Source organism: Psammomys obesus, unplaced genomic scaffold (genome assembly GCF_907164565.1).
Source record: "Psammomys obesus unplaced genomic scaffold, mPsaObe1.curated_primary_1811, whole genome shotgun sequence".
Lineage (NCBI taxonomy): Eukaryota > Metazoa > Chordata > Mammalia > Rodentia > Muridae > Psammomys > Psammomys obesus.
The window spans coordinates 17,300,403-17,371,898 of NW_026585644.1; the positions used below are offsets into that span (position 1 = coordinate 17,300,403).

Sequence of the window (71,496 nt, forward strand, 5' to 3'; positions counted from 1 at the left end):
GTGGATTACTTGGTTTGTTGCTTTTCAGCTTGTTTAGTTCTTTATATATATTGGATATGAGTCCTCTGTCAGATAAAGGGTTGGTGATGATTCTTTCCCAATCTGTAGGCAGTCGCTTTGTTCTGATGACGGTGTCCTTTGCTTTACAGAAGCTTTTCAATTTCATGAGGTCCCATTTATTGATTGTTGCTCTTAGAGCCTGTGCTGTTGGTGTTCTGTTCAGGAAGTTTTCTCCTGTACCAATGAGTTCTAGGGTATTCCCCACTTTTTTTTCTAGCCGATTTAATGAGTCTGGTTTTATGTTGAGGTATTTGATCCACTTGGACTTCAGTTTTGTGCAGGGTGATAAGTATGGATCTATTTTCATTTTTCTACATGTAGACATCCAGTTGGACCAGCACCATTTGTTGAAGATGCTATCTTTTTTCCATTGTATAGTTTTGGCATCTTTGTCAAAAATCAGGTGTCTGTAAGTGTGTGGGTTTATTTCTGGGTCTTCTGTTCGATTCCATTGATCCACCATTCTGTTTCTATGCCAGTACCATGCAGTTTTTATAACTGTTGCTCTATAGTACAGCTTGAGATCAGGGATGGAGATACCTCCAGAAGATCTTTTATTGTAGAGGATTGTTTTAGCAATTCTCGGTTTCTTGTTATTCCATACGAAGTTGAGAATTTTTCTTTCCAGGTCTGTAAAGAATTGTGTTGGCAATTTGATGGGAATTGCATTAAATCTGTAGATTGCTTTTGGTAAGATGGCCATTTTTACTATGTTAATCCTGCCAAGCCATGAGCATGGGAGATCTTTCCATCTTCTCATATCTTCCTCTAATTCTTTCTTCAGAGACTTGAAATTTTTTTCATACAAGTCTTTGACTTGCTTGGTTAGGGTTACACCAAGGTACTTTATGTCATTTGTGGCTATTGTGAATGGTGTTTCTCTAATTTCTTTCTCAGCCCTTTTGTCTTTTGTATACAGGAGTGCTACTGATTTTTTTGAGTTAATTTTGTATCCGGCCACTTTGCTGAAGGTGTTTATCAGCTGTAGCAGTTTTTGGGGTCACTCATATATACTATCATATCATCTGCAAATAGTGATAATTTGACTTCTTCCTTTCCCATCTGTATCCCCTTGATCTCCTTCGACTGTCTTATTGCTCTAGCAAGGACTTCCAGCACTATGATGAAGAGATATGGAGAGAGTGGGCAGCTTTGTCTTGTCCCTGATTTTAGTGGGATTGCTTTAAGTTTCTCTCCGTTCAGTTTGATGTTGGCTATAGGCTTGCTGTATATCGCCTTTACTATGTTTAGATATGTGCCTTGTATCCCTGATCTCTCCAGTACTTTAAACATGAATGGATGTTGGATTTTGTCAAATGCTTTTTCAGCATCTAGGGAGATTATCATGTGGTTTTTTTCTTTCAGTTTGTTAATATGGTGGATCACATTGATGGATTTCCGTATATTGAACCACCCCTGCATACCTGGGATGAAGCCTACTTGGTCATAGTGGATAATATCTTTGATGTGTTCTTGGATCCGGTTTGCAAGTATTTTGTTAAGTATTTTTGCATCAATGTTCATAAGGGAGATTGGCCTGAAATTCTCTTTCTTTGTTGAGTCTTTGTGAGGTTTAGGTACCAAGGTGATTGTGGCTTCATAGAATTAGTTTGGTAATGTTCCTTCTGTTTCTATTTTGTATAATAGTTTGAAGAGAATTGGAGTTAGCTCTTCTTTGAAGGTCTGGTAGAATTCTGCGCTGAAGCCATCTGGTCCTGGGCTTTTTTTGGATGGGAGACTTTTGATGACTGCTTCTATTTCTTTGGGGGATATAGGACTATTTAATTGATTTACCTGGTCCTGATTCAGCTTTGGTGAGTCAAATCGATCAAGAAAATTGTCCATTTCATTTAGATTTTCAAATTTTGTGGCATATAGACTTTTGAAGTATGTCCTAATGATTGCTTGGATTTCCTCAGTGTCTGTAGTTATGTCCCCCCTTTCATTTCTGATTTTGTTGATTTGGGTGGTGTCTCTCTGCCTTTTAGTTAGCTTGGCTAAGGGTTTGTCTATCTTGTTGATTTTCTCAAAGAACCAGCTCTTGGTTTCATTGATTCTTTGAATTGTTTTATTTGTTTCTAATTGATTGATTTCAGCCCTGAGTTTGATTATTTCCAGCCGTCTACTCCTTTTTGGTGTGTCTGCTTCTTCTTTTTCTAGGGTTTTTAAGTGGGCCATTAAGTTTCTTGAATGAGCTGTCTCGAATTTCTTCTTGAAGGCACTTAGTGCTATGAACTTTCCTCTTAGCACTGCTTTCATTGTGTCCCATAAGTTAGGGTATTTTGTGTCTTCATTTTCATTGAGTTCTAGAAAGGCTTTAATTTCTTTCTTTATTTCTTCCCTGACCCAGCTGTCATTTAGTAACAAGTTGTTCAGTTTCCATGAGTGTGTAGGCTTTTTGCTATTTCTGTTGTTGTTGAAGTCCAGCTTTATTCCATGGTGATCAGACAGGATACAAGGGATTATTTCAGTCTTCTTGTATCTGTTGAGGGTTGCTTTGTGACCAACTATATGGTCTATTTTGGAGAAGGTTCCATGAGGTTCTGAGAAGAAGGTAAATTCTTTTGTGTTTGGGTGTAAAGTTCTGTAGATGTCTGTGAGGTCCATTTGATTCATGACCTCTGTCAGAGATATTGTTTCTTTGTTTAATTTCTGTTTTGTTGACCTGTCCTTTGTTGAGAGTGGGGTGTTGAAGTCTCCCACTATTAATGTGTTGGGATCTATATGTGGTTTAAATTTTATCAATGTTTCTTTTACAAATGTGGGTGCCCTTGTATTTGGGGCATAGATGTTCAGGATTGTGATGTCTTCCTGGTGGAATTTTCCCTTGATGAGTATGAAGTGTCCTTCCTCATCTCTTTTTATTAATTTTGGTTGAAAGTCTATTTTATCAGATATTAGAATGGCTACTCCTGCTTGTTTCTTGGGTCCATTTGCTTGGAGAGTTGTCTTCCAACCTTTTACTCTCAGGTAATGTCTATCTTTGTGTCTTAGGTGAGTTTCTTGTATGCAACAGATTGCTGGGTTTTGTTTACGTATCCATTCTGTTAATCTGTGTCTTTTTACTGGAGAGTTGAGTCCATTGATGTTGAGAGAGATTAATGACCAGTGGCTGTTAGATCCTTTGATTTTGATGTTGGTTGTGTTCATATGGTTGTGTGCTTGGTTGCTTTTTGTTTTGCTGTAGTAAGGTCAATTATTTCCTTTGTTTTCTTGACAGAAGCTAATTTTCTTGGGTTGTATTTTCCCTTCCAGTATCTTCTGTAATGCTGGATTTGTGTGTAGGTATTGTTGAAATTTGTTTTTGTCATTGAATATCTTGTTTTCTCCGTCTATGAGGACTGAGAGTTTTGCAGGGTATAGTAGCCTGGGTTGACGTCTGTGTTCTCTTAGGGTCTGCATGATATCTGTCCAGGCCCTTCTGGATTTCATAGTTTCTGTTGAAAAGTCAGGTGTGATTCTAATGGGTTTGCTGTTATATGTTACTTGGTCTTTTTCCCTTGCAGCTTTTAGTATTTTTTCTTTGTTCTGTATACTTACTGTTTTGATTATTATGTGGTGGGAGGATTTTCTTTTCTGGTCAAATTTGTTGGGTGTTCTGTAGGCCTCATGTATCCTTATTGGCTTCTCCTTTAACTTGGGGAAATTTTCTTCAATGATTTTGTTGAAAATATTTTCTGGGCCTTGGAGAAGGGAGTCTTCTTTTTCCTCTATTCCTATTATTCTTAGGTTTTGTCTTTTCATATTGTCTTGGATTTCTTGGACGGTCTGTGTCAGGAATTTTTTGGATTTAACATTTTCTTTGACAGATACATCGATTTCTTCCATTGTATCTTCTACACCTGAGATTCTTTCTTCCATTTCTTGTATTCTGTTGGTTATGCTTACCTCTGTAGTTCCTGTTTTCTTCCCTAAATTCTTCCTCTCACTTATTTCCTCCATTTGTGTTTTCTTTAATTTTTCTAGTTCTATCTTCAGGTCTTGAGTTGTTTTGTTTACTTCCTTCACCTGTCTGCTTGTATTTTCCTCTTTTTCTTTTAGTTCCTTCAACTCTGTCTCTTTGATTTCTTTCAGTGATTTAATTATTTCTTCTCTGAAGGCCACAAGCTGTTTGGCTGCATCTTCCTGTATTTCTTCACGGATGGCCCTAATCTGCTTGTCTTTATCTTCCTCCATTTCTTTACGGATAGCCATGATCTGTTTGGTTTTATCTTCCTCTAATTCTTTACGTATTTTATCTGTTTCCTCTATTATTCTCTTCATCAACATAGATGTAAGGTCATCTTCTTTATTTTCTATTATGCTGCATTGTTCAGGGCTGTTTGCCCCTGGATGGCTGGGTTCTGGAGATGCCATATTGCTCTGTCTTTTGTTGGTTGAGCCTTTACGCTGACCTCTACCCATTGGGCTGATTTAGGTGTTGGCTGTTAGTTTCTGTGCTTCCTGGAGTACTGAGGTAGGAAGTATCCCCTTGGCCGGAAGATGATTTTTCCTGAAGGAGTCCTTCTCTGCTTTTTGGTTATGGTCACTGTATGGCCAGTGTTTCTCCGGATTTGCCACTGCTCACCTCAGGTTTATAGCCCTGAGTAGTAGCTGTGGTCTATGTTAGGCAGGGGGGGGATCTCCTCTTACCCATAAAATTTCTCAAGACAGCTGCCCCACTGCTGGGTTTCTTGTTATAAATTTAGTGTGCTGCTGCTCACTAAATTTCCATGTACAGTCCTCTTGAAGAGACTGCTGATTCCCTAGCTGGGGGGTTTTCTCCCAACAGGGAAACTCAGTCTGTTATCCTGGGGCGCACAGTTCTGTCTGAGAAAGTGGGAGGTGCACTCAGCAAGTCTCTGGGCCAAAGGCTGATTGCTCTGCTCTGGACCTGGAGAATGTGCACCTAGGTTGAGTTGGCGCCTGGGGGCACTGCTCTGGTCTGGAGGCTGGGTGCCTCACTCTGGACCAGAAGCTGTGTGTCCCTGTCTGGGATGGCGGCTGTAGGCACCGCTCTGGTCCAGACGCTGCGGGTGCAGCCCCCCTGAAGGATCAGGGATTCCCACAGTTTTGGCAGTCCAGCCAGGGACAACTGGCTGATCCCTGGCACAGTATCTGAGGGCTGCTGTAACGGCTCTTCGGCTCCTGCAGGTCCGAGGATGCAGCTGTGTGTCCCAGTGCCCCAGGGGAACTCAACAATGGCGGCAGAGCACAGCGCTTCTGCCTGCACTAGAGTCTGCGTGAGTCCAGGAATTGTTTTGGTGCTGGGTGTCCTAAGCGTTAGAGCTGCTGACCCCCTCTGCTGGGGGTTTCCTCCTGCCAGAGACACGCAGTCTGGTGCCCTGGTGCCCTGGTGCCCACAGTTCTATCTGAGGCGGCGAATCACACGCGCAGACAGGGCTCCGTGCAGGCGCCTTTGTCCCGGCTCTGGGTCCGGGCTGGCTCCTGGGGCACCCGCAGAACCCGAGTCTTTTCCAGGGGATGTCTGGGTAACCTGAGGTCGGTCCCAATTGTTTCCTGCTCCGTGGGGTTATCTCTCGACTGGGAAATCCAGTCTATGATGTTTGGGCCCACAGTTCAGTCTGGGCCCGTGACCAAATCACGCTGGCGGGTAGCTCTGGGCTGGCGACTAAGCGCCTGGCGGAACCGGATCTCTTCCGCGGTTTAGCCGGGTGAGTTAAAGCTGATTGAATCCCCCACCGTGGGGTATCCTCTCACCTGAGAAACACAACCACTTGTGTTTTATGGCCACGAGTTCTGATTGCTGGTCACTGTGCCAATCCTGCTCTGCTGCTCCTCAGAATGAGAGTCCTCCCGGCGCTGCCATCTTGCCCCGCCCTCACAATGAAAACTTTTCTGTTTCCCACATTTTAAGAATTGTCCAGAAAAACAAAACTAAAGCATATCTTCCAGTTCTTACCATCCTCCAACCTGCAGAAGACAGAGAAGCAGTATGGAGCCAAGCATGTCTCCATAAAAATAATAGTTCTGGTGGTATTATCAATACCTGTTGGTTATCTGGTGTCACACCCCACCAGCCAGGTCATGTTCTAAGGCTCAGATAGCCTCAAGAAATTTCAAGATATACAATCATTTCTAGAGGTAGGCTGTGAGCTATACAATGTAAATCATCCATGTGCTACTGTTTACAGGGTCTGGGTTACTTTTCCCATTGTTGTGGCAAAAATACCTGACAAGAGCAACTTAACAAAGAAGAGACTCATCTCGGCTCATAGAGGAAGATATACAGTTCATCTGGGTGGGAAGGCATGGTTTTGGCATGGATTGAAGTCACACTGTATCTTTGGTCAGGAGGTGGAGGCCAGTGAGTGGTATTACTCAGGTCATTTTCTCCTTTTCATCCAGTCCAGAATCCCACTGGAAGGAATAATGACACCGTTGTTAAGAGTGGATCGTCTTGCTTCAAATAACTCCCCAACAGATGTGGCCAGATTTCTGTATCCTAGGTAATTCTAGATCCTGTCATGTTGACAACCGATATTAACCATCAGAGTAGACAAGTGGTTGCCTTTGAATGTGGGGGAACGTACAATGGTGTGTTACACTTTAGGTACATGAAGCCTATGAATATTACTTTCCATCTGTTCTGTGTGCCGCTAATCAGCAAAGACCTTTTCACTCAGCGCTCCTACACCTATCCTGCTGTTCCCCTCTCTACTTGATCTCCTCCTAGCTACTATCTGAACACAGCAGGGACAGAAGGACAAAGGGATCATATCCAGCTGACATTCCTCATGTGCCTTCTGTGAGACCCACCCAGCCAGGCACGTAGGGGTGAATGAGAAACTCAGAACTGGCCACGAACTGAGCTGAACTGCCATTATTGAGAATGAAAGACAGAATCACGGAATAAGAACACGGCTCGCCTTACAGCGAGCATAGCCATGCGTCATGGCGATGGTAGGAGCCACAGAGCTATACAATATAAATCATCTACCTATCAGATGTACAGAGAATGGACTTTTTAAAATTCATTTGATATTTATAATGGGAAAATAATGTTTGAAATAAACCCTCTCTCACCAAAGTTCATTGGTCACAGATTCCACTCAGCCACAAACTCACACTCTCCACCTTTTCACATACATAAGAACCTTTAGACTCCGGTGAGATGAGCTTGCAAGGAGATGTTAAGACAAATATGTCACTCAGCCATGATGACAGATTGGGTTAAGAAAGTCACAGCAAGCGTATTCGCTGGCAGGTTTCATGAGGACGGCACTAAGACTTCCTTCTCGCCTCTGCCATAATCATCTCTGAAACGCTAAATCAAAAACCCTTTGTGGAAGTAGCTGCCACATTACAAAGAGTCCTAATGTTATTTGTCAGCTTTAAAATGTTTCACAAAGGCCAACAATATATGCATGTACATAGACACATTTATTTATAAGTTATACATAGTTCCAAAAGTAAAAAAAAAATATTTGGACATTAATATTATATCTTATTATAATTTAAGGTTAGGGAAAATCTGGTAAGGCTTTAGTGTAATTTAATGTATTTACATGGAGATGCATTCTTAAGAAATGAGACATGGGATCAAAATTATGTAGAGAAGCCATCCACATTGGAACTAGAATGTTAAACAATAATAATCTGGCCCGGCCACCTCCTTATGACCATAGAGTACTTAACTCCTATATTGCTTAATTGTGTTTGGTTTTCTGTTTACATTTTTATTTTTATGCTACTGGGAATGGAACCCAGGAATAGAATATTCAGTACAGTGTTTTACTATGGAGTTTTACCTCAGTCTTCTTTCTAGTTTTCATCTTGAGACAGAGTCTCACTATACTTCCCAGGCTAGCTCCAAATTTATACCATAGCCTAGGAAGGCCCTGAACTTTCAATTTTCTTTTCTCAAACTGCCAAGTAAATATTGTTAGAGAGTTATACTACAAAGCCCACCAATGGCCCCCTTTCAGATCAAACTGTTGACATTACGAATGTTTAATGACTCAGCCAAGTCTACAGAGCCACCAGCCTTTTCTTCCACAACTCTACTCTCTATCCAAAGAGCCCTCAAAGCTGACTCCACATGCAATCAGGAGACATTCAAAGTGCAAGATGATTTATTATGAAATCTCGTTCTGGAATCCACGGTGCTTATTAAGATAAATTAAATTGTGTAATGAAAACACACAGCAAATGCTGCATTTAGCTCCTTGGCCTCAGTTTTGGTTAGTGACTCACAGCTCCTACACTGAGGAAATGCATGATGTAAACAGCAATATAAACAAATTGGTGCGTTGGGTAAATGAAACACTTCCTGCTCAGTGCAGACTGCTCATTACACTCAGAACCAGATTTCAGAGGCGAGAAATGGAATACAGACGAGCAAAGGAGAACAAGAGGGGGTTGGAGTGCTTCCAGTTTAGGGGCACAACATCCATTCAGTTCTGCGGCGCTCACTCCAGGCACTGTCCATGGTGTTCCTTGTGCCTCGGAAAGAAGATCAGCTGCTTCATTGCAAGTGTTCCCAGCCATAAATGGCTCCAAGGAAATGTCCTTGGACAGCCAGGACCTGTGACAATGCTTAGCTATAGGATTTGGGGTAAAAGAAAATGAGCCTAGCTCATCACAATTGACCAGTGTGGACCACAGCTGACATCCTCAGATTCCAGGTACAAGAAGACCTCCAGCAGCTCACCACTGGATCAGAAGCTCCTGGTGTTAAAATAGATCCCAAAGAGATGATACATGACCAGGCAGAAATGAATCGGCAGCTGTGGCTGGCTCAATCAGTCAGAAGTAAAGCAAACATGTTCAGTCTCCAGTTTTCCCTCCTAAATACGCTCATGCCACCTGAATATAAGAAGCCACCTGGCAAGTGCTGGGTTTAGGGGCATCACACAGTTTCTCTTCTGGTGTAACATGGAACCTGGGCAGAGGAACTACAGTTAATGACCAGCTCTCTGGATCAGCTGTAAAACTGTCTGCAGGACTCTCTCTCTTGAGGCACTGGCATCGACCAGGTGGCAGCGTGGGTTCTCCATCCGCTGGTACGTCATTTCTACCCTGGAGACAGAGAGAAGGGGAGAAGTCTGTCTCCTCTCCCACCCAGTTCATCCTGAAAAAATAACTGCCTTACCTTGTCACTCTATCTTGGAGCAAAGCCCCTTTCTAACTCACACCTTGGCAGCCAGCACTGCCCCTAAATGGATTCAGTGCAGTCTGTTCTACTGAAGATGAGTCAGCAGTAATGCTTAATAACTGACAACCTATTACCTGCCAATCATGTATCCTGGCCCTTTCTTCTCAGTTTATACTCAGAGTTAACTGGGAGGGACCATCTTCATTCTCATGGCAGAGAAGTCAACTGAGCCCCAGTTTGTATCTGCAGTGATCATTCTAGAGTCAGTGTCATGAACAGACGGTCATGAGACTCTGAAAAGACTTTGAACAATGCTAAGTCTGGGATAGACGACAGGGACTTTTGAAGTTGTACTGAATGCATTTTTTGCATTATTATATGGGAGGGGCAGGGAGTGGAATGTGGTGATTTGAAGAAGAATCCCCCCCCCCGTTGGCTCATAGATTTTAATGCTTAAGTCACCAGACAGTTGCACTACTTAAAAGGATTTGGAGGTGTAGTCTTGTTGGAGGAAGCATGTCACTGGAGGTGGGATTCGAGGGGTCAGAAGCCCAAGCCAGGTCCAAGGTCTCTCTCTTCCTGCTGCCTATGGATTTGGATGTAGAACTCTCAGCTCCTCCAGCACCACATCTGCCTACATACTGCCATGCTTCCCACAATAATGGACTAAAGCTCTGAAACTGTAAGCCACCCCAGTTAAATGCTTTCCTTTGTAAGAGCTGCCATGGTTATAGTGTCTCTTCACAGCCATAGAATGCTGACTACGACAGATGCTGAAGGTCAAACCCGGGTCATCTTAACTTGTACAGCAAGCACATAGCTGATGGAGTAATGTCCCCAGCCCTAAAACTTTGGGTCTTAATCAAGCCCCTACCATTTCTGGCATAGAAACCCCTTTGTTTTCAAGTTGCTAACAACCACAGTGACAGGGGCTGGACTGGCTTAGGGGGCATTGCCTCTTGTACCTGAAACATAGGAAGTGCATCCTAAAGCAGTTCTGATACTGGCTCAGGGACTACAGGGACTTCTGCTACTCACATCACTCCAGCGACACTTACTTCTGACGAAACACATTATTGGCCTCAAGTTCTGCCTCTTCCTTAGTCTTCTCCAGGCCCCGGCCCTGCAGTCTCCTCGCTCTCTCCTCAGGATTCACAGTGAGCAACAGGACCAGGTCAGGCTTCAGCAGGTCTCCTGGCCACTGGTACACAGGATGGTGGGCAGGGGGTAGGAAGGACAGGCCTCCGCTCACCTCAGTGGCTATGGCATAGGCAGCTGTGCTATGCCAGTATCTGGGAAGCAAGGCAGCAATGAGCTCTCATCTTTGGAAGAAGTCAAGATACCATTTGAGGAGGACGGTCAAATTAGGCAGGTTCCGCTGAAGGCTTCTCAGCACCATTCAAATGAAATACATTTTGATCGGTTTTTAATGTGTAAAATACAAAAATCAGAGTCAACAATGGCAGTAATAGGTAAACTGATCACGAAATCATATATTCATTTAAAACTACTATATGCCATAAGAACAGATGTTGAAACTTTCTAGCCCTTCAGTGTGCTAACTCCTTTGTGGTAATGAGGTAAGGATGACAGATCTGCTCGGCAGGGCCTTTGTGTTTAACACTATATCCTGAGCTAGTGAAACACGGCAGGCCTGAGCAGTTTCCGCGCTGTGCCAAAGAAATTGCTCATGAAATCCATGTTCGGGGAATGGAGGCTCGAAGACCCCTAACCCCTTCACAAATGTCTAGTTCTCCAACTCCGCAGTTGTAATTAAGCAGCAAGGAGGCCGGCCAGGCTAGGCAACCCTAGAAAAGACAGCCATGGCCGTAAATGGAAAAGAACCCAGCACACTCTTTCTCGAATGCCATCAGCTATCCACCACCCCCAGGAAAGAGTTATGTCTCCCTGTGAGGCATGGAACTTCCTTCCAGTTTGGACCACGCATCATCTTCACACCTTGCTTCCTAGGAAGGGTAATGCCCTCAACTAGCATAGTGGCACCTCCTCTGCCTCCACAGGACCTCCCATGAATGAAGGTCCTATGCAGAATCCATGGTCCTCATCTGGGTCCCCATATCCTGGAGGAGACTCCAGTGTGGAACTTCTAACTGGGATCCACAGGTATTGTTTCAGGTGTGAGATCCTGTCTCCTCCACAGACAATCTATTCCTTGAGTGGAAAGTACTTCTTAGTCACCTGTGTATTCTCATCCCTGAATACTCCAAGCCCAACACATAGTAGGTATGCAATGTGAATGCTCCTTATGTCTATTAATGAATGACATTTAATAGTGTGCAATAAATAATGCTCCTTATGGCCACTGATGCATGTATACACGCACATATCAATGGGTGGGATTTACAAACAGAAATGAGTAAGTGTATGATATTACTAGAACAGGGCTCAAGTGTGTGTGTCCCAGCAAATCAAGTCCAGCCACCGTCACTAAAACCAATGGTGAGCAGCAGAAAAAGGGGTTCCTGTCACTATAGTCATATCAGAACACAGAAGAGATTGCATTCTTAGCTTTGTCCTTGAGGGTAATGATATGAGTGCCAATATTAAGTAGGGAAAGGGTAAAAATACAAGACACAAAGCTAGTCAGTTTTGGTCTAGATTTGCCTAGATGTGGTTGATAATAAACTCGGAATCAGTCAGGAGGGATGTGGTCCCCCTGAAAAAGTTTTTGCTGCCTAATGGGTAGACTCAACCCTTGCCACACATTTACTCATGGTGTCCTGTGATTATATATAGGATAATTACTATATAATATATATATGTGGTTACCCATCAGGTATTAGTGGACATTTTGTGGGGAGAGCCAGCCCAAACACAAAGTGTTGTTGGAAAAGCCATCCTCCAAGCCTTTGTTGCAATCAGATCCTTTACTCTAATATAACGTGAATAAATGTAAAACTTCATATCTGACATCAAAGAAAAATCACCCACGCCAAGGACTTATCACATAAACTGAAGTTCCCAGGAAAAGGAAAGCTGTTCCTAGGTTTGAAGATTCTCCAAGGCTGGCTGACAACTTAGACTGGGTGACCACAGCAACTCCTACATCATCGTCATCTTCAAGTTTCAACTTTCAATCCTGTAACTTTCAATAGTTTTGGAACTTCTTGCCAGAGGGCAAAGGACACAGTGGGGTCCACATGGTAGGCCCACTGTATTAACCTAGAAATTGTCACTTATGTCTGTGTGATATGACCCAATCTTTTAAGATGCGTGTTCCTTATCAGTAAACTGCAGAGACTGGTTCCAACCTACCCAAGGCACTATTCCAAATATTAATATAGAATGTTAGGGTGTGATGTAGGTAATTAATTTATAGACAGTATTTCTCTGGTAATCATCATACGTGTCCACAATTGAGCATCTGAATATATATGCAGACACACACACACACACACACAGAGAGAGAGAGAGAGAGAGAGAGAGAGAGAGAGAAAATCAGTCAGTTATGTTAGAGAGAAGGCATCTTGCTACCCACCTGTCTACAATAACAGGAGACTTGGCTGATTCTTTAGCTATTTCAGAAGCCACGAGATAATTGCCCAAAGAGTAAAATGCTCTTCGAATGATAGTAGGTTCATCATCAAAGATTTTCCTCCACTGGCTGATGCAGGGTGGTGGCGATTGTAGGAGAACAGCATTGAGAGACTCTGACACTGACTGTGTCACTGTAGTTTTTCCTGCAGGACATAAGTGAAAGAGAACGTTTCTTAGCTGAAGCCCCTGTGGCACTCCCAAAGGGTAACATTAACCTTTTCACCAAGGAAGTGTCAGGCACTTTAATCTGTAAGTCAAAAAAAATAAATAATGGATTTATTAATGGATTGTACAAGAAAATGGGCTGAACAAGCCTTGAGGGGAAAAGCCAGTAAGCACCATTTTGTCAATGGCCTCTGCTTCAGTTCCTACTTCTAGATTCCTATTTGAGGTCTGCCCTGACTTCCGCTCATGATGGACTGAAGCTGTCAGATGGAATAGGCCAGCTTCTCTCCACTTGCTCCAGCCCCTCCACTTCTGCTCAACTCTCCTCTAAAGGCCTCTTAGCTCTGTCCCTGCCCTCCTCCCACCCCTCACACACTCTCCTTGCTACTCTGTGTTTGGCATTTGGCTTGGCCTTTGGAGATCCTGGGTCTAACATCTCAGAGTTCAAGTTCCTTCTTTAGCGTACACATAGGTATATTTTTGGTCTCCTCTTTGCCCTGGATGTCACACTGTCCTGGGTCATTTTTCTGGACCTAACACTGTTAGGCAGATCCTAACAGTGCTGACCATTTTGATGTGTGTGCCATGAGCACACCATCAACACACAGAATAGTCCCAAATGCCCAGTTCTACAGGAGAGTATTCAGTGAGTCACTGAGCAAGAGAGAAGGTAATGGAGCCATCCACAGTGGCCTCCTTGGTGGGGCTGAACTCATGATGCAGCTGTGGCAGCTGAAGCCATCCCTTTCCTCCTCTCTTTGTTATCATTTTCTGAACGTCACACATGTGTGCACAGGTGTGTAAGGTTAGAGGTTTCTGTTTTCCTCTTGTTGCACAGAATCTGAACTATCTCTAAGTATAAAACAAAGGATCAAGCAACAAAACCCACTGGCAAATGGACATGTGCTGTTAAAATTCCAGCTGTGTCGGAAAAACAACCTCCACTAGGTCTTGGCACAGGGATGAGAGCCTGCTGAATGCCAAGCCTGCAGCTTCTCCCACCTGCTGACTTGCAGGCAGAGCCAGGACAGTGAGTTACAACCATGTTTCTGTGCCACCTCGTTGTAATACAGCAGATGCCCATGAGGAAAGAGCCTTTGGAATTATTAAAGATAACACTCTGGGGGCCAGGAATGTGGATCCGTGGAAAAGCACTCACCTAGCCTGGGTGAAATCCCTAGATTCAATCGCCAGCACTATGGCCCTAGTTTGCTTTCTGTGGCTGTGAAAAAAGCACCATCCAAAACCATCATCGGGAAGAAATGAGTTTATTTCATAATACAACTCCCAGGTCACACGCCATCATTGAGGCAAGTCAGATTAGGAACTCAAGACAAAACTCAGGGGGCAGGAACTACAGCAGAGACAACAGGGGAATTCTGCTTATTGGCTTACTCCTCATGGGTTGCTGAGCCCACTTTCTATACAGCTCAGGACCCTAGGTGACACCAACCGTGGACTGGGCCTTCCAACGTGAGTCATTAATCAACAACAACAACAAAATGATGCCGCCAACTTTCCCACAAGCCAATCTCATGAAGGTATTTTCTCTTTTGAGATCTCCTCTTCACAGATGAATTATGTCAAGTTGACAAAAAAAAAAAAACTGGACAATACAACCACCAAAATAAAGAATAAGACGGTAGTCTGTGCCCATCCAAGTGACACAGGTGATGCCTGAAGCATCATTCACCACCAGCCTTCCCCTGGGTGTGACTGTTCCAGTCATAATGTTATCTCCACATTCTACCTGACCCCTCCTGAGCAGCCCAGGAACCTTCCACTGCCTCCTTTCCCAAGTTTGCTCTTAGAGGGGGCCTCTGAATGGCCTGTGGCTCCTAGACATAAGCTGTTGGTGAAAGTACCATGCCTCTGCCCGGCCATTGCTTCCACCTTCCTTGTTTTCATCACCTAATCTGCTCTCCTTTGTTCTTAGAATACAGCTTGGGTATCAGCTTGGGTCTCCTCTGGAGACATCAGCAGAGCAGAATCCACTCAAGGCTCCATTAACGCCTCTCTGTGTCCCAGGGTCAGCCTGGCACAGAGACCCACAGGGGCTCTGTGCGGCACTTAGCATTTCAGGAACTGCCTCCTACAACCATTCAGTCCACGGCACTGACAATAACTACAAAGCAGTGTTCACTTACCAGTGGCATCCAGTCCTTCAATGGCAATGACCTGGAACTTGCCTTTCTGGATCTCCTTTGGGCATTCGTCAACCAGGGCAAGCACTGCCCGGGCTTCGGGAATAAAGGATGTGCACTGTAGTAATAATAATAATAAATAACAACAATAATAATAATAATAAAATCTATGCATGAGCAGAGAAGTACTGGGACTTCAGAGAACCTTTCTCTACTCGGCAAAGACATTACTGCACAGTGCTAAAGAAGCCTATTCCAAACTGAACCTGCAGGCAAGTATTGAAGGCAGCACCAGTGTCTAACACAGAGCCTGCACAGTTTGCCTATACCAGCTGTCCGGTGAATAAGAATAACAAACCAACAGTAAAGCACTTGATTGGCCAATCAAAGGGCAGAGCCTGCAGCTCCACTCAGCCCTGAAGGGAAAGAACTCTCACCTCCTCCAATACCGCCCTTGCAGCATCCCGGTCTTGGAACACCACAGAGTTGAGCAGATCTGGTAGCAACGGGTGCAGGTGAGGCTCCGGTGCCTGCAGGACGCATGCGCAGTCCACCTGCACCTCCCCGTCTCCTCTCAGCTCCCACAGACGCTGCCACAACAAACCCTGAGAGTCGGCCTGGAACTCGGCCAACTGCGGTTGCACCGCCTCCTGGCACGAGCCCATAAGCTGCAGCAAGGCGCGCCGGGTGTCCGGGTGGTCGCTAGGATCGCGCAGCAGGAAGCCATGCTGGATTGCACCGGCCTTGTCGCTCGGACCGTAGCCCAGTAGCTTGCTCAGCTGGCACCGTTGCAGAGGGCCCTGGCGCAGCTGCAGCAGCAGGCGCTGGTGCATCCGGGCCGCCTGCACCCGGGGTCCGCAGCCTCTGCCCGGAACCAGGGGCACACACAGCGCGTAGCTGCGCCCCGGGGGCCCGAGCAGCGCCGTCAGGCGTGCGTCCGGGTGGTCCGCCGGGTCCCCCAGGATGAAGTGAGTCAGGGAGCAGTCGGGCAGCTCCACGGTGAAGCGGCGCGGCCGAGCCATGGTCCCAGCGCAGGCCCGGAGTTGCGCGCACAGTCGCCGCGACAGTCGCCCGAGCCACAGTGGGGCTCGAGGACGGCTCACTAGGGCCATGAGTGTCCCGGGCCGCACCCTCGGCCACGCCTCGGAAACGAAACCGCGGTTGACCAAGGATCCAGGAACGGTGGGAAACGAAAGTGAAGGCAGCTGCTGGTCGGACCTCGGGTGTGGCCGCGCTACTCCCAGGCCTGGGTTTCTCCACCTACCACAGCAGCGCCTTAACCGCCACGGGCGGTTAGGAAAATTCCCCTTGGCCCTGGGGCTCTGGCGAGTTGCTATCACCGGTGTGGTCCCCTGGCAACGCCTGCACTTGAGAATTCCAAGGAATTAGCTTTGTCTGGCTTGGTTATATGGTGGCAGGTGCTTCTAAGAGTTTTGCACTTCTCCTAGGCTACTTATTTCTGATGTGTGAGGGCTGGGAGAGCTGGAGACAGAGGAACAAAAGGGCTCTCCTTCCAGAGAAAACACACACACACACACACACACACACACAGAGAGAGAGAGAGAGAGAGAGAGAGAGAGTTTCATGACACACAGGCACCTGACTCTTGAGGCCTTCAGGTACCTGGCCACATCCTGACCTCAACTTACCTAGTAACCATTTAGGTAGTCCTATAACCGCTTTGGGCAGATTTTTAAGTTTGCAAATGAGCGACTCCAGTGTGTTCCTTACTCACATGTAATCCATTTGCAAACCCGGATGAGTGGCCAGGTTGTCACATTAAATAATTGCCAATTAAAACTTCTGCACTGCTCTCTGTCTAGCATTTTCAAATTTTTGTTTACCTCTCTCTCTCTCTCTCTCTCTGTGTGTGTGTGTGTGTGTGTGTGTGTGTGTGTGTGTGTGTGTGTGCTGGCTATGTTTTAGAAATCTCAAGAACCACCTTAATCTTGCTGGTTCACAGTAAAGATGTGTAACTTAATGATGCTCCCAATTTAGGATTTATCCCAACACAAGGTGAGGTAAGGCCAGGATGAGGGGACCTGCACTGTGCAGGTCCCTGGAGTAAGCTGTTCAGGAAGCATGCTGTAACGGTGAGCTGCAGGGGCCTCTGTGGAATCACCTGCTAGAGTATCAAGCTCTTGGGATATAACTGTCAGAAATACATACTTTTGGTGTCACACAAAGAAACAGTGAAAATAACCCTGCAAGACAATTTGGTTTTTGTTTTTAAGAGTGTGCATGGAGTCCTAAACTTGGCTAGGAAGCACATAAAGGCAAGAAGTTTGCTTAGATTTTGTTTCAATGAAGGTAGCAACTGTGCCTTTTCCCGAACTGACTGGAGTCCAACCTTTCCAGATTGGGTAACTTAAAAAAGGGGGGGCAAAGGAAATGAAAAGGGAGACGAGATCAGCCTCTCCAGGCCATCAAGTTCCAGGAATGTAGGGATTAGGTTTTCATTTTTTTTAAGTTACAGAAAACAAAAAGATAAAGATGAAACATTTGAATTCTTTTACATGAAGGTCTTACAAAATCGAGAGATTTATAGAATGTCAACCGTTGGTGAGCTAGTGACCTTTGATAGAAAGCAAAGCAGAATAGTTCTCGAATACTGAACTTGTAACAATGTGCCAGGATGCTCTCAGCTGAATGAGGTAGAGATCAGCTCAGACCTTTGTGTGATGTGATTGGAACAAGTTGGTAAGGCATGTCCACACAGCATCTCTAACCTCTGACATAGACACCCTTTTCAGAGGGTCTGTTTGGCAGGGCTAGGACAGAAACTGTCAGCACCTCTTGGGTTCTCTGGGCAGGTAAGGAACCAGGACTTGCATTCACTTGGATAATCCTCTCCTCACAAGTTGCCTGTGTTGGTTTCCATGAGAATGCCTGCAGCATTTGACAACTTGGCCTCCGGTTTGGGGGAGGTGCAGCCTTGCTGGAACTAGTATACCAGCTGGTGGGTAGGCTTTGAGAGCTCAAGGCCTTGTCCCACTGTAATTTACTCTCTCTGCTTCAGGATTCACATCTTTATTTAAAGATGTGAACATTTAGATTCCCTGTGTCACCAAATGCTGCTTGCTCTCATGCTTCCCAACCGTGATGAATTCTTTTTCCTCTGAAACCATAAATTAAAATGAACTCTTCTGTTATCTTGGTCGTGGTGTTTTATCACAGCAACAGAAAACAATAGAATATGGAAGCTGATACCCTCAAGGCAGTATCCCATCCAGCTAAACTTCCAACTTGGGTAAGGGGTGGTTGTCAGCTTCCGGAAAACAACTTCAAACAAAAGCTGCTGCTGTTGCAGCTCAGGAGGGCAAGGACTCCTAGCAACCTGACAGAAGAGCTTGGCAGTGTTGTCCATAGGATGATGGATTTGAGGACATGTAGGATGAAACAGTGAAGGAATCATGGATTCGTCCTATGCACTTTCAGAGAGCCATCAAGATCATGCACTGTGTGGCAGGGAAGCCATTTCATAAAGGCCTTTAGAGAGCAGTAGCGCAGTAGCCCCCACCAGGGCAGCTATGAAAGTGGAGTGTAGTTTACAGTGGAGACTCCAAGATGTAGAAGATGTCAGAGCCAAGAGACCTCTGCCAAAGAAATCTGCACAAAGAGGATAGGACCAGAGGAAGAGAAAGATGTATGTTGCAGAGAGCAAAGCAGAGAAGGCTGAGCCACCAAAGCCCTCTGATACTGGATGTGGTGTTACAGGATTTGGAGTTTGCCTTGCTTTGGTCCAGTATTTCCTCACTGTGATCTCATCCCTTCCTTTCGGAATGGCGATGTATATTTTGTCTCAGTAGATGCAGGAAGTATGTAACTTGCTTTTGTTTTATTTCACAGCACATCACAATGAAGAGATCGGTTAATGTCTCCGAAGAGACTTTGCACTTTCCAACAGTGAGAGACTATGGGAACTTTTGAAGGTTAACTGAATGTGCTTTGCATTGTGATATAAGGCAGTGGGTCCTTTGGAGCCAGGGAGTGGAATGTGGAATGTCGTAGTTTGAATGAGAAATGTTGCCCATAGACTGAGATATGTGAGGCTTGGTCCCCACTTGGTGATGCTTGGAATGGTAATGGCTTTAGGTGGTACAGCCTTGCTGGGAGAAGTGTGTTACTGTAGGTGGGCTTTGGGAGTTTAAACCCTTGTGTTCTTTGTCTGCTCTGTGCTTGAATTTGACGGTCTGACCTCTAAACTTCCTGCTTCCCTGCCACAATGGACTCTCATTCCTTTGGGACCACAAACTAAAGTAAACTCTTGATCCCGTATGCTCTATTGGTCACAGCGTTTTGTCACAGCCAGAGAAATTAAACCAGGACATCACATATAGATGTGCACTACAATGCTATTTAAACCGGAATCCCTAAATAGCCGGGGGGGGGCATACCCTCAGCAACAAAGAGTCAAATTTTTGAGTGCCAACTTAAGATTCCTGAGCAGGAGAGTCTGGTGACACGCAATAGCTGGTTTGTACCTGTAGCAATTTGCCCATGTGGGCACAGAGATGAGAAAGTAGAAACTGAGAAAATGGTTCAAGTGCCTTTGGCTGAGCAAGTGGATGAATTGAGGAGTAGCAGGCATGTATGTATTCAAAGGATTAGCTATCATTGTCAGCACGTACGGAATTTGCTTTCAGTTTCCCAAGGACTGAAAAGGAGCTTTTCTATTTCCATTCAGAACATTGGCCTGAACTCAGCACTTTCTGGTGTCAGAACAAAGTTGAAACGAATGAAATTATTTTAGGCATATATATATATATATATATATATATATATATATATATATGCTACCTATTTATGTATGTGTACATATATACAGATATGTATATTAGGAAGGGTAAGTTTAAGACATTTAAATGTAGTAATTAATACATTCCAAAATGAAAATGACTCAGATGTGAAGTTCCAGTTCACTATGCTTTTGCTAGTCAATTTAGTTGTAGGAAATTAAGGAGCCAATAGAAATTAGAGCTGTGAGAGCACATGGCTATACAGAGCCATAGAATGACAAGGCCTCCCCACAGAGAAAAGATGTCATATAATTACATACTAATAAATTTAGATGTCACAATATAAACAAAGAGGTTAGAAAATGAGAGTCAACAAAAGAGATTCATCAAGAGTTATGACGATAGACTCCAAATCTTAGGTCAAGCACAAAAAAGGGTGAAGAAGCTCTGAGTGGGTGTATAAGTACCAGGTATGGTATCAGAGAGAGGCGAGCATCTCCTAAGTGACTCTAAGTCAGGCCTAGCTGACATCAAGATGAAGAATGCTGTGCTTTGGTCACTGGTGCACTCTCTGTGTGACAATTCAGTGAAGATTTCCTAAAGACTATGACGTCTGCAACTCAGTAAACAGATACCACAGTCCAGCGAAGCATCACAGCCCCAGAGTGCATGGAAGAGGTTAGGAATGTACTCGGAGGCAGGGTGGGGGTAAAATCCCTAGCTAAGGAAAAATGCTGATGACCTTTAGCTGTTGTCACAGATTGTTTGTGTTGTTTTCAGTAGAAGACTCCCAAGGAGAAGACAGCAAACATGGGCCTCCCTGATGTCAGGGATGACTCAGAGCCACCTTCAGCACAGAAGATCCTCTCTCCCACTTTGACTTATGCAAGCCATGCTTTGGAGTGGATACAAGTACATAAGAGCTGCTCTTTCACTCCTGGGAAGGCACAGGAGCCATACACTAGCCTTTGCTATAATATAGAAGAAGAAAATGATAAAAAGGGAGTTTGAGGAGAGTCCTAAAAATATCTAAACTCAGCCATCATTCTGAGGACTGGCCTTCAAGCCATTGTGAACAATAGGACTACAAATTAGGCCAAAAGCCAAATTTACAAGAATTAGATGTCTGTGGAGGTCATTGGTCAGTACTTATGGCTGTATTGTGGCTTAAGGCAAATGCTTACATAAGTTCTGTAGAAAGTCTGGCATGTGGAGAGGGTCTCATGGATAAAAAGCACTTGCCAGAAAAGTGTGAAGACTTGAGTGTGTGTGTGTGTGTGTGTGTGTGAGTGATCCCAGTACTCCTAGAGAAGATGGGAGGCCAATATTGGAAACTCCCCAGAAATCTATGTACTCCCCAGAAATATATTAGCCTGAAATATACAGTGAAGCTACAGGAGACCCTGTCTCAAAAGTGTGGAAGGCAAAGATCAGAACCCAAGACCTAACCTCTACAACCATATGAACTCCCCAGATTATATAGAAACAGAATCTGCACATCCCTGCTTTTCTGCCCTCTGCTGGGAAAGGAGTTAGGAGAGGCCCAGCCTGCCCTCAGAAACACATAATGACTGAACTGTGAGCTCTGGAGAGCAGGGATTGTCACTTCCTCACTTCTGTTAGTTACTTTTCCCATTGTTGTGGTCATGTACCTGACCTGAACCAACTTAAAGGCAAAAGAATTCCTATTGGCTCAGGGTGTGATGGGAGATGGTAGTGAAGGCATGGAGGCAGGAGCATGAGGGTCCTGTCACACTGTATCCACAGTCAGAAAGCAGATAGAGATGAATGCTGGTGCTCAGCCCCCCTTTCCGGTGTCCTTCAGTCTGGGCCTACAGTGCGCAGGACAGTGCTACTCACGTTCAGAGAAGGTCTTCCCTCCTCAGTTAAGATCCCTGGAAACACCTGGATATACAAACACAGAGACGTTTCCATCGCAATACTAAACTAGTCAAGCTGGCGATAAAGATAACTATCACATTTATATTTCACCCACACTTGTTGATATTTTTATATGACAAGTTCAAAGGTAAATCTAAATATGTTTCAAAGAAAAGGAAGATTAAAAAATGAAAGCATGTCTGAATACTTGATTTAATTAATTAATTAATGCAATGAATGAAGAATGAATGGAAGAAACTGGCCTGCATAGAGAAGTCTTATTAGCAAAGATAGGGTAATACTGTTATGACAGTCAGTTATGAAGCAGTGCGGCCGGTGTTTAAACACCAATTGAGATCTTGCTCCTGAGTGAGGCAAGTGTCCTAAACTGTAGTGTGAACCAGCAAGCAAACTACAGCACAGTGCCAGGCTCACGAGGGGAGTAGCCATTCCTCCCTCGAACCCATCCTTAGTGCTTAACCTGCACCAGCCCTTTTGATATCACAATCTCATGGATGAGCTAGGCACAGCTATCTGTGTTTCCCAGAAGTTTTTCTTGCTTCTCACAAGGTCAGGCAGGTGAAGAACTGGGTTTGGAGCTGAGAAGAGCCACCTGCCTAAGCACAACAAACAGATGTTTCCACCGTAATACTAAGTCTAGTCAAGCTGACAATGAAGCTGACTGTCACACTTATATTTCATTCACACTTGATGAAAATTTTACATGACAGCCTCTCAGGGCAATCTCAATCAGGATGCATCAAAGATGAGGAAGATGGTGTGATGAGAGCATGACCAAATACTTGAATGAATGACACAATCAAAATAAATCTCAGGTCTCAGGCAGGTAACAAAATCTAACCCAAAGTATGTGATTCCAAGTCATCTGGGGAAACTTTTCCTTGAGTGTTGGGCTTAACATTGAAGTCACATGCATGTGACCTCACAGAAGGCATTTCTCAAGTTGTGTCTTTATTTGCTTGGCTTTCAAGGACTTGAGTCAGATAACTCTGGTATGATTGAATTCACTAAACAAAAGTGTTGTGTAGCAGAGTTTACTTTCAGTTTCACTAAACAAAATTGTTGTGTAGCAGAGTTTACTTTCAGTTTCCCGGTGCAGAAAACACAAGTTTCTGTTTCCATTCACAATAATGGTTTATGCTCAGTGCAGACAGTGTTCAGCTCCTCTGGAAGATGAGTGTTCTCCCTCTTCACAAAGACAACAGGAGATGTTTAAGGAGAAAAGTAGAAGTCCACAGTGCTGTACCTCACCATCATCACCTAGGTCCTGAGTACAATAATACCTCTACAGCATCTCCATCCAGGTGCTGAGCACAGTACCTCAGCATCACCCAGCCATTGGGCACAGTACCTGAGCATCACCCAGTCTCTGAACACAGTATCTCAGCAGCAACATCTGGGTACAGAACTACACCGAAGATTTAACCACGACTCCTTTGCTTTTCACTGGACATATATAAACAACAATCTGACAAAAGAGGGATCTAGTACAGTCTAGTTCAGGACTCTATTATGCTTCATGAGAAGATGTGAAAATGGCATCTGAAGCTCTGGCTCAGTTGGTAAAGAATCTGCCAAGTAAGCATGAAGGCCTGAGTGCAGATCTCAAACGCCCATATAAAAAGCCAGCATGTGCCTGTCGTCCTAGCAACGGGGAAGGCAAAGTCGGGCAGGTTACCTGGAGCTTGCTGGGGTTTCAGCCCTGCTGTGTCTGTTAGCAAGTCCTAGGATCTGGCTGTCTCCACATCCCCAGTGCTGGAATCACAGGCAAGTGATACTACAGGTGTCATTATTTACATAGGTTCTGAAAATGAAACTCAGGTTCCCCCATTTGCAAGGTGTTAGAGCATGGTCTTTCCCCATGAGGGCAGAACAATTTCACCTCGTTGCCATTTTGGAGCAGCTTCTTGTTCACTAAGCAGGAAGACAGTTTAGAGATATCCGCAGTATAGTAACAGAGAAGTGGGGAGATGCCACAAGACCCTCACTCGGAACACGGCTGTGACTCCTCCTTCCTGTCACTAACTCTAGTGATCTTGGGGAATACTAGGGCATATGGGAAGTTTAAGGTGAGCTGAAAGGGGGGGGTGCTGCATGATGAATTTTTCATGAGGGCCTCAACCATGATGGGATGGGACTTTGCTAAGATGTATTTCTCTGTAAGTAACATATCCGCCAAGCTCTATAAGTCCAATAAACTCATCAAATTGGCCTTTGCTGGAATTGTGTTTTGGCCCTTCATGGCTGCCCTAACTGAGATGGAAACGTGTTTGTTCTCCTCAAGAAATGTTAAGGCAATAAAAGTCATGCCCTTTATCAACAGAGTTATCTTCCCAGACCCTGTATTTTATTTTCTTACTCTCAGTTTGTAGATGGTCCCTTGGATGGATCCATATCTTGGCTCCAGAGTAATGATCCAGTGAACGTGGGCTTATAGTCATCTTTCTGGCATACCGACTTCTTACCTTAAATAAATACCAATACTGGCCAGCTGGACCCCCAAAATGCTTCCCTGTCTGGCTGTCATAACAAGCTTTCCCTGACTCCCAGTCAGAAGAAATACCTACCTGGTTATTAAATTTGTACACCTGGAAATCCAAATCTAGAGTGGATAGCTTTATAAATGTACACAGAAATAAATTGCACATGTGTAAATTCAGTTCAAAATGTGTCTTGAATTACTATCAGGGCTGTAAGTGTGGATGAGTCATAAATGAATGTCATCATCATATTTGGGCCATGTCCCCAAGACTCCATCACCACATGCTATATTGCAAATACCCTCCAAATCTTATACACCATGAAGTAAGAATCACTTCTCATATCCGGATGTTTGCTAAGGTACGTTCAACCTGCACTCTATTTACAGAAGAAAGTAGGTGCCTTCGAGATAGAGGGGGAAGAACTGGAAACAGTATATCTGCTGTTAAATGGACAAAATGTTCCATTTGAAGAGGCTTTAAAGATGACTAAAGGATATGCATAGAAGAATTTTAAAGCCTAATCTTGATTCAAATATATATATATACATAATATATATATATATTACAGTTTATTCAGTTTGTATCCCAGCTGTAGCCCCACCTTCATTCTCTCCCGATACCACCCTCCCTCTCTCCCTCATCTCCTCCCATGTCCCTTCCCCAGTCCACTGATAGTGGAGGACTTCCTCCCCTTCCATCTAACCCGAGCCTATCAGATCTCATCAGAACTGTCTTTCAGAGTCTTCCTCTGTGGCCTGGTAGAGGGAGGTGATCAAAGAGTCAGACACTGAGTCCACGTAAGAGACAGCCCCTGTTCCCCTTACTAGGGAGCCCATTTGGAGACTCAGCTGCCACTGGCTACCTCTGTGCAGAGGACTAATCTTGGTTCTTACTGTTCCTCCAACAGCTCCTACCAAATCTCCTGGCTTGCACTCTTTAGCCATGGGACTGCCTTACTCTCTCTTCTTCTGGAAGAACTAAAAACAACACAAAGAAAACAACTCGAGGAACATGGAGCTCCCAGAGAAAGATGTCAGGGGGAAGACAGAGACATCAAAAGAGGAGAAGTTCAGAGATTGAGCAAAGCAAGTTTAACCTGTTGTCCTGAGGGACCTTATTACTGAGATGCAGGCGCTCACCTGGAGGAAAGACACTGTCCACATGCTGTGCTGTGTGACTGTCAGTATTGTGGAGCTGTACCATGATGGCAAAGCTTTAAAGAAAAGCACTTGAGAAATATTAACATCGTATGTCCTTTAACAATATAAAAAGAGAAAGCACTAATTACTAAGGAATCAAGCTTTACTTTGCCAAATTTCTCTGGCATTTTTGACTAAATAGCAGTCTTGAATCCCTTTTCCTTCCTTCACTTACAGAGAGTTGCCAGACACTGCCAAGGTCAGCATACATCTGAATTGCGACATAACAAAAACAGAAGTTTTTGATGCTCTTGTTTTGTTTGTTTGTTTGGTGGGGGTGGGGTAGGGATGACAGAACAGTATTTAAAGATTGTTAAGTATGCATGGATATTCCTTACAAGAGGCTTAACACATAGTGTGTGTGTGTGTGTGTGTGTGTGTGTGTGTGTGTGTGTGTGTAAGACCCATCTGTCAGAATCTGGTGGTTGCTGGAATCCTTGCAGCAGCATCAGGACAGAGGCTGTTTACCCAGGTCATAGGAGCAGCCTCCAGGGAAAAGCAGTGTGTTGACTTCCATCCTGAGCTTCGCTCTTGGCTCTGGTTCAACTTTCATTTTCAGAAAACAGAAACTCTTTCCAGCTGAGACTTACTCAAGGGCGGTGTGGTGTTTCCTTCCTCGTGACAGAATGCTAGGGGGTGTGGCTGGTCCACAGTTTATAAGCCCTCATAGACAGCCACAGGTGAGTGCTAGTCACCATGGGGATGCTGGAGCCCACTGCTCTTGCTGCTCGGCTGCTGAGCCTGTTCCAGCAGCAGCTGGGATCCCTCTGGAGTGGCCTGCTCATCCTGTTCTGCTGGCTGAGAATAGCACTTGGGTGGCTAGGTCCTGGAAAGGGGCAGCCACAGGTCCAGGGTGAGCCCGAGGAGACCCAGGAAGAACAGAACAGCACTCAGCCCACAGTCCCTGTCAGCGTCAACTACCACTTCACTCGTCAGTGCAATTACAAATGCGGCTTCTGCTTCCACACAGCCAAGACATCCTTTGTGCTTCCCCTGGAGGAGGCCAAGCGAGGACTGCTTCTGCTCAAACAAGCTGGTAAGTTCCTGGCCCCGGCAAAAGCCAGGATGCTCTGTGACAGGGAGTTGCTCATATGATGGGCCAGGGAAGGGCTTCATGAGAACTAGACACAGCACCACCAGGCAGGGAACAGGTGATTTTGAATGAATGGGCAAGGAGCATTGAGTCGACAAGAAGGACCTCCAGTCTGGAAGGTGGGCTGGCCAGGACCTTGAAACAAACACTTGTTACTGTGAACAGAGGTGCGTGGACCGTGACCCCAGTTTCTCCTCACGTTTAGAAACAGGCATTCAGGAAAACTGTATAAGTGATAAGAGTTTGCCAAGAGGAATACGATTTCCAGAAACACTAAGTGAGGAGAGGAGAAGGGAAGACCCAAGTCCTCCATGTGAACAGCCTGGCAGAAGCTTCACCCTGTTCCATCTGTATTCCTTGTTGGAAACTTTTCTCTTTCTTTAAAAAAAAAAAAAAATCTGTGTATTCACATCGTGTGTGTGTGTGTGTGTGTGTGTGTGTGTGTGTGTGTGTGTGTGCGCGCGAGCGCGCGTACTCGTGCTTGTGTGCTAGTCTGGTCACCTGCTTGGCATAGCAAGCCTGTGAACATCAAAGGACAACTTCAGGTGTTAATCTGATCTTAGACAGGGTTTCTCTGTGGTTCACTGCTGATATTGCAATGTTGATTAACATTTAAGGCTCACAGATTCTCCTGTCTTCTCTTCTCATCTCGGAGTAAGAGAGCTGACATTTCACTCTCACTAACATGTTCAGGTTTACTCAGGTACTGGGGCTTAGAACACAAGTTCTCAGAGCTGTGTATCACACACTGAGCCACCTCTCTAGCCCCATATGAGCCTTAAAATAATTTTTGGCAGGCACATCATGGGATTTTTCTCCCAAGATTTGCTGTCCCACTCCAGCAATCATTTTCAGGTAGCAATTCAGCAGTGAAGTTCAAATGCAGAAACTTCTCCAAGCCTGCCCTTCCTTCCTCCTCTCCTTCCTTCCTCCCCTCCTTCCTTCCTCTTTTCTAGTCTTTCCAGAGCACCTACTCACCGACGGACTGCCTTCTCTTTCTGCTCACTCTTTGACTGAAGCGCAACAGACATGTCTAAGTGCCAAGCGTGCTAACTACACTTCCAGATGACTCACTCTGCCAAGAGGTCTCCCTGGAGCACAGCAGGGGAAAGAGAGAATTATTGGCCAGTGCTCCAGGTGCACACTGGCCTCTAGCCACCACACTGACCCCGTGGGACTCCCAACTGGATTTCTGATACTCACGTTAGGCTGGCCTGTGATAATGAAACCATACAGTACAAAGCACTGCTCAGTAGGATCTCAGCTGACTCACTCAGCTCCAGGCTATCCTGGCTCATTACCCACAGTAAAGACGTGAGCCTTGCTACCTCACTGGGACCTACATCAAAGTCTGGTCTTAGTAATGTAGCCACAGCCTCTGCTTTCCTAACTGAAAGCATGGTTTCTCCTTAAAATGCAGCTTTTGGATTCACCTGCCCACTCATGTAAGCTGTTTGGCAGAGCCACAGGCTCTGAGTCCTGACATCACAGCCATTATGATCTCATTACACACATGCATACACACGCACGCACACACACACACACACACACACACACACACACACACGCACATGCACGCACACACACAATTAAAAAACAAAAAATGATAAGGTTTATTTTTAAGTATGTATATGCGTGTGTGTGTGCGCGTGTGTGTGTGTGTATGTGCGTGCGTGAGTGCGTGAGTGCATGTGTGTGCACTCGAGTGCATTTGTTGATGTCCCCAGAGACATAGGGAATTGTGATCTGCTGAAGGTGGGTGCTGAGAACTAAACTCTGGTCCTCTGAAAGAACAACAAACACTCTTCACTGCTGAGCTACCTCTTCAGCCCCATAAACCAATAATGAACGGTGTTTGGAAATATGATATAACGTATGATATTATATATTATAAATATAAACATAACACAAACAATATATGTATTTATAATATAGAAATATAAGTAATGAAACAGGTGTTTGAAAAGTGCAAAAGTGCAGGGTATTTTTTTTTACCCCTCACAGGTATGGAGAAGGTCAACTTTTCAGGAGGAGAGCCCTTCCTGCAGGACAGGGGTGAATATGTGGGCAAGCTTGTGAAGTTCTGCAAGGAAGAGCTAGCCCTACCCTCCGTGAGCATAGTGAGCAATGGCAGCCTCGTCCGGGAGAGGTGGTTCAAGGACTATGGTAAGCTTCCTTGGATGACACCTTGGACACTGCAACTCATACTGTTGACTCCTGCATTTCCATTCCCCCTGGGCTCCAGGCCAAAGCGTTGGGGGAATTGGGAGGAAAGAAAATGTAATTTGAACTTGTTCACTTCTAACATGTCCTATGTATGTATGTATAATTTGTGTATGAGGCTGGGTTATTTTGTTTCTTTTGGGTGCTAAATAAGCAAGTATGGAGAAACAGATAACAGAACGGGCCAGCGCACAGCCCTTTGCCACACCCTTCTAATTTAGCAGACATGGATAACTAGTGCCTAAGTTTAGCCATTACTGAAGAAAAGCAACACACTCTACGACTATGTTAATGTCTCTGTTAGACAGAGGTCATGGTAGTGAATGCCTTTAATCACAGAATTCAGGAAGCAGAGACAAATGGATCTCTGTGAGTTCAAGGCCAGCCTGATCTATATAGGGAGTTCTAGGTCAGCCAGGATTATCTAGTAAGACTTTTTTATTTTTAATCCCTGTTAGGTCTAAGCTGATTGCAAATCCAGTCACATCAGAATCTCGTATCACCATATCACGTGGCCTGGCTGAATTCAGGGCTCTGAAGATTTTCTGAGAATGCCAATGATTGAGTTGTCAGCACTTGTCATGTTGTTAGAGGAATACACGGCACAGGGCAGCTCCTGAAAATGTGTTCAGTTATGACTACTTTCTGTTTAGAAGTCAGTTCTAACCCTCCCACCAGAGTTCCTTTCCCTGCCCTTGCTTTGTGACCCTATGGGGCTCTAGAGTAATTCAAAGGGAAAGCTGGTACTTTTGGTTGGTAACTTCACAGAATGCTTCTGCAGGGATGCCTGCCGGCAGAGGCTGTGCTTGTGGGTGAGGTTGTCTATGAAGTTTGGACAGGCAAGGAGGATTTTTTAGAAGCAGGAACAATGACACAGTGACTGGAGGAAGAATCCTGGGTAGTGCATTAAACCAGGTAGTATATTAAACCAGGCTTCTGTGAAGGGAGGCACTGCATGGGGACCAGTGGGAGGTACCAAGTGAGACAGAAAGGAGATGACAGAATCAGCGTGAATAGACAGCAGTGGACTGTGTTTTAGGGAGTGGCCCTGGGAAACACCCTTCCTGTAGGATAGGCTCAAAATATCTGTACCCGTGGCAAGGGGTGTGGACAGGAGGATCTCTGCAGTACATGTCAGAGACTGGCCACCCGGAAATGGTGATGTAACCCGGCATCATTGCCTAGAGAGGAAGGAACACACATACTGTAAATGCCATATGTGACGCCCTCTTCATAACAGTCAGGTAGCTGCCAGTTACAAATGTTAATTGACTTTTATACTAGACGGAAACTTGCCATATCCTCAAATTACCCAGGGCACATAAAACAATATTCTGTGTTAAATATGTTAATTAAGAATGTCTGCAAATAACTTGAAATTGGATCTACGTGCATGAGGAAAAGCTGGTCACAGGCTTACAACCCCTCCAGTTAGGAGTTTGGCAAGAACCTTGCAGTGAGAGCAAATACAGAGCAAACAACAGCAGGGCACAGGCATGAACCACTGTGTCTGGACAGGACATCTGGTCCTAAGCTATCTCTAACTGAACCTACACAAGTTCAGCATTCTTTCGAGCAGCAAACCTCAGGCAATGTTGGGGTTCTTTTCACACAGAAACCTCACTTAGGTCTTGGATCAGAGAGTGTCATAAAGTACTGGTCACTCAGGCACATATTGTTAAGTGTGTGGCCACTGGGACCCCAGGCACATCACACATCTGTCTGACACAATCTTGACACATGTTCCGATGGCTGGAGCTTACAAACATCACCCACAGTGGTTACACAAGCTGTTGCAGCAGCCATAAGTGCAAGAAATACACAGTACCCCACCGGAGCCCCAGAGCTTCTGGAAAAATGTAAGGACTGAGTTAACAGATGGGCTCTGTCAAGCCATTCCTCCCAAGAACTGTGATCAGGAGGAGGAGACATTGCCGAAACAAGCATAGAGAGGTGTCAGGATTCAGTGATGGACTCACAGATATCTATCTGCTCAGCACGTCTAAATCAGTCAGCCACAGTGCTCCTGGAAGAGACTGGTTTTATGTGTTTGATTTCGAACGTCTGTTTTCCCTTTGTTAGAGACTATATGTCCAGTTGTCTCATCCTGGTATGATATCCCTTCAGGAATTTACTTGAGAACCAGATTTGGAATACTTTAAGTTGTTTCAAATAACAGCCTTACTCTGGTTCTGGTTTGTGCTTCTTAAATACAGATCACCATGAATTAAGCCTAAAAAAGAAGCTAAAATTAGTCTTTTCATGATTAAAGAGAATAGTATCCAAAAGAAATTCTAGAACTCTTAGATTCTCGGTAATGTCAAAAGGATTTTTAAGATAAAATAGAAAATTTTGGAAATTCTCAATAACCAGGAGACCTCACCTTGCTTAGCTGCAAGTAATGTCTCAACTTTGAGGATGCCTACTCTTCTCAGAAAGGGAAAAGCAGGGAGCAGGGAAGGAAGAGAGAGAGGTCACAAGAAACAGAGAGGAAAACCTGCAGAAACCAGTGAAGAGAGCCCCAAAACGAAGATAATTTTCAATATTTTCTGAGCTCTTCAAAGGACTCCTTATCAGAACTCTTAACTCATGGCTTTGCAGGGTGGAGCCTGTTTGTACCATGGTACCTACACCCAGCTCCTCTTTATCTTGGTTTTCTCAGCCTCTAGAGCAGTTGTACCTGACATAGCATGGAGTGTCTGAAAAATATATGCATAGTAAACAAAATGTACAAGGCATATGAAAAGGAAGCTCACAAACCTGGCAAAAAACACTAGATATCACCTATGATGCAATTTTGTCTGTGTGCTGGGCAAAGCAAATTGTTCATAATTGAAAGGAATAGGCTTCATAATTCATATACTCTCTATAATGAAACAAGTGCAAAAACCTGATTAAAGTATTCCAGTGATTACTCATGCACATACCTATATGCAGTTAAAGCTGATCACCTTAAGTAGCTCTCATGCTTTCATTAAGCGTGCATGAATTTTAATGATAATATACATAATATGTGTAATTCACATCCCCAATGAGACAGCGAATCACAAAATTCTTTAAAACACAACCAGGAAGACAACCTTTACTGTAAAGAGATGTAAATGAATTTGAGGGTCTCAGGGAAAATTATTATTATTATTACTGTTATTATTATTATTATTATTATCATCATCATCATCATCATCATCATCATCATCATCATTTTCCTGCAGGAGAGTATTTGGACATTCTTGCTATCTCCTGTGACAGCTTCAATGAGCAGGTTAACGTTCTCATTGGCCGTGGTCAAGGAAAGAAGAACCATGTGGAAAACCTTCAAAAGCTGCGGAAGTGGTGCAGGGATTACAAGGTGGCTTTCAAGATCAATTCTGTCATTAATCGCTTTAATGTGGACGAAGACATGAATGAGCACATCAAGGCTCTGAGTCCTGTCCGCTGGAAGGTGAGTCTACACTAGGACATATTTGGCTTCAGTCTACAAAACTTTCAGGAGAAGCTTGGATCAGTGACACTAAAACAACAGAAACACCCAGGATGTTGGAATTAACTATCCATGACCTTGGCTCTTCTCTCTCTTAAGTTTGAATCCTCAGTATTCTTTGATTCATATTCTGTTTCCAAATCTTGAAATGATTTTCTTCAGGAATTTTCTGAGAGTGAAGGTCAAGGTCATGTTCAGTGCTTGGAGATGTTCTGAAGAGTAAATTTTCAATAAAAGAACATTTTCCCCCATTCCTGTCATGTTATTGTTGGGCCTAGATGTTCTTAAATTCTGAGGCTCTTGAGTTTCCATTGAATTGCATGGTGACAGGGGAGTCTATAGAGCAATGTCAGCCTTTGTTCCAAAATAAATTCCTTAGGACTGGCCCAAACAGCAGCCACTGGAAGGCTCTGGCTCACAGGATACAAGTCAGCCTATCATAGATAGGATCCACAATGTACAGCAGAAATTCACTGCAAATTCAAATTTTCTACCCCTGGCTGTTCAGAACCCACCAAGGGGGCTCCTAAGAAAGCAGCTTCTTGAACTCCTGCATCCACTAATGTCCATCCAGTAAGAGCAGGCCTGGTCAGAATGGTTGGCATGGGCATAACTATTTAACAAGCTGCATGGTGACTCCTATGGAGCTGCTTTGACTCTGTGCCTGGATGCAGAGCGGACACACCTGGGAATAAGATTTGGGAGTTGATTTTTGTCATGGAATATAACGTGCATGTTCCATGTTCCATCACACTTGTATGTGTAGAACATGGGAAAGTGGAGTATATATCAAGATGAACTGTAAAACATCACGGAAGTTGCCAATTGACTATATTTTGAAAGCAGGGAAGAATTTCCACATGTGGGGCTGACCAGTCAAAAGGGTCCCAGCAAGACCAGAGTCATGCTCACTTAAGGAAAGCTGACATCTCAAGGTCACCTTTGATCTTCCTTAGATACAAAGTATGCCAAGACAGAGGGAGATAAAGATATGATATAATTTTTCCTTTGATTGTACTGTAATATGTTTGGAAATAAGCTTGGGGGAAGCTAAAAATGCTATATACTTTAAAGATTTTTTTTTTTAATTAGGTGTATTGAAATAGAATGTCAGCACATCCTCAGACATGGAATAAATGGGAAATAGCTAAAGAAATATGGATGGTAAAAAGAGCCAAGACTGGCCAATAGAGAAGCAGAGAACTTTGATAGAGGAGCCCAGAGACCTAAGACCTGCCCCTCTTGATCACCTGTTATGCTGCTCACCTTTTTTTCTCCCTCAACTCAGCCCTACTCTGACTCTTCGTGCCCCTCACTATCCTCCTTTCACCCTCTTATTCTTAAAATTCACATATACATTTCTCTCCTTGCTTTAGATTGCTCTTCTCTCATGAGTATTTTTCTACAAATCTTCTGCATCCTACTCAGGATACCTGATCAGTCATTTCAAGATAATGGCTCTCAGTGGCAAGGGTCAGGTCCTGTTTATTCTTAGAAATCTCTGATACCTGTGGGCTCTTTACTGATGTAAGCAACATTCCAAGGGAAAGCATATTTACTTTGTTAGCTCTATTACTTGTGGCTCAGAGCCTCATATTCTAAGCCCTCAAAGATTTAGCAGCAACTAGCAATTGTATTCTGAGCTCGCTCATCCTGAACTGGGTGGAGTAACCACTTGAGAAGGATTTTTTGTTCCCTGTAGGCTTGTATTGAATGATGGTGGAAGGCTCTCACCTTACACATGCTTTATCTTCTCCCAGGTTTTCCAGTGCCTTCTGATTGAGGGTGAGAACTCCGGAGAAGATGCCCTGAGGGAAGCAGAAAGATTTCTGATAAGCAATGAAGAATTTGAAGCATTCTTAGAGCGTCACAAAGACGTGTCCTGTTTGGTGCCTGAATCTAATCAGAAGGTTGTATGCAGCAAAAGCTGCCTTGTTCACTACCACAAATCTACACTGATTCTAAGTGGGGAAAGTGGTGACTCTCTCTCCTGGGAGCTTTGCAATTGCTATGTTATTATTCTAGACATTCTGGAAGAAGAAAGAGCGAGGAGTACAATCCTAGAACCAAAGAGATAGAGGAGAGTCACGGCCACCTGTCATCTGGGGGTGGGGTTCTTCAATGACATTGATTTCTTTTCTACCCAAGAATGTGTTTGACTAGACCACCTCAGAGATGGTATGATTAAATGTATAATCATATGTATAGCTCTAATATAAAATTAACACACACACACACACAAACTCTACGTGTGTGGAAAGCATGTGGGTAGTACTCAAACACTGAAGAAAGTTATGATTGCTTCCATGTTGGTGTCACCCTCTCTACTGATTATCACCCTCTCTATTCTTTGCAAGTTGGATAAAATGCAGAAAAAAATGGCTTGCAATTCTCAGGCTCTACATATGAAGTTGCCAAGGAGCAGGGTTGTGCTACATTCTTTTATTATTTTATTTGTGTTTTGCATTTGTTTGTTTGCTTGCTTGCTTGCTTGCTTGTTTATTTGTTGTTGTTGTTTTGATGGTGATGGTGGCTTTCACAGTGTGGTGCAGAGCTGGGTAACTGGGACCACAGACTATGTGCCCTGCATATCCAGAAATTTTAACTGATCTAGAGATGTGTCTTACTTGGGAAAATGCCTGCCTAGTGCTCTGGAATCTCTGGGTTTGATCCTCCAGCATAGCTAAAAACTGTCACTGCAAGTCTGTAATCCAGCATTCAGGAGAACTAAAAACTCAAGGACATCCTTGGCTATGTAGTAAGGTTGAGGTCATCCTAGGCCAACTGATGACCTGTCAAAAGGAGGGGATATGGAACGGGGGGAGAAAAAGAGGAAGAAGAGGAAAGGAAGGAAGGTGAAGAAAAGGGAAAGGAGGGGGAAGAAAGATAGAAGGAAGCTGGAAGAAAGAGAAATTATATTATTTACTGCCTAGCTTTTATTAGGGGTAGAAAAGGTTGTCAAAACTTCCCTACAGACAGTTCAGCAATGCCCAATACACCCAAGAATGCGAATCCACCTCGAGTCAGATCACAGAAGGACCTGGGGCTTCAGAAACACTGGTCTTTCCAGAGAACATGATTTGAGCAAGCATTGAAAACCTGGGAGATTCCTTGAAGGGTGGCCACCTGGTGGGAACTGAGAGATGACAACAGCTCTCCTGGAAATAGCTGGAGGGGTGAAAGAAGCCAGGGCACTGGAAGCAGCCTGAGGGGTAGAATTCTTTTGGTCTGAGGCACAAAATCCAGAATTACTGGAAGAACTGGACCCTGTAGTCCCTCCACTGCTGAGGGCCACTCAAAGGCCTGCAAGTAGATGGAGAATGTGGGAAACATAAAAGGCAACACACACAGACACACACACACACAGACACACACATACACACACACAAACACACACCACACACACACACACACCTTTGGAGGGACAGCCAGTGAGGTATATGGAACAAACAGTGTGTGTTGTATGAAAACTAAATTGTGATTCTTTTTTTTCTACTGCAGATGAAAGACTCCTACCTTATTCTGGATGAATATGTGAGTATTCCCCATGAATTATGAAGTCACTGGAAAGCTAGTGGTGCGGCAGTGTGATGTGCTGAAATGAGCACATTCAGAGCACATCTGTTATGCCCGGTGTTCCTCTGCTGGCTTTATTGTCAGCATGGTACAGCCCTGCCTTCACATGCCGAGTTCCCTCTCAGCACATCCCAGGGCACTGGACTGGCATTAGCCACCAGGAGATGGCACCCCAGGGAGCCATGCATCTGCAGATGTCACACACAAGTAGAGGCCTCCCCTGTGTGGCCTGGCCTGGATCTGAGGGTTCTGCACTGTCACCTCTACTGCACACTGGCTTGGATAATCCAGGGGCTTCGAACACTTCCACCGCAGATGAACCTTGACAATGGGAGGAAGTCTCATTGTCCCCTTCAGACATCATTAATATTATCTCCAGGACCATTGCTTCCAAAGGAAAACCCGCCCTTATTTTAAAAAAAGGAAAAAAAAAAAAAAACACAGTTGCTTCCCTTTTCTTTGTTATTATTATTTAGAATGTTCAGATTTATAACTTCTGCTGATATTCTCAGCAAAGAACAGACAATTCCTTTCCAGGCTGTGCCTTTTTTAAAAAAAGAGCTACAAAAAGGACAAAGATCACAGCATTGACCCTGGCCTTTTGAGTAGTATTTCTTTAAAACTTTTGTATTTTGTTAATCAAACAAATTAATCAACAATAAATTACAGCAATTGTATTTATTGTCGACATAAATTTTATGCAGTGAAAAGGGGGAAATGACCATAGTAATGCTCAGTTTATGGATCTAATGAGGACAATGAAAATTATTTTGGAATATAAACTCTCATGATTAGCTGGAAATTTTGAGCCATGCTCTTCAGTAAACCATGTGATCTCCACATAGTTGGAACAAACATGGAAGAATCAAAATTTATTTTGATTTTTTATTTTTTTATGACTCAGTGTGTTCCCCTGATCCTCTCAGAATGTTTAGTGTAGAGACACACAAGTATGAAGACCTCATTCCTGCCCACAACGCTGGGAAGGAGAGGGTCAGAGGAAAACAAATGGATAGAATGTGTTGGGGGAACTTTCGTCCTTGTGCCAGCCCTTACTCACCTCAGCAGCTTCTGTCTTATCCCCTGCTCCTTTCAGGAGAAGCCTGTGTGAGGATTCACATCCCACACAGGTACCAATTTACCAAGGTCATTCAGCTGAGCTTCCTCACACTGCAGCGCTGCTGCCACTTCACTCTGCTCTGCCCCCTCAGTTACCTCGGTGCACAATGTCTAAACAAATCTGGACATGCACATTTAGAGGATGCTCTGAATGTCCTCTCCACTTCAACAGAGGGCCAAGTCGTAAGACTGTTCTGTTCATGACCCTGGGCTGCCCCTACATAGTTCAAGCCGCCCTCTCCACGGGTGTTAGTTGTGTGAGTTGGCAGTGGAGCCCGAGGATTTTAGGGGCTATCTTTTAGGGGCTCTCTTAGATATCAATAACACTTGACTTGGTTGGGATATGAGAAATATTTTCTAAAAGGATACCCTCAGCTGAGCTTCACAGGATAAACCGTATGGGAACATACTTATCTCTACCTTGTATTCCCCAGATGCGCTTTCTCAACTGTACTGGGGGCCGGAAGGACCCTTCCAGGTCCATCCTGGATGTTGGCGTGGAAGAAGCGATAAAATTCAGTGGATTTGATGAAAAGATGTTTCTGAGACGTGGAGGGAAGTATGTATGGAGTAAGGCGGACCTGCAGCTGGACTGGTGAGGCTGAGACTTGGTGACTCTAACCAGTTACAGGAAGGTGCCTGTGAGGCTGTCCTCCACCATCCCACATCTTCCGGCTGCCTGTGGATTGTTGTTATTGAGAATGCCGTCTGTTTTTCCTCAGTTCAACCAAACTAAGAAAAGCAAAGCCATTCTAGGGCAGCTTATACAACAGATGATTTCCTTGTGCACAGGGATAGAGCTCATTCCACAGAGGAACAAGGTTCAGTGGTCCCAAAGAACCAACACTTAATTTGTATTTGAATTGTTTTTGTGATTTTTTTTTAATTTACTGTGAATTTCATGTTTCCTTTTTTTTCCTTTTCCACCTAAGAAAATAAGCTGTTTTCTACTAAATTTGCCAGTTTTGTCACCAGGAAAGATCACAAAATGTGTCCTTCAATTACTGCTGCCTATTCTGATGCTTTTCTGCCTTGGAATCTTGGACTTTTTTTTAAACTCGGAAGTATGGAACGAATGCATATCTCACAGAGACAGAAATAAGGATCTTACTCATTTGCAGAGAGCGTGTGGGAAGAGTTACCTCCAAGTATGTGCTGTCCATGGCCCCAGGACCTGATGCTGCTTCAAGGACAGCTGCTCTACACTGCACCAAACTCCTTCAAGGTTCCTGACAAAACCAAGATACACTGTACCACTAGTGGCATGGTCTCCTTGGTATTGAGGCTTCCTGAGGCTGTCATGCTAAAATAGGAGCTTGAGTAAAAGGTTGTCTCACTTTTCTGAAAAACAACAGTGGCTGTGTTTCCCATCCATGAGCCATGGAAGCATAGGTGGAAAGGACTCTGTCCAGGACACAAAATCTGACTGGCTTGGCATAAATGCATCTGTGGCTCCTTGGCATACTTCTTGACAAACTCTGAAATAAGAACGAGTCTAGGGCAAATGAGAAAAACTAGTTCCTTCTCTACACCACAAAGACAGAAGAGAGAATGTGACTTAGTCACAGTCTTCTTTCTGTGGAAGAATTGCATGAGTTTGTCAAACATAGAGAGCACCTCACTGTTTGGAAATTAATAACTTCCTATCAAAGGGCAACATCATGGGAATTTTTGTTTCGCCTAACTCCCCTGCTATTTCACTGCTGCCACTAGAGGGCACCGAGATGCTGGGTTTCATTAAGCATTTCAGAAATTTTGTTTCAGGGTCTTTTAGGAGTTGGTGAATTTTGGTTCAGTTCCTTCATTGTTTGCTTGGTTTGGGCGGGTTGTTGTTGTTGTTGTGTGTGTGCTTGTATTAATACCAAGAATTTTTCTAAGGAACTGGAATTTTAGGCATTTTTTTCTTGAAAAAGATGTTCATATATCACTTAGGTCACTAAAATGCAAAAAAATGCTGTTGTCTCATCAAAGAGGTCAAGTTGTTCTGTGTTTTCTATTTTGTTTGTTAGTGTGGTTGTTTACCTATTTTTGCTCGAATCTATAATGAACTATGTGGTCCAGGCTGGCCCTGATCTCATGATAATCCCTGTCTTAGCTTCCTAAGTGCTGGAGATCACACTTGTACATTACCCAACTCCTATACAGATATTTTTGAGAGAAAGTTGAGACACATTTCCCTTCAGATTTTTGATGATTTTTAGTTAGGTCCCACTTGGTCACATGACAGGAGCACAAATTTGAAGGTGCAGTACACTCTTTTGAGTCAGCATATATTTTCTTCTAGCTGGGGGAACGTGACCAACCCTCTCCCCCAAGAAAAGAACAATATGAAGAGAGTACACTTGGGAAGTGAGCCATTCTAAGTGCACCCCCAATAAAACAATTCCCCTCCTAACCCCTTGTACGCTCACAGGATGTGTAAGATCTCTATGCTTAAAATTTTCAAAACTCCTCTCTTCTTAAAGGGAAGAATTACATTTTATCATCATTGTATAAGTCAAACTTGGATTACCTTTTCAGTGTTAAGTCTGAGTGTTCATTTTGTGAAACATTCTCTCTTTACTGGTAAAGTGAGGAGTGATCTAATTGACATTTGTTAAATGTTACAGAGAGGTACCTTGTGTCAGATGAGTGGTTGACTGGAGTAATTATATGGTAAACTGGGATTTACTTAAGAACTTTGGAGGGGTAGGGCACCCCATACTGATTTTCAAGCCCTTGGCCTCTCCATTATACAGTGTTAAATGACAAAATCTTAGACTGTTTTAAGCTGGAAGCTGCCTGGTGTTATTTGGCAAAATTATCTAGAAAAAAAAAAAAAGAAAAAGAAAATGGGCTTGAGTTTGATCTGCACTGGAGTTTGGGTCTAATAGTTGCATAGATAAACAGCCAATCAAAGCAGCAGCAGTAGATTCCTTCCAGCAATAATGCAGCTCATGCCCTACCCTCCTGATATACGGGTACTGTTTGATAAGCTATTATTGGACAATGAACAATCATGCAAGCCTTGAGTGAGGTTCGGTGTTCGGGAATATATGTATCTCCCTGTAGAATTACACTGTGTTTTCAGGCATCGCTCTAAGGTATGGTAACATGTTCTACGTATTAAAATGTTTTGCACATAGCCTAAGACTCTGTGTTAGTTTCTCTTTGGTTTGTTATAGTCTCTCTACATAGGGAGTTTGCTAGAAGTGAGCTCACCCAGGAGACACATCTTGGAGTATGGCGTTAAACTCAACCAAGTTATGGATATTTTCAGCTCAAGATAACCCAGTGTTCAGCAGGGCTGCATGGAGCTGAGCCACTGGAGAAAATGTTCTAGTCTAACGTGAGAGCCATTGTTTGGGAGCTCAGCAATCAAAACCCTGATGATCTCAGAAGGACTGCTGTGCAACTGGCCAGAGAAGGTTGCCCCTAAGCCCTTACTGTGCTGCCAGTGTGAAGGGTGCTCCTCCTTGGTAATTCTCGGCCATCAGTGTGAAAGGTATTGCTTCTTAGTAGTTCTTGGTAGGCAGTCTGGGGCCTGGAACCAAACCTGCTTTTTCAGGCCCAGTCCCCATGAGATGGCAGGGTCCTGACTCTGACTCTGTTGTAAATAGACTCACTCAGCAGAAGTATGAGATATCCACAGTGCACTTCACCATAGTCAAGCAAAGCCAGCAAGATGAGAACCTTCATAGCAGCAGTCCACCAGAAAGGCCTATTTCCAGCCCCAGATCTGAACTGAGTGAGGATTTTAAAAGACTCAGTGGCACCCATCGAACCCCGCTGATTAACAGTGATGGCCATTCAACTCTGCTAATCGGCAATGGCGGCGATCAAACTCTGCTAATTGACAATGGTGGCCATCCAACACGGCTGATGGATATCTTCTCCCAGGCACTTCCCACCTCCACCCCTGCTGAAACCGTCACTGAGAGGTGTATGCATTCAGTGAGTCAGCAAGGAGGGACGCCTTCGGACTTCGATAGTTCAGCAAGTGCACGGAGAGAGAGGGAGAGAGCTAAAGAAAGAGAGACAGACAGACAGACAGACAGAGACAGAAATAGAGAGACAAACAGAGAAAGGAGGAAAGGAAGAGAAGGAGCAGTGAGAGATTAAACTTCAAGAAACTAGACTCGGTCTCCTCTTTAAATGGTTCTACATTGTATTTATTTTAAAAACAACAACAACACATAGAGGAGTGGCCCTTTTAGATGTACCCTTTCTACAAAAAAATTGCTGTGTTTCTATTAGTTAATTTTTCTTACTGCTGTGACAAAATACCTAGACCCATAATGATGGCGAAAAGGACAAAAATCAAAGAAAGACATTTCCCACACATTCAACCAACAAAACGCAGAAGGCTGACCAGGATGCTGACTCAGCAGGGAAAGCCACTTTGCCCCAAGCCTGGTGGCCTGAGTTCAGTCCCAGGATCCCATGTTGGAAGGAAAAGCCAAATGTGAGCATTGTTCTTCCACCTCTGCATGCACACTATGTACTCACACCCCTGCTTACACACACATACCCCATACACACATAAGAAATAGTTAGTAAGTTAGTTAGTTAATCTGAAAGGGAATTTTCAACAAATCAATCAAATGTGAAAATGAAACTGACAATTGTTTCTGAACAGACATATCACAAAAGAGACAACCCCAATGTCAAAGAGGCATTTCAAAATGTGTTTAACAACCCCAGGCTCTGGACACAGGAAATTAATATACAACCAAAGGAAATAAATGTTTAACAATGACACTACCAGTCAGGAGGAAGAATGTCACATAGCCAGGACCCTTCCTGAACCCTAAGGCCGAACAGGATATGCATATTATGTGCAATGAGGTGGACATATGACTCTTATCAGCCAGGGATTCTGTGAAAACATCACCCATATCTAGCACATACCCATGTCCCTTCAGATCAAAGACATGCAAGGATATCTTTAGCATAATACCCCCAACTATCAGTTAATTCTTGGTTACAACAGAATGATTAGTGAATTGTACTGTGCAGGCAGAAGAGCCTTTGTAGCAAAAAGGGTGAACAAAGTACAAGACGGATAAATTTGAAAATAAAGAGCAGAGTGAAAGAACAAGACAGAAGGACCATGAACTATGGCTGAGCCCATACAATTAGACTGAGCTGGAGCACATCTTGAAGAAATGAGTCATGCTTTTCTCTGCTGTGTGTGTATTGTGGGCTTTTTTGTTTGTTTGTTTGTTTTTTTGTTTGTTTTGTTTTTTCATGATGGAGTCTTATTATACATCTATGGCTGGACCAGAACCCACTGTGTGGACCAGGCTGTCCTCAAACTTGCAAAGAGCCACCTGCCTCCCCCTCCTGAGTCCTGGGATTAAAAGTGTGCACCACCATGCCTGACCCAGGGTTGTCTTTTGAGGAGAGGTAGAATGTTGGGCCTGAAAGAAGGCACACAGAGACCTTGAAGTATGGCAACAGTTCTAATTCTTAAAAAGAATGGCCCACTCAGATGTGCTCATTCTGTGAACAAGCATGATGATCCTTCTCCTCACTCTTTCTCAGTTCTGTGACAAAATACTTTACAAAAGCAAATAGGAAGGGTTATGTAGACTCACAGTTTGAGAGGACACAGCCCTTTGCAGCAGAGAAGGCACAGCGGGTGCTTAATCCTCTGCCCTTCAAGGAATCATCTCTTAAATGGCCCCTCTTAGGTGCCTCTAACTCAGGCCCAGCCCATACCAAGATGAAGCATCTGTGATGCAGGGCGTTGGTCACTGATGCACTCTCTGTGTGACAATTTCAGTAAAGATTTCCTAAAGACTATGACGTTTGCAACTCAGTAAACAGATTCCACAGTCTAGAGAAGCATCATAGCTCCGCCAGAGTGCATGGAGCATGTCAGGAATGCACAAGTACTTACAGGTAGCTAAGGAAAAATCCTGGTGGCCTTTGGCTTGTTTTTCATATCACATTGGAATTGTTTCCAACATGTGATTGTCAAGCAGAAAAGGAGAAAAGGGGACTTCTATGATGTCAGCCATGGCTCTTCACCTTCAGCAGCTTGCAGGAAATCTTTTCCTCTTCTTTGGCTTTTGCAAACCAGGACTAGGAGTGGATCTCAGTCCCTGAAGGCTTCTTCTTTCTGGGAAGGTGCAGGAGCCATGCAACAGCCTTTGCTAAAATATAGAGGAAGAAAATAGTGGAAGGGGAGTTTGGAGAAAGTTCTGAAAAAATCTAAAACCAGCAGCCACCCTCGTCCTATCTGCCCTTCAGGTTTTAGGTGTCTTTGACAGTCCTTGGTACTTATGATTGTTCTATGGCTTAAGACAAATTCTTATGTAAATTAGTAAGTCCCAAAGGAGGTCTAGGCTGTGGAGACTGGGCTGTGGGTAGAAGCACTTGCAACTGTGAGACCACGGTCTCCTGCTTTGTGTTTGATGGTTAATTATTCCTCCCCGCCCCCGAGGTGGGCTCGCTATCTTTTATGAGCAGAGACTCATGTACCGCAAAAGGATATCTGTAATTTTTGTCTCCAAATTATGCCTGATTGGCTGAATAAATGCCCACGCACCTGGATAGGGTAAGAATGAGGAAGGCGTAGCCAAAGTTCAGAGGCTTTGGGGACAGAAGGAACATGGGAAGGAGAGAGGCAGGTGGAGCAGAAAAGAAGAAGCAGAATCGCCTAGGGAGAGATAAAGAACCACATGGGATGGGGGAGTGAACCCTGCTGCCCAGATGGAAAGTATCGTTATACCCAGTTCTCAAGCCCCCAAAAGATCTACAGGAATCGACTCCGTTGCAAAACACATGAGGGTCTTTTTATTGTAAATTACAAGCTGCAGCTTGGGCCTACACAGCCCCACTGCCGAAGCAGTGGGAGCTGAGCGCACGTCCCCAGGTTAGTTGGGTGATTTATAGATTCTGGTCCCTCCCAGCATACCCAAGGCAGGGGCATTTCCTGCCTGGCAAGCATCTATTGGTCAAGATGTTACATTTTGAATCGATTGGCTATAGGAAGGTCCCCAGACCCTAATGACCTGGTGTCCCTCCCTAGGGGGATGGGCCAGTTTCCTAGCAACTGTTATCTCTAGTGGGTGGGGAAAGAATGCAGTAAGGCTGTCCTTTCCTTCAGGGCATTACTAGACTTCTCCACCCACATAGTTCAGGCCTTAACTAATGGCTGCTAATTTTTAATCTTTTTGGTCTCTCAGTATGTGAAAGTATTTATGGTGATACTGGATGGGAAGTAGCCAAGATAGGAATGATTAAAGCAAATGACAGGGATGTGGGGCTAGGAGGTAAGAAGGTAGATTAGGGAGTAATGTCTGCCCAGCCCCAGATGAAATGAGGCTTATTTAAAATTCTATCAGGTGTCCGTGTCCTTTATGGATATGGTAGTGGATTAATAACCATTCAAGTAATTATAGATTTTAACAATAAACATTATTAGCAACTTATATTTTCAACAATACCACTGAAACCTGGAGACCCCAGTTCAGATCTTTAAAACTTATATTAAAGAGCACAGTGTGGAGAGCACTGGGAATCGCAGCACTCCTGCAGGATGGAAGAAGACAGGACAGTCTCCAGAAGTTCAAGGGCAGCTATCAGAGTGTGCACAGTGGGGAGACAGAAGGACTTGTCTTCTGACCTCCACACGTCAGCCATGGGACACATAAGGTGCACTCACTGGCAGGGACACACACACACAGGTATGGAAAGATGTCTAAGACACACGTGAAAATAAAAAGGCAACACGCAAAACATTTTCATAATAGGATGCATTTATGAGCAGGACTGAAGACATAGAGTTCTTCTAGAGGACACAAAGGAAAGACCTAATTCCCTTGTATTCCTTGTCCCACAACAGAACAGGACTGTCCTCCTCGATGCCCACTCAGAACTAGACAGACACATGCACGCACACGTGCATGCACAACCATATTATTTTTTTTTTAAACTGCAGCTGCCTAAGCTCTACTCTTTGCTGGGTGGGAAGAGGAGTTAGGAGAGGCCCAGCCTGCCCTCAGAAACACATAATGACTGAGCTGTGAGCTCTGGACAGCAGGGATTGTCACTTCCTCACTTCTGTTAGTTACTTTTCCCATTGTTGTGGTCATGTACCTGACCTGAACCAACTTAAAGGCAAAAGGATTCCTATTGGCTCAGGGTGTGATGGGAGATGGTAGTGAAGGCATGGAGGCAGGGGCATGAAGGTCCTGTCATGCTGTATCCACAGTCAGGAAGCAGATAGAGATGAATGCTGGTGCTCAGCCTCCCTTTCCGGTGTCCTTCATTCTGGGCCTACAGTGTGCAAGACAGTGCTACTCACGTTCAGAGAAGGTCTTCCCTCCTCAGTTAAGATCCCTGGAAACATCTGGATATACAAACACAGAGACGTTTCCATCGCATTACTAAACTAGTCAAGGTGATGCTGAAGTTAATTATTACATTCATATTTTAATCACAGTTGTTAGTATTTTTATATGAAAATTTCATACAGGAATCTCAATCAAAGCATATCAAAGGAAAAGACGATGAGAAAATGAAGGCTTGCCTGAATACCTGGATGGATGAATGAATGAATGAATGAATGAATGGAAGAAACTGGCCTGCACAGAGAAGTCTTACTAGCAAAGATAAGGGAATAGTGTTATGACGGCCAGTGTTTAAACACCGATTGTAATCTTGCCCCCTGAGTGAGGCAAGTGTCCTAAGCTGTGGTGGGAACCAGCAAGCAAACTACAGCACGGTGCAGGCTCAAGGGGGGGAGTAGCCATTCCTCCCTCGATCCCCACCCTTAGTGCTTCACCAGCCCCTTTGATATCACGATGTCGCGTGTGAGCTAGGCACAGCTATCTGTGTTTCCCAGATGGATCACAAGGTCAGGCAGGTGGGTGTGTGGTAGAGCACCTGCCTAAAGCAGAATACTAGTCAGGAATGAACAAACCAGCCAAAACCTCAGATATAAAAAGAATTCACCCCAAGTTCCATCATAAGCACTGAGCCGGATTTAATCATTAGAACTTTTTTCCTGCACCAAGGAGTGTCGATGTCCTTCTTAGCACTGTGCCTAACACTGATGTCACATATGTGTGAGATGGCAGAATGTGTTTCCAAATTGTGCCAGAGACGACAATATCTTTGCTTCTGAAGGTCTGAAACACTTGTGTGAGGTAATGATGTCTTCGTTCAACACACCACGGTTGCATTCAGTTTTCCAGTGCACAAAAAGAGTAAGTTTCTGCCTCCATTCAAAACCAGGGCTCAGTGCAGGCAGTGTTCTGCTCCTTCAGGAAAGTGAGTGTTTTCTTTCTTCACGAAGATCATAGAACATGTTTACTGAGGAGAAAGTAGAAGCTCACAATGCAGCAACTCAACACCACCCAGCCCCTGAGCACAGTACCTCAGCACCACCCAGCCCCTGAGCACAGTACCTCAGCACCATTCAAGCCCTGAGCCCAAGGACTCTGATTGACATTTGGTTCAAACTATTCCCACCTTTGTCAAGACAAGACTATTCTGGAGAATGATATGTCACAGAACAGTGATATTTAGGATTCCACACTTTCTAAGAAACTGTACAACTAGGGGCTGAGGAGATTGTTCAGTTTCTAAAGTGCCTATCATGAACTCATGCAGGGCAAGAACCTGGAGGCAGGAACTAAGGCAGAACCAGGAAGGAACACTGCTTCTGGCTTGTTTTCCATGGCTTGCTTTGCCTGCTTTTCTGTACAGCTCAGGACCAGCTCCCCATGAGTGGTACCACACACAGGGGCTGGACCCTCCCGTATCCATTGGTAATCACAAAGGCCCCCATAGCTGCCTGGGTACTCTTCTGTTCTGAATGTTTTCTGTCAAGCAAACTAACTCAGCATCTCTCAAAGGACTTCACCCAGGCTCAAAACAGAAGCAGAGCAGACAAAACACCAAAGGAATAGACCCTAAGCCCAAATCCTGATAGAATCTTCATTCCCCTCTGAAATCTTGTTAGCTAGACCATATTGTCTATATTCCTCTGATCATTATCCTGTAAGCTCAAAAAATAAGCAGTCATTAAGCTCCGTTTCTAGTATTCAACAGTTCTCCTAGCCCAAACTTTCAAATCCTTCCATATTGCTTCCACGAAATGGTTCCAAAGGCCCTAAGGCCACATGGTCAGATTCATAGAAACAAGGCCCTATCTCCTGGTACTTAACAGTTTCTTCAATTTGTCTATTGTTATTGTACAGAACCGGGACAAAATAACTTAAGTGAGAAAAGGAATGTTTGGCTCACATTTCCAGGTTACGGTCCCTCAGTGTCATGAAGCAGTCAGCAACTTGAAGTAACTAGTCACACGACGTCCACAGCAAAGAACAGAGAGCGATGGAGTACAGCATGTGTGTCAACACTGAGCTTTCTCTCTCCTTTTCGTCGCAGCTCAGGGTCCAGCTCACAAAATGGCACTGCCCACATTCAGGGTGAGTCTTCGTACCCCAATTAACCCAATTAAGAAAACTCCTGACAGACAGGTCCCTGGGCCAACCTAACCTATAGAACTCCTCGATGAGCCTCCCCACGTGGCTGTACATTGTGCCAGCAATCAAAACCAATCATCTCAGATCCCATGTTGGACTTAAGGACTGAAGCACTGTGGCCTCTGACCAGCACGTTAATACCTGCCTTCGACTTCTGATAACCTCCATTTCTGTGAGTGTGAATCTTCACAGTACACATTGCAGACAGACAGAACTCATGGCCAGAACTCCAGGTACACTATGGCCTCCACATGTCCCCATGGGGACTCCAAGCTGGTTTTCTGAGGCTCACATTAGACCTGCCTGATTCCGTGCTGCGATAAGGAAATCTTGCAGTATGTAACACTGCTCCGCAGGATCTGACTTATTCAGCTCTCTTACGCAGGCTCATCACCCACAGTAAGAACAGTCAGCCCTTGTCATCTCACTGGGACCCAGATCAAAATCTGGTCTTTTATCACCTTGCACCAGTAATTAATGATTATTCTACAGTCTCTGCTTTCCCAGCTGAAAGCATAAAGTCTCCTTAAAATGTAGCTTTTGAATTCACCTGTCCGCATAATCTAAGCCATAGATGTCGGACAAAACCTGGCTGAGAGCCTTGACATTGAGGTCTTGGCAAGCTCACCATCTCTTCCACATCTTCTCCCAGATGCCTCTGGAAGTGGCTTTCTGCTTTGAGCATCTCTAGGTGTCTCATAGTACCCTTGAACTTCTGAGTCTGTTGAGCCTCTATTGAGTCTGTTAAAAACACTCAAGTGTATCTGCCTTCAACAGAAAAATAAAACGAAACCCAGAACAAGAACAAAATATTCCAGTAAATTGGTTATTGAGAGAATTCTGAATTGAACATGTTTAATCTGATATAGTGATATTGGGAAATAGATCTAGGGAAAGGTAGACTGCTGAGATATTCCTATTTTATTATTTTAACTAAGAAAATATTATTTTGTCATTATAATAAAATGGTTGGGACTGAATGTATCAATACACACACAAACATGCCACATACCATATACCACACACACACACAAAACACACATATACACATACACACTATACACATCAGACTCATACACCCTACATATACACACCCAAAACACAAATACATGCACACACACACACACACACACACACACACACACACACACACACACCAATACCACACATACACATACCACATATGCACAGAAAACATGCACAAATGAAATAAAACCAAATGACAAATAATAGGTGTTTGGAAAATGCAAAATTGCATCTTTTCCCCTCTCACAGGTTTGGAGTACATGAACTTTTCAGGAGGAGGCCACTTCCTGCAGGACAGTGGTGAGTACACAGTCAAGCTCCTAAGGTTCATCAAAGAAGAGATGGTCTTGCCCTCCCTCAGCATCATGTTCAATGGCCACATCATCCAGAAGAGTGTCTCAGGGTCTGTGGTGAACTCCCATAGGTGACACGTTGGTCCCTGTGATTCAGACTTTCGGTGCCTGTGTTTCCTTCAATCCTGGGATTCAGGCCAGAACATCTGGGGAATTCGGAGGAAGGAAAATCTAATCTTGCAATTTTAACTTTCCCACAGACTATGTTTGTTGTTTGGACCGTTTTGATTCTGTACGTGTCAAATATGTAAGTGTGGTAAGACAGATATCAGGGAAGGAATGTCAGCAACAAGGTCTCAGCCTCTCGCTTAGTATGCGTGGACACGTGGGGCCTAAGCTTAGCCACCACTGAGGAGAACTACAAATTGTGTAGTAAAACCTGTGGGACCAAAGACCATGTGTATCTGTGAGAGGAGAAAACCTCAATTGAGAAAATGCCTCCATATAGCACTGGAGAGATGGTGCAGTGATTAAGAGCACTGGCAACTCACAATCATCTGTAACTCCAATTCTAAGGGACTAGATATTTCTTTTAGGCTCCCTGGGAATAGGTACACAGACATACAAGCAGACCAAAACCATACACATAAAATACACATAAAATTTAAATATAAATAGGCCTATAGGCAAGCAGTAGGGAACATTTTTTTCTTGTTTAATGATTAATGTGAGAGGGTCCAGTCCATTGTGGCTGGCACCACCCATAGGTAGGTGGTTCTGAGTTGTATTTTTAAAAACAAGGCTGAGAAAGTCATATGGAGAAAGCCAGTAAGCATTATTTCTCCATGGCCTCTGCTTCAGTTCCTGTCTCCGAGTTCCTGCCTTGTGTGTCTGCCTGACTTCTTTGATGATGGATTTTGATGTGGAAGTGTGAGCAAAATAAACCTTTTGTTTCCTGTTTCTGTTGTTATGGTGTTTCATCATGGCAACTAACTAACTAAACCCTAACTAAGACAGTGTCCAAAGGTTCATGATATCTAGACTGGCTTATTTGGAGGGTTCTAGCTAATTCTTCCATGCAGCCATTAAGAATCACTGGGTCCTCAGATTTCAGCAGCCCTCTGTGGTTAAATTTTCCATGTTTGTGGTGAGCTTAGATCAATGCATGGCATGATGAAGCCCTGAGATTTATGCAGCTATGACTAAGGTCACCTTTGAAGACAAGAATAACTTTGTTCTGTCCCTGGTTTGTGGGAAATTTGAGCTTTGAGGTCATTCAAAGGGCAGCTGCTGGGGTCACTGGCCAGTGGTCATTCTAAGATGGGTCTCCAGAAAGGAGGATATATGCTGTGAGGATGCAGTCTGTCTATAGAGGAGGGTGGTGGCTGCGTAGACACAGTCTATGGAGCCTGAACAGGAAGGAAAACTTCAGAGTCCCAGGAGAGGGTGAATGGAGGAAGAAACCAGAGGAGTCCATTAGACCAGACGTCTGTGAAGGAGGCACCAGGGAGGTGGAAAAGGAGCTCTGGGAGCCAGAATCATCAACAGAGAGGGCGTGCAGGAAGCAGTGTAACAGAGAGTAGTAGTCCAGGGGAGGGGTATCCTATTCCTGTGTTGTTCAGCAGAGGGGAAGAGGCATGACTACACTGTGAGATAAGATGCTTCAGTGGTTACCTGAGAGTAATAATGCAACGCTTCATCACTGGCAAGGTGAGGAAGGGGAAATTGGAGAATGAGGATTGGAATGTATGTGTTAGGCCTTCTCACAGTGGTCAAGTGGAGAGTCAGTTACAGTCCTGAAATGCCTCTTGTGGAAGTCTTGGGAAAGACACAACTTCAAGTGATCCATCACACACAAAACTATATCCCAAATACAAATGGTTGTAAATAACTTAAGATATTTCAGATGCTTAAAGAACAAGTGCATTTGTGTTCCTCTTTGCCGCATTGAAAGCCAGTTCTCTATCTCTGGATTAAAAGATGAGGGATGGGAAACTGTCTTTGGCTCTTAAGAGAGCCAGTTAAAGTACCCACAGCCTCATTGCATTTGAAGTCTACAAGTGGGATGTCCAAGGCTCTCTCTGTGAGAGCAAAGACAGAGCAAACAACAGCAGGGTACAGATGTTCATCACTGAGTTCAGAGAGGACAGCTTCTCCAGAGCCCATCTCTAACCAAACCTAAGAGGGTTCCACTTCCTCCCTAGCACTAAATGTTGGGCAATGTTTGGGTTGTCTTCACACAGGAGCTTCACTTGGGTCTTGAACCAGAGAGTATCATAAAGTACTGGTCACTCAGGCACGTGTTGCTAAGTGTGTGGCCACGGGGACACCAATGATATATGCAAGAACATCACCCTGGTATCTACACAATCCTGACACATGACCCCATGGATGGAACTTACACACATCATCCACAGTGGTTACAAAGGCTGGAGCAACAGCCATATATGAAGGGAATACACAGTACCCCACCAGAGCTTTGAAGCTTCTGGAAAAACACAAGGACTGAGCAAACCGATGGGCTCTGTCAAACCATTCCTCCCAAGAGCTGGGACTAAGAGAAAAGGACATCGCAGAAACACAGCCAGAGGGGGAGAGGTGTCAGGAGGCAGCGACATTCTTGCAAAGGCCCAGGGTGCTTGTAAATCAGCCAGCCAAGGAGCTCCTGGAAGAGACTGGTTTTATGTGTTTAGTTTTGAACTTCTGTTTTCCCATGGTTTTGTTAGAGACTATGTGTTCAGTTACCTAATCCTGATGTGATATCCCTTTAGGAATTTACTTAAGGTCAAGTTTTGGAACATCTTGAGTTGTTCTAAATAACAGGAAATTGCCTTATTCTGGCTCCGTTTTGTACTTGCTAAACACAGGCAGCACAAATTAAGGCTTGAAATGGAAAGTAGACTCACTCTTCATCATTTCAGAGAACAGAGGTTCATGGGGTCTTCAAAACCCTCAACTTCTATAATCTGAAAGGAACTTTAAGAGAAAGAGTATACTAGGCAAAGTTACAATAGCCAAGAGAGCTCAAGCTTGGTCATCTGCAAGGAATATTTCAGCCTCAGAGATGCCTACTCTTCTCAAGCAAGGGAGGGCAGGGATGAAAGAGAGGAGCTTATAGGAAACACAAAGCAAAAATTGAAGCTGCAGAAACCAGTGAAGGTGAGCAGGAAGCCAAGATGATTTACTGTGTTTTTTGAGCTCCAATAATGACGAGTCTAATCAAGAGTTCTTTAAACAGGGCCTTGCAGAGTGATATTATTTGCTCCCTGGTTCCTACACCCAACTCTTATTGTCTGGGTTTTCTCAGCCTCTGGGTCAATTGTACCTGGCATAGCACAGGGTTTCTCTAAATATTTATATTGTAAATCAAAAGTACAAGACGTGTCAACCAGAGCTACCAAGCCTGGAAAAAATTGCTAGGTATCTTCTACAAAGCAAGTTTACCTGTGTGATGGAAAGAGAAATAAATCTGTGATTGTTTTTTTTTTATAAAAAAAAAGAGCTCTAAAGACATTTAAAAAGAATTTTTAAAACTACTTTTGTGATTTCTATGCAAAACTAAATGTGAAAACTTCATTTAAATACAACAATAAAAGTTTGTACAAACTCATGTGCAGTTTTAAGTTATTGAATTTAGTAGCTCCATCATTTTATATGCATATCTGGACAACTGTTTTATGTAAGTATCATGTCTAGCTCACATCTTAGTAAGCTTCATACACATGAGAAAGTATGTCACTAAAAATAGTAAAACACAGTTATAAACACAATGTGTTCTACCATGAAGAGTTCCAATAAGCAGAGGGATTGGTTCTCAGAAAGAAAAGAGAATTAGTACTTTTTATTGATTCTTTGAGAATTTCTACACAGTCATTACTTCACCACTTCAGCTTTCCTCAGGTTGCCCACCTGTTCTCCTCTCACAACTTCAAATCCTGGTATGTTGATTTTTAAATAATTCAATGAATTTAATTTGTGCTTCCCATATACATATATAGTCATGAATATGACTCATCCCATTGGAGCATGCACAAGCTACCAAGAGCCACACTGTCAAAGAAAATTGAGTCTCTGTTCCCTTCAACTGTCAATAAGTCTTCAGCTAAGGGTGTCCTCATAATCCCCTCCCCCATTCACACTGGAATGTTGACTGGCAGGTCTTCTGTTGACTGTCAAAGCCTTGTAAGTCCATAAGAGCAATGGCTGCCATGTCTTGAAATAGCCTCAATCTTCCTTGATCTCTGGCTTTTAAAATCTTTCTTTTCCATCTTCTGCAAAACTCGCTAAGCTTTGGGGGAGGTGGTATGATGTAGATGTCTTATTTATGACTAAGCATTTTGCAGTCACTTGATCTCTGCATTTGGACCAACCATGAGTCTCTGTTTTAGCTATGTTCAACACACAAAGACACCTTTCCGATAAATACAGAGAGCTGCAATTACCTATGGGTACAGAGATGTGTTTAGGAGGTAGTTTAAAGATATGTTTGTTTAACAAAATAATAGTAGTAGATTCACACCCATGGCCTGTGAGCTCACCAGCCGTGGGTTATTGGCTGGATTTACAGTACCAGGAATGTCTGTTTTCTTCGGTCGAATGTGCCTTAAATCTAATCAGAAAGAGTTGCTCAGCCCCATAATATTCATGCCACTATTATATCTATCCATTGGTATGTCTTGTTAGGCTGCCAATTATTGTGTTTTGCCTGATTCACAGCTGCATAAGACTGTTGATGACTTTACTCTCCACCTTCTGTGACTTTGAAAGCTAGCAAGAATGGATGAAGAGTCTAGGCCAGTATCTGATTGATTTCTCCAAGTTCTGTGACCAAAGCTTGTGGTGATTTTGTCAATAGGGTCTCATCATGAATTTCTGCTGGGCAGCTAAGAACTGTGATGAATGGCTGCATCGATTTAGAGGTTTCCTGCAACCAACAATTAAGGGGAGATACCTCACCCCTGACACTGAGCCTTTTATTTGGTAACCAATGGCTCTATGAGAAACATCATGACTCATATAATGTAACTTTATATAAACGTATGTGTGTATATGTGTATGACAACTATAAAATAGTAGATTTACATATGTTTTTTTCAAGCATACTTTGTGCACAAAGTGTTTGATACTTCCTTGAAGGTTAATATTTGAACATTTTTGCCATCTCCTGGGACAGCATTGCTCAAGAAGTCAATTGATAACTTTAAAAATTGAATAAAAGGTAAGAGAATAATCTGTCAGTTTTCAATGTTCTTAAAATAAAGTTTCAGAGAAGCAAGGCTGAATCCCTTCTCTGACATCATTTTGTGGTGACTTGCACAAAGTGGTGCAGTCATAGTTAGCTCTACTAGAAACTGGCCTGTGGAACAAGAAATGCCAGCTGATGAGGTTCTGTTAATAGAGTGCCTGCCTAGTATGAAGGAAGCTCTGGGTTTGCTCTCCCTTTGCGTACAACAGAGTATGTGGCTCACACCTGTAATCTCAGCACACTGGAGGTAGAGGAAGAAGGAACAGAGAGTTTCAAGGTTATCGTCTGCTACACAGTGTATTTTACTCCAGCCTGAGACACCCGAGACCCTGTCTAGAAAACAATGAAAGAAATATTTATTATCTGTTCCTTGACAGGAAGAAAATAAATAGCTGAAAGCCTCCCAAGATGGAAACTTCCACGATGCTTCCACACAAACACCAGCAACAGCCATCATCTCCATTTCTGTCAGAGCACTATTAGGGCATTCAGTGATATCTCCCCTTTTTCCCAGGTGACCTACTACACATATACAGACAAAACTAGGGAGACTCCTTGTATGGCAGCCACCACTGGGCGGTATGTCAGTGACAAAGATAGAGGCTCTTCTGGAAGCAGCTGGAGGGGCAGGAGCTGAAGCTCGAGGTTGTGGTCAGAGTGAAATGTCTAGTGATGAAATTATCTTTCAGCCTGGGGCAGAGTCGAAGCTGCCTGGATAGACAGGTCAGTGTCAGCCCCAAAACGCTTGCAAATTGGGTGGGAAAATGTTGGGTTCAGAGAATGGAAGCAGGACCTGCAGCAGAGGACACACTGAACAGTGTGTGTTGAATGAAAACTAAAATTTGATTATTTTTTTCTACTGCAGATGAAAGACTCCTACCTTATTCTGGATGAATATGTGAGTATTCCCCATGAATTATGAAGTCACTGGAAAGCTAGTGGTGCGGCAGTGTGATGTGCTGAAATGAGCACATTCAGAGCACATCTGTTATGCCCGGTGTTCCTCTGCTGGCTTTATTGTCAGCATGGTACAGCCCTGCCTTCACATGCCGAGTTCCCTCTCAGCACATCCCAGGGCACTGGACTGGCATTAGCCACCAGGAGATGGCACCCCAGGGAGCCATGCATCTGCAGATGTCACACGCAAGTAGAGGCCTCCCCTGTGTGGCCTGGCCTGGATCTGAGGGTTCTGCACTGTCACCTCTACTGCACACTGGCTTGGATAATCCAGGGGCTTCGAACACTTCCACCGCAGATGAACCTTGACAATGGGAGGAAGTCTCATTGTCCCCTTCAAACATCATTAATATTATCTCCAGGACCATTGCTTCCAAAGGAAAACCCGCCCTTATTAAAAAAAGGAAGACATCACGTTTGCTTTCCTTTTCTTTGTTGTTGTTATTTAGGACTTTCAGATTTATAACTTCTGCTGATATTCTCAGCAAAGGGCATACAATTCCGTTCTTTACTTTTTAAATGAACTACAAAGAAACCATGGGTTTACCATTTGCTTGGGACTTAAGGACTTTTGTGAAGTTTTTACCACAACTTTTGAATTTTGTTATTTTTACATTAATAATGATACATCACAACAATTTATTTATTTATTTATTGTCGGTTTTAATTTCATACAACTTAATGGGGACAGTAACCATACAAATGTTCAGTTTATAGGTCTAAGATAAAAAAAAAAACACATAAATAAAATTCTGGAGCTTAAGTTGTCATGATTGGCCGGAGATTTTGGTGTTAGTCTCTAAGCTCTCTGATCCCTACACAGTGGAAACAAACATGGACAAACCAACATTTAATTTGTCAACTGGATAGCTTTGTGGTTCAGAATGTTCAGTGTAGTGACTTAAGAGTGCAAAGACGTCACTCCTGCCTACAAGGCTGGCAAAGAAAGAGCCAGAGGAAGGTGAAAGGATAGACGAACTGGGAGAACTTCTGTCCTTGACGCAGCTCTTACCCACCTCAGGAACCTCTGTCTTACTCCTTTCAGGAGAAGCCTGTGGAAGGGTTCATATCACACACACAGGTGCCATTTTACTGAGGTCTTTCAGCTGAGCTTCCTCAACACAGTGCTGAGCCTACTCTATTCTCTGCTTGTTGGAAAGACCCTGCTGTCTGAGGTTGCAGTCCTCCCAGTCCAGATAGCCATTCTTAGCTCACCATTAAGGTGCAGGACTCCCTCTCCCCAGCAGGGCCTCCTGCTCTCTGCCTGACTTCATCTGGAGAATGTCTGTGGACACAGATGCCCCTAATGACATTTGATATATGGCCTTTGACACAGCTCCCTGCTAGCTCCCCCCTCCCTGAACCTATAGGATAATTAGGTACTGTGTTCCAGTTCATATGATAGGACCATGCTGTTTAATGCAAATCAAGCATCCTTGAAGTACCTAGTTTTAACCAATTACGCATACCTATTCTTAGAGTCCCCAACCTACTCCCCAAACGGCATTTAGTCTTTGTTCTCTAGAAGTTGAACTAGCTCCCTGCAGTGGTTCCCAGCGTGTCTGGCCTCCATCATGCCCGACGGCCTTCCAAGCTCTGCGCCTTGCCTCCTGCCTTCATGGGCTGATGAGAAACAGCCCTCCAGGGAGGAGGAGAACCACAGCTGGTGCCCAGTGTGGAGCTCTGGACTGTGCCAGGAAAGGCGAGCGCCCCATTTTACCCCTGTAAAAAGGTAGTCAACTCTATGCCTGACCTTCCCTCAAGGGCTGGTTGAAGTAGGTAGTCTCTGGCCCCGGACTCTGTTAAGAATCTAGGAGCACCCCACCGCAGTCAGTAGTGGGTAGGGAAAGTCTCCTGCTCCAGACTGTTAAAAGTTTGTGAGCATCCCACCCCAGTAGGCCATGGGTAAGGAAAGTCTCTTGGGATACACACACACACACACACACACACACACACACACACACACACACACAAGCCATGGGCTATAAAATTCTTCTAGACCTTCGCATACTGAAGACTGGTTACTTTCCACTTTCTCTCCTTACTTCACTAGTTTGTGTTCCTTAGGGTCTCTCACTCACCTGAGCTGATTACTCCAGAGGCCTTAAATGACTTTAATGGCACACTCCTTCTTTTCTAATTATGAGAAATTCAGTGTCACATCAGAGAACTCTCTAGATTTGCTCACTTAGAGCTTTACTTAAGTCTAGAGGACTTCCAAAAGGAAGGCTTAGATTTCTGGAACGAGGTGCTCCGATTCTCAGACCCAGATGTCTGTCCTAAGACTTCCCCTTTCCACTTTGCAGTCATGGACTTTTTACTCAGAAGTATAGGAAGAGTCCACAGGCACCTCAGAGAGCCATAAGTGACAATCTTTTTTTTTTGTAAATAGTGCCTGCATCTCCTGGAGAGATGGGTTCACAGCCCCAGCACCTGATGACGCTGTTTTGAAGGATGGCTGCTCTGCTCTGTGCCTCCAAGATTCTTTACACCACCAAGATATACACTTTGACTTTTATGATGCGGGCACAAGGATGGCACTTGTGCAGCTGCGTCCTCGCGGTGTTCAGGCTGCCCGGCTCTGCCACACTAAAACAGGAGCCTGAGTGGAAGAAAGTCATTCCCTTACTCGAATAAGCAACAATGGCTGTGTTGGCACATTCCCTAAGAGTCCTAGAAGCATGGGCAGGAAGGACTCTGTCAGCTGTGTGGACTGTGGCTGGATTAGTGTGAATGGACTTGTGCCTCCATAGACTTTTTCTTGAGGAACTCTGAAATGAGACCTCGTCTAGGTCTACATGAGAAAAACCAGTTCCCTCTCTATACCAAATAGACCTCAAGAAAGTCACTGAGCTTGTTAGCTCTTTATTCCTTTGATACAAGCTAAGGCTGTCGGAGGAGAGGGAACCTCAATGGAAAAAAAAATGCTTCCACCAGATTTGCAGTTCTGTGGGGACAGCGTCTTGATTGTTGCCTGTTGGGGGAGGGTCCAGCCTAATGTGAGTGGTGATGCCTCCAGGCAGGTAATCCTGGATGGGAAGGCCATGGAGAGCAATCCAGTAAGCAATGTTCCTCTGTACTCTCTACATCAGCTCCTGTCTCCAGGTTACTGCTTTGAGTTCCTGCCCCGACTTCCCTTCATAGTGGACTATAACCTATAAAATTAAGTAAGCCTTTTCCTACCTAAGTTGCCTTTGTCAGTGTTTTATAACAACAAAAGAGAAAGCTAGGACAATCATGTAGTCAGAAGCTTCTTGCTGTGGAAACAGTACGTGGCCTTTAACGTATATCCTAGACAGTGCTTGTTTCCAAAAGCCAGCAAGGAAATTCTGTTGCAATTCCAGTCTCGGCCACAAGAGGACACTTAGCAATTTGCTTCCCTTGAGTATTTTACTGAAAATCTGCTTTTTAATCTATTTTTCTGTACTTGATTTTTTTTCCACACAAAATATTCTTACTTCACTGAAATTTAACTAGCATGTTTGCGTGTCATCCAGAATAGGACATTTTCCTGTCGTCTGTTATTTTTATTTGTTTGAGATGGTGTCTACGTAGCCTAGGCTTGGGGAGAACTCTTGATCATCCTAGATCAGTCTCCCGAGAACTGGGGAAAACAGGCATGCGCGACCATGTTTAACTTTTATATGCTTTTTCTTAATCAGCTTACATGTAAAACAAATCTAGTTAAGCCCAGTGCGCTGTCTTTAGGGATGAAAGCCTGGAGGACATTGGCTGATGCTCACTGGGAGACTAGGTCATGTGTCTGGAACATAAATTTGAAACTGAAGCCAGATCTTCTATTTTGATGGTATTTTTTTCTATTGTTCTCTCTCCTGAAGGAGACAAAAAAAAGCTATGAACCCAGTACATGTGTAGAATGATGTACTCTAATGCACCCTAGCTGTTTCAGCATCCCAACCCTGTGTGCATATGTGTGGGGCCTCTGTGCTTAAAAAGTTCAAAAATCTTTTAGGAAAGGGGAGAAATGAGAATGTTTCATCGTGGGAGTCAAATCACCTTTGAACCAAATAATGCTTTTGCTTACTTCTTTAGTGAAATCCGAGTGTTCTTTGGTGAAACACACCCTTTCTCCTGGGAAACTAGAAGATAATTTGATTTACATTCCTACATGTTAATTATAAATGTTTTGCGTGAGATTATTTGTTTAATTAGTGATTGATGGGGGAGGGCCCAGTCCATCGTGGTGGTCCTGGGTCCTACAAGAAAGCAGGCTGAGGAAGCCATGAAGAGCAAACCAGTAAGCAACACCCCTCCATGGCCTCTGCATCAGCTCCTGCCTCCAGGCTCCTGCTCTGTTTGAGTTCCTGTCCTGACTTCCTTCAGTGATAGACTATGATGTAGAATCATAAGTTGAATAAACCCTTTCCTCCCCAACTTGCCTTTGGTCATGGTGTTTCATCATGGCAGCAGTAACCTTAACTAAGGCACGCCACATACTGATTTGTGAGGGCTTTATCATCTTTGTAAATTACTGATGGCGTATACCCATGGCTTGTTTTCTTCCTTTCAAGCTTAAAGCTTAAAGTTATTGGGCTAAATTATCTGAATAATAGGCTCTGGTTTTATCTGTGTTGGAGTTTGGGTTTCTAATTGTTGCACAGGAAAACAGTCAAAACACCTGAATTCAGCAGCAGTTGGTTCCTTCCAGCAAAATTTATCTAGTGCCCTACCCTACTGGTGAATGGATGTTGTTTAGGAAGGTGCGATTAGACAGAGATCAATCATGCAGTCCTCATCTGAGTGTGTCCACACGAGGATATATGAATAGATAGATAGATATAGATATCATACAAACACACACATATATCCACCTGGGGTTGGGGATTTGAACTAGGTTTCCAGGCTTGTGCATAAAGCAGTTACCCACTGAACCATTTTGCCACACTCAACTATCCATATGTTTAAGAAACAAATTAATTCAAGTCTTAGGACATTTAGAATCACAGCAGAGTAATAAATAAAACGTCATTATCACCACCACCACAACCACCACAACACAATACTTCGAACACACAGAAATCTGAAAGAAATGCTAGAGGATTTTCTAAGGAGTCTCAGGAGACCTTGGTCCCAGTTTTAGTACCATAATTCCCTGGATCTTTTCATTAGCAGGTGGTGTCCAGACCCTGTGGTTAAATCCTGGTTCCAGCTTGCCTGACCCCCTGACCTAGTTACCATGAGAAAATGTGTCTGAGTCTCCCTTAGCCATCTCACTGGAGCTTGGAGGGATTTAGCCACTTTGCTGGGGCCTATGGTGGGTGTGGGGGGAGAGGGCTTGCTCCCCTAATTTAATTCAGTTCTTGCCTCTGAAGAGTGTGAAACAGAGGTTGGCTGGCAAAGCCTCTCTGGAAAATGTGAGGGGAGACAGAGGGCTTGGATGCATTGCCATGGAGCTGTGGACCAGAAGAAGCCCGCTTCTGCCTTCCTTCAAGGCAAGGCACGCTGGGTAGGCTTTGACTTTACCAACAACACTTACTGGAAGCATCTCTGGGTGAGGCAGTTTGTTTTGGCTCCACGTAATTCCCAGGAGGGGGAAGGCTCCAGCATCCAACTCCCCAGTAATCAGTGCCTGGAGTGCCTTGGTTCTGTCTGTATGGTGTGTGCACAAGGCACTGAAGCACCCATTGCATTATAGAAGCCTAAACAAATTATATATAATTCAGTGTATCCATTGCATTATAGAAACCTCACCTAAACCTAGGTGGTAGAATACTGTATGCTGTCTTCCTGTGCTCTTTATGGGGCAGTGTTTACTGTGAATGAGATCAGGGCACTAAGGTGTCAGGGACACAGGCCTGGGGTTATTTCCTGCATTCTTTTGCTGGTTGTCTTCTGTCAGGACCCCTTCCAAATGCTTGTATTTTAGATTGTAGCTCCTTGTTTTGGGTTTAAGGTTGGCTGATGCTACCTGCTCAGCACTGAGCTTTGTTTCTCTGTAAAGACACATATGCATACAAATCAATGCTGCTCAAAAGGAGTATACAATGGATACGGTAGCTTAGACTAGGCTGTGCTGGAGTGACAAACAAAGCCTAAGATTGCTAGAGCTTAACACGCATAGGCTTCTATTTTGGGAATCGTCCTTCCAAGGGGAAGCCAGAGCCCCACTGACTTCTTTGGTGCTACCATTGACTCTGTATTCAGCTAAAAAGCCACTATGATGGAGATGGGCAAGGTTGAAGGCCTTGGGTTTTCCTCATTGACTTATCTTAAAGTGTAGTTCCTATGTACACTCAAGAAAGAAGCTGGTGCATCCTGAGGGCAAGAAAGATGGAACCCAGAGAGTGATATGATAGAGCTCTGCCACAAGCCAAGTCCACCTACATTGAATGTAATTTAATTATTCCTTCTGAGTTGAGAAAAACCTTTAAATTTGTCTAGCCACAGGGGCCATATTCTATTGATTACCATGAAAAAGGCAGTATAATAAAGAGGGAAAAGACGGGTGAACCAGCCAAGAGCCTTGGGTAGCAGCACGCTGATACCACTGGCTGGCAGAGATCTCAGAACTGGCACAGGCCTCTTCATGCCTCAGGGTTTCATATGAGCAACGAAAAGCCAGGGTAGAGATTTCTCTCTTGCCTGTTTTGGCTCTATCTAATTTCTCCAGCATTTGCTTTTGAGACACACAGAGAGCTACAGAAGGCAGGATACATATACCTTTTCTAAGCAGGGGTCTCATATAGCCTAGGTTGCCCCCTGACACCCAGGGTGACTTTGAACTTCTAATCCATCTGCTTTCACTTCTCAGGTTCTGAGCTTACAGGTCTGCACCAATATATCTGGTCTATATAGTACTTGGGCATTTTTGCATGTTAGGCAAGTACTCTACCAACCAAACTCTATCCCCAGCCCCCACTCACTTCCTTTGACAAATATGTATTGAATGTTTGGAACTTTCTCTGTTGGCGCTGAGAATGGCAGTGAGAAAGATACATCATGCCTCCATTCTGGAAGAAAACCAGAAATAAAAAGGCCTTGCTTTTTATTAACAACCCAAACTTTTCACTAAGCATCATTTATTTTTCTGCCTTTGGATGACACTTTTATTTTTATTGTCACACTTATTTTCTAAATTATAGTTACACATGGGCATGTTCCAGGTGCTTGCCTTCGCTTGTTGGAAATATTGGAGTCCAAAAAGTACAAAATGTATTGTCTCACAGTTTGCAAGGGTGAGTCTATTAGCTAGACTGGTTCTCCATAGAAACAGAACCACTAGAAAAACATTCTGTACATTATCTATACATATACTATAGAATAAAAGTCCATATGTATGTATATAAATCTTTCATATAGAAGTCCAATATCTTGTGCATACATTGGAATTGGTTCTTGTAATTATGAATAACAAGACTCCTAAGATCTCGTACAGGCAAGCGACATACCTTACAACAGTGGTTCTCAACCTTTTTAATGCTACAACCCTTTAGCACCCTTCCTCATGTTGTAGTTACCCCCAACTGTAAAATTATTTCATTGCTACTTCTCAACTGTAGTTTTGCTACTGTTATGAATCGTAAATATCTGATATGCAGGATATCTGATATACCACCCCTGTGAAGGGTCACTTGACACTTTCATAGGTTGAGAATCTTAGAAGCCTTAGAAGCTGCTGGTGAGATTTAGTCTGAGTCCATAGGCCTGAGAATCGGATGAAGTTGTATGGATAATGGGGAACAGGATTGAGTGATTCTGGAGACGTAACTTCAAGAACCAGAAACTCCCATATGTGAGTCGAGAAGATGGAAATCCATGCCAGCAATGAGCAAACTGCCCTGTGCTCATCACCTCGTCTCTTTGCCTTCAGTGGGTTGCACCATGTTCCTTGAGTGAGTGGTTCTTCTTTATCTAGTCTACTGATTGCATCGCTACTCTCTCAGCATCCTCAGAGACTCAGCTCTATGGACATCCCATAGCCCAGGCAACTTGATACGGGTTTGCTATGAATAGGGTCTGGATGTATGAGCTGCAGGTGTGGATGGAGCTGGCTACCAAGGCAGCGAACAAGTACCTGCTCCAGGTTCTCACAGTCCTCTGACCGTCTCTTCTTTGATGTGTCTTGTTTTACAGGAGGCTGTCCCATCCCTTATTCACAATGTTAACCCTGAGAAAGTGTGCACCAGTGTCCTGGTTTCCCCATTTCCTACAGAGAACAGTCATAATACAGGAAGACTCAGTCTATTTTACTTTGAGTGCGTCTTTAATTCCACCTGCAATCACCCTCTTTGCAAAATGCTCATACTTTGAGCTACTCATAGCTGGACTTCACACAAATCTCTTCAGGGTTAGGGAGGACACAGATAAGTACACAGCAATATGGACTAAATGACTGTTGGGCATTTTACTTGTATCTTCTTGAAAGTCCTCCATTTGGAGGACTGTGTCTCTGTTTTATGTACACATGGCACCACCGATAGACTTTGCTGAGATGTCAAAACTGAAAAAGGCTCTGAGGTAGATTTGGATGTGAACCTCACCCATGATGGATGACCTGAGAGTGTTGGGAACTCTCTTCCTTCCTGAGGTTTTGCCCAGGTACGCTGTTTGTTTCACCAGAAACAGTGCACAGTGTTGAAAGGCACACTGTGCCCTTGCTTTTGATCAATAGGAACAGATGGGCCAAGGGTTGGGGATTGTACCCCATGTCTCCAGGAACACAAAGTCCCTCAGTATCCTGAGTTTTCCTAAGGGAAAGCTGAAAGAGGAAAGACACTCAACTTTTCACTCTCCTCTAGAAATAGAGAATCGGATTTATATAAAAATAACAAAGTTAAGCTGAGTCAGGAGGATCACAAATTTGAGAGAAGCCTGGACTAGGTTGTGAATTCCAGTGCAGCCTGGCTACAGAGTCAGTTAGACTACCTCAAAAGAAAAAAAAAAAAGGATGGAAAGAATGTGAAATCTATAATTAGAATGTGCCATCAGAAATTTAAACAACTTGCATTGTCTATTTTTTTTTCTTCTTTTTCCTTTTAATTATAAGCAACAACTTTTAAGCTTCCTTCAATTGTATCTGGGGGGAAAAAAAACTTCACAATGGGTTTGCATTGTTTCAGCCTCTAGACCACCCTGGCATCCACTGCCCTCTGTGGGTGATCAGAAGATGTCTGTCCACTGAGCGACAGTGAACAGCACATCACTGGCACAGACCCTAACAGTAAGGTCTTTCAAACAGGCTCAAAGTGGCCACCTTGCAGGGAGATAATCAGTCTTCCAGTGGCCACTGTGAGAGTAGAATGGCTTTAAGAGCCAGGCAGCTTTCTGGAGAGAATGGCATTAGCAGTTGAGAGGCAAAGCTCAGAGGAGCCAGCTTCATTCATTATTGAGCACTTATTACGCTTAGTCTCTGTGTGGGATTTCAAAGAAAGACATTCTGTAGCCTGGCGATCCAAGCTTCCAAGTAAGTTCCTAACACAGAGAGCATGGCAAGTGGCATAATCCACATAAAAACAAAATAAATACATTCATATTTGGAGATCTGAAGATGTGGAAGGCAATGGCGTATCCGACAGGCCTATAGATAAAACTGGAAATGCACTGTGTGTGGTCTGTTGCAAATCCTGATGTCAATGCCTCACGCCATCTCCCCAGCAACCATCACATTAGCCAACACATCAGGTCATGGGAGTGAAGGGGCACAGGTCAAAACTGAAAATAGGCACTGGTAGGTGTCGAGTGCACAGTTTGATGAGGGTGGGTTTTCCACCTACGCCCAGATAATCACAGGCAGTTTGCCTTTAGTCCTTTGTGCCAGGACAGCCAGAGTACCTCAGTACAGTTGCTTCCACTTGCTATGTGCTTCCAGCCTCCCCAGTGCAGACTCTTAATCCTTCATTCATAACTTTGCTCCCCCAACCAGGGCCTGGGGAGGTGTGAAAACATTTCTCTCAAAGCTCAGGCCTTCGGGCAAAACTATTTCTATCTTTCAGTGAGAGGCCGGAGCAACAAAGTGCTGTTGTTGGATTCTTCACTCTGTGCGCTTTCTTGAACAATGGCGTCTATACAGAACCCAGTGCAAACCCAGGCTCTAGGAGGCTGCGCGTGTCCCTGTTTTGTTTTGGCTTTTGCTTATTTGACATAGGTTCTCGCCATCTAGTCCAGGCTGGCCTTGAATTCACAGTCCTCATCCCTCAGCCCTCAGAATGCTGGGTTTACATGGATGAGCTACCACACTCAGCATGCAGTGTCTTTGGAGCGCATGTCTTTGATGATGAGAAACATTCAACACGGTAACTGGTGATGGTTTAGATGTAGGGGCTGGGGAGATAGCTTGGTCAGTCCTGTGCTTGTCCTGCAGGCCTGAAGACCCAAGTGTAAAACCAGCATCCATGTAAACATACAGGTGTGGTGCCTGTAATCCTAGCACTGGGGAAGTGGGGGTGACAGGAGGCCTCCTGGAGCTTGATGGCCAGCCAGCTTAGCTTAATTAGAGCAGCTCTAGAGCAGAGCAGTGTGGGTTTGGGATATGAGGTAGATAAAGAGAGCTGAACACCCCAGCCTTGACTTTTAGCATGTACACATACCACCCCACACACGTGTAAACACAAACATGCACATGCAGATGGGAACGTAGCAGCAGAAGGCAGATGGCACAGAGCTTTAAATCCTGCTTTCATTCTCTAAGGGAAAACCAGAAAAGTCAACTTAGCTAATGGAGGCTCTCCAGTCCCCTAGTCAAAGGGTGCCATCCACAGCTGCTTGGGCCCAAGTGCTTGGGCAGAAGTCTTAGTAGAGGGAGTGTGTGTGTGTAAGATTCCCCCAAGGGCCTTCTGTAGTTAGAGACCAACTATGCAAAACATATGCCTGTGGAGACATTTCATTCTAGCCATAACACATGCTCACAGGCCTCGTCCATGTCTGCACGTTTGATGCAGACTTAAGACATGAGCTTTCAGGAACTACGAGAGGGATTGCGAGATAATAGCGCACGGGGTTCCCATCCCGTGATGGATCTTAGGCTGTAAGAGAAAGTAACAGAATGCTGTGGCTGCTGTTTCATATGTATGCATGGGGTCCCAGCCTCAGGCCTGTACAGGGTGAGGACCCTTCTCCATACACCTGCATCATCAGATGTCAGGGTGAAAAGACGATTCTTGTTCTGTTGGCTCATGGTCTTCATGGTAAAGAACTCACAGACAGGATCATCATGCAGTTTCTGGCAAACCCAGAGACTTGCTCTAATTTTCATAGCCAGGCCCCAACCCAGGGTCCTCGATGCCCAGATGAGTGATATACCCACTTCTGACTGGTAGGGTAAGGGCGCTTCACGAATTTCTTTCTAGCTGTTGGTACTTGTTCTTCTAATACTGAAAGCAGGCGTCCACCTTCAGGTGGCCTCGTTGCAGCCTTGCTTTCCTCCAGGGCTTTTCAGTCAGTGAGCTGACCTGGCCCCTCTGGCATTGCTTTAAGGGGCCGCCTGCCTGGTCCTGGTGCATGGCGCCTCTTGACGGCAGGGGGCGCCAGAGTGCAAACTGGCTCTGCCTCCTGCGCCCGCGCTTAGTGCGCGCTTGCGCCCCGCCGACCCCGCGCGCAGTTCTCGGGGCGCAGGGCGGGGAGGCATAAAGGGCGCTGCGCTGCGGGGCGGGCCGCGCGCGGGAGGCTGACGGGGCAGCGGCACCCGCGAGCGGGTACCGGGCGGGGCCATCGCAGCCGCGCGCAACGAGGCCGAGCGGGAGCCCGGACCGCGCGGGACCAGGTGGGTGACGCGCGCGTCCCCTTTGTGTCGGCATCGCTCGAGCGGGCCGCGCGGGACAAGGCTCTGCGGAGCTGCTTTCTGGTCCCCGACCTCTGCTGTCGGGCAGTGACTCGCGGGCTCCGGGGCGGGGATGAGGACTCTGCTCTGGCTGTCCGCTAGGGTGACGGCTGCGTCCCCTTGGCCGCTCGCACTTGGGGATCGCGCGCCACGGGGAAGTCTCCCGCCGCAGGCGCGGGGTGCGCTGGGCTGGAGTGGCTCGGTGGGCGGCAGTCTGCAGGCCTTGGGTGGACTCCCGCCGCGACCTGGACGTGGGCAGAGCGAGGGCGTGGGGGAAGTCGGGTCTCTTCTGGCCAGCAGCAGTCGCGAGTGCTTTAGCTGCGCCTGGCTGTGGGCATCGTCCTCTCTTGGCCTCTGGCCCCTGAGTCTCCATGTCCCCTGCGCACTGCCCGCCCGAGGAAGTCCCTCAGGTCTCACGCATCCCGTGCTCCGCAGCGCTCCCGGTTTTCTGTGGAGCTCAGAGATTAAATCATTTAATCGTTTCTGCTAACAGGAAGCTTCCTGGCTATTGGGCGGGAAGAGGCGACTTTTTCACCCTAGGGGGTCTCTGGAGGTCGTACCTAAAGTTTGTTCTAGCTCTTGTTTGGTCTCGTTTTCAGAGAATGTTTAAAAGGATGCTTATTTTGAACAGTTATCTACAGCCTGCGTGGTGCAGGGTTCGAAGGCCAGGTGGGCAACAGGAGAGCTAGACAAGGCCCTGAGAACCCTTCACAGAGTTCCTGTGTCCTAGGGTGGAAGGACAGTCCAATCTTGCTTAGGACAGTTTTAGGAAGGAAGTGCCTTCCAGGAGTGGTGTCTGGGAAACTGAATAGACCCTTCTCCATGACCCTGGCCAGGGTGGTAGTTTAGACTGCTAAGAGAAGTGTATACATAGGAGACCAGATGAAAGACAAGGTGGTCAGGGTGCCCTAGGATGGGGGAGGGGCTTTCTAAAGGAGGGATATGGAGTCAGATGACCCGTCGGGCTCAGGCAGGGTGGGGGAAAGCACCAGCAAAAGAATGCAGAATAAGGAACGTTCCATGGGGTTGCCCCCTTGGCTCCCAGGGAACTAAAAGTTTTGCTCACTATGTCCTCCTCATCAGTGCTACCAGGGGTCTGCAGTACTTTTTCTAGTGTCTTGCACGGTTTTGCTTTTACTACATTTTAAAGACTGCTTGGGAATTATGTCTAGAGGGGATTTATACTTGCCTTTTGTGGGGGAACCATGGGTAGTCTTATGGGAAGACAACAGACAGGACCCACCCTGCCTCTGAGTGGCTCTAGCAGTGTTGAAGAGGAAGGCCTGAGGCTGGGTGCTCACTGTAGTCTTTTAAGTCAGACACTAGCTACCCTTTGCTACATACACCTATTTCACTTGCCTGGGTTCCCTGTGAACCTCCTAAGAAAATGGGCATGCATAGCTCAGCTGCAGTAGGAGGGAAATTTTCTGGACCCAATACACTTGGAATTGTGGAGTTAACATTTTGATATGAATACTCTTCTTTAGTTTCCATCTAGTGAGTTTTTGTAGGCCTTCTAGCTCAGGCTGTTCTGGAACTCCCTACGTGGCTGAAGATGACCTTGGGCTGCTCCAGTTTGCACCAGTGGAAAACTGGTGTTAATGGGATGGGCCACGATAATCAGTTTATGTAGAACTGAAGTTCAAATCCATGGCCTTAGGATTGTGGATGCTAGGCAAATACTCTAACTGAGCTACATCTCCAGTCCCTGGAGTCCATTTTTCTAAAGATGTTCCAGTTCTCATGTCGATGCCTCTCACCCCAATCATGGGGAATGACTGAAGGATAAACTCAAACGGATGAGGCAGGAATCCACAAGCCACAAATCAGTGGAGGCTCTGGACAGTTGTGTGTATATGTTTTGCAAGCATCTTTCAAAACTCTGTTTGTAAGCTTGTGGTGCTTGTTTCCAGACTGTTCCTAGACTGCGTGGCTTCTCCTGGGGCCGAGTTGTGGCTTGGGACTTGGAAAAGATAGCACGCCTTGTTTTACCAAAGCTGCCTGTGTTCAGGGCTAATATGCCCTCGTCCTGCTTGCAGCCATAAGGCCCCAAGCCAGGAGCCACGTTGCCTGACTGAGAATGCTGTTTTTTCCACTGTGGTTCTAACTTGGCCTTACTGCCTTCTTTTGTTCAGACATCTCCTGGAGGCCTCTGTAGTGGCAGAGGGAGCTGGTGGAAGCCTGTTCTGAGCTACCGAGAGTCGTGGGTACAGATGGGTCCTCAGTCCTCCTGTATGGCCATGAGGGCACTGTGTCTGGAGAGGAGCCATCAGGTGCCCCGGCTACATGGGACAGTGGTAGATCTGGCCTGGAATTAGCTCTTCTGAGTGTCTATGGTCCTTTCCTTCTTCTCTTCTTGGAACAGGGCAGGGATGTATTTGCTTTCTGGAGAGCCCATGCTCTTCAGCTGTTTGGGAAGATGCTCATTTGAGCTGGCGCCCCTCCCTGCCTGGGATGTTTCCGTACTGAGGACGGTTTAGAGGCTGTGTGGAGTGGACTCTTCTTGGGAAGGTGGGCTGTCACGTTTCTCCTGGATCTTTGTGGAAGGTACCCTTCATTCCTTCTCAGCTGGAGAAGCTATCTGAGGCTAGCCTCATTCTTTTGTTTTTCAGTTGCTGATGCACATGAATACTTTTTCTTAATTAGCTGGAGAAATTAATTGAAGCCACTGTTCACGCGTCTGCAGGGCATTTGTTCCCAGCGGTGCTCCCGCCCAGCTGTCTGACCTTGGCGAGTGGCTGCCTGCCTGGATGGCTCCAGCTCCCTCGGGGTAGCCCAAAAATGTTGTCCCAGATGTTCTCCTAGGTCCAGGAGCAAAGCTGCCGTGAACCAGTAGTATTTCTAGAAGATTTCTAGAAGAATCAGTACTATAGAATGACCTCCAGATGCAGTGTAGACTCTTACAAGGAAAAGGTGTACCTTCATTCTGAAGGCTGGCCGTTCTCCAAGGCTGCCTGGTGAGAAGTAAGCTTTGTAGAGGTTCTTGAAGCCTCACAGCTGATACTTCACTAGCTGTGAAAGCTAAAAGGGCCTCTTACTTGTTCAGCTGAACTGTGGAAGGCTTGCTCAAGCTGTGCTTCCCCTTTGGCAGTGGAATATTAGACATTCTGTATACCAGATATTTACATTACAATGAGTAACAGTAGCAAAATTATCGTTTCAAAGTAGCAGTGAAAATGACTTTTATGGATAGGGGTCAGCACAACGTGAACTGTGTTAGAGGGTTGCAGCATTAGGAAGGTTGAGAACCGCTGCTCTAGAGTGTGATTTTGTAGGCTGGTTGCAGCGTTATAGGGAAGAGTCAGCTTCCTGCCGGCTTGAACTCACGTGCCACACCTTTTATTGTATGCTATGTGTCTGATGCTGGAAGTGGAGGAGACAGGAGTAATGTCCATAAGCTTTGGTCATGGGCAAGTGCTGCGTAACATATGGACCACAGATGCAGCTCTCATAGCCACAGTACAGGTGTATGGTCTACTTCCATCTGATGGGGGCAGTCCGAGGCCTCATGCTGGGCTTTGACCTCAGAGGCCTGCAGAAAATGAATGTGTGACCTTGATCTACAGTGTGGAGGGCTGGAAGCAAAGACAATAGCAGGTTGATTTTGAGGGGTCTACAGTATTGGAAATGTGCAGAGTGCGCTGGGCGCCATGCTTGAAGGAACTGGCAGGTTGTTAACCTGGGAGATCAGGAGTACAATATCAAAATCAGGACCTGAAATAGCAAGAAACAACTTGAGCTGGACAAGAACGTAGAAGAAACACAGAGGCTTTGAGCTCCCCTGGTCGACATTGGCATGCCAAAAGCTGTCCAATCCAGGCCCCTCAGTTGTCACACAGTGCTTTCATTTCTGGTATCATCTGGAAAGTTCCTCAGCATATTTTCATTGTCATTTTCTCCTGCCCCCTTGGCTTATGATAGAGGTCAGTGTTCAGGGCAGTTTAATGAGAGCAATACAGCGGTGTGGTTGTCACAGCCAAGAGGCATCACTCCAGAGTGGCCTGGGGAGGCTTCCTTGGACTCTGGCAGTTCCTGTGATGTTGGGAACATCCCAGCAAGCCTAATGTGGTAAGCTGTGGTAGCACTGGCTTTGGGGTCTTCTTCTTGGACCTACTCTGCTTTCCGACAGTGGTGGGTGTATTAGTTATTTTCTGCTCCTGCGTTAAAACGCCAAGGCTGAGGCAGCTTAAGAAAGAGAGTTAATTTTAGTTTATGGTTCCACAGGAGTTAAGAGTCCACGATACAGATTAGCAAGTGGCAGGCTTGATGGCCAGAGCAGGAAGATAAGAGCTCCCATCCTCAACTCCAAGCAGGAAACAGAGAAGGTGAAATGAAGGTGTTATGAAGCTTTAAATTACCAAAGCTTCTTCTAGTGACACGCTTTCACAACCACCCCAAACAGCTCCACCGACTGGTGACCAATTGCTCAAATTCCTGAGCCTATGGAGGATGTTCTCATTCAAAGCACTAACAGGGGATAGTTAGGAAAGGTCTCAGTCTGGCATGAATGGGGCTGGCTACTCAGATGGACTGTTGGTAGCTGACCAAAGACTAAGCATTTCATATAATGCTGTGCTTCTGGGAGAATGTATCAAGATTTCAAAGAACCAGTTTTCATGTAATCTCTGGGTCAGGACATGCTTGGGTTTGGGCAGCAGCAGGGTGTTGGTTGGTGGGTCTAGAGGAAGGAACTATGTGATACATTGAACAAGGACCTCCTGGACACACAACCCTTCTCAGAATGAAGATCTGTTACTTAGCCAGTGGCCTGAGTTGCTCACACATTCTGTACACACACACACACACACACACACACACACACACACAGGCACACACACACACTTATCCATCATGGGCTCCCTGCACCTCCAAGTAA

General features: G+C 44.7%; 3 protein-coding genes across 5 annotated transcripts in view; 2 read left to right on the forward strand and 1 right to left on the reverse strand.

Annotated features, from left to right (window-relative positions):
- Positions 1-7,434: 7,434 nt before the first annotated feature.
- Cmpk2 (cytidine/uridine monophosphate kinase 2) lies at positions 7,435-16,295 on the reverse strand. The gene is made up of 5 exons (XM_055625080.1): positions 15,462-16,295; positions 15,028-15,142; positions 12,657-12,858; positions 10,216-10,449; positions 7,435-9,081 (listed from the first exon to the last, which is right to left on the reverse strand). The coding sequence occupies exons 1-5, from the start codon at positions 16,134-16,136 to the stop codon at positions 8,964-8,966; spliced, it is 1,344 nt and encodes a 447-aa protein (XP_055481055.1). The 5' UTR covers positions 16,137-16,295; the 3' UTR covers positions 7,435-8,963.
- A 9,748-nt stretch (positions 16,296-26,043) lies between these two features.
- Positions 26,044-39,959, forward strand: Rsad2 (radical S-adenosyl methionine domain containing 2). Its single transcript, XM_055618933.1, has 6 exons — positions 26,044-26,383; positions 28,445-28,606; positions 31,876-32,105; positions 33,905-34,054; positions 35,646-35,678; positions 37,274-39,959. Exons 1-6 carry the CDS (start codon positions 26,044-26,046, stop codon positions 37,436-37,438), a joined length of 1,080 nt encoding a protein of 359 aa, XP_055474908.1. The 3' UTR covers positions 37,439-39,959.
- Positions 39,960-66,484: 26,525 nt separating this feature from the next.
- The window catches only part of Rnf144a (ring finger protein 144A), a 110,879-nt gene continuing 105,867 nt past the window's right edge, over positions 66,485-71,496 (forward strand). For all 3 annotated transcript variants that reach the window (XM_055622482.1, XM_055622498.1, XM_055622488.1), the window contains exon 1: positions 66,485-66,563. The gene's annotated coding sequence lies outside the window, so the exon portion shown is untranslated. The remainder of the gene's footprint in view (positions 66,564-71,496) is intronic.

Coding starts and splice junctions, on each gene's coding strand:
- Cmpk2 (XM_055625080.1), bottom strand. CDS start 16,136: ATGGCCCTAGTGAGCCGTCCTCGAGCCCCACTGTGGCTCGGGCGACTG. Junction 12,859..15,027: donor TGAAGGACTGGATGCCACTG/GTAAGTGAACAC, acceptor TATGTCCTGCAG/GAAAAACTACAGTGACACAG. Junction 10,450..12,656: donor TCTCCTGTTATTGTAGACAG/GTGGGTAGCAAG, acceptor CTTGCTTCCCAG/ATACTGGCATAGCACAGCTG.
- Rsad2 (XM_055618933.1), top strand. CDS start 26,044: ATGGGGATGCTGGAGCCCACTGCTCTTGCTGCTCGGCTGCTGAGCCTG. Junction 26,384..28,444: donor GCTTCTGCTCAAACAAGCTG/GTAAGTTCCTGG, acceptor TACCCCTCACAG/GTATGGAGAAGGTCAACTTT. Junction 34,055..35,645: donor TGCCTGAATCTAATCAGAAG/GTTGTATGCAGC, acceptor TTTCTACTGCAG/ATGAAAGACTCCTACCTTAT.